Source organism: Myotis daubentonii, chromosome 2, assembly GCF_963259705.1.
Source record: "Myotis daubentonii chromosome 2, mMyoDau2.1, whole genome shotgun sequence".
Classification (NCBI taxonomy): domain Eukaryota; kingdom Metazoa; phylum Chordata; class Mammalia; order Chiroptera; family Vespertilionidae; genus Myotis; species Myotis daubentonii.
The window spans coordinates 2865917-2934999 of NC_081841.1; the positions used below are offsets into that span (position 1 = coordinate 2865917).

At 61.0% G+C, this 69083-nt stretch overlaps 1 protein-coding gene across 1 annotated transcript; it reads left to right on the plus strand.

The window, feature by feature from the left end:
• Nucleotides 1-19862: 19862 nt before the first annotated feature.
• Nucleotides 19863-59249, plus strand: SHISAL1 (shisa like 1). Its single transcript, XM_059680868.1, has 5 exons — nt 19863-20327; nt 41587-41682; nt 43889-44102; nt 52159-52449; nt 59060-59249. The coding sequence occupies exons 2-5, from the start codon at nt 41619-41621 to the stop codon at nt 59247-59249; spliced, it is 759 nt and encodes a 252-aa protein (XP_059536851.1). The 5' UTR covers nt 19863-20327; nt 41587-41618.
• The last annotated feature ends 9834 nt before the right edge of the window (nt 59250-69083 follow it).

A 69083-nucleotide genomic window follows, 5' to 3' on the forward strand; every position in this document is an offset into this window, starting at 1 on the left:
TGCCAATTATGTATGTGTTGTACCTTTTAACTGACTCCGGTGTCTCGTATTATCTTACTGTATTTTTCCTTTTGTCACTCTGTGCTTTCATCGAGACATTTCTTACTCATTTTCTAGTTAAATTAACTCCCTTTGGCCTAGTCCACTCTGCTTCCAACGCCATCTATTGAATTCCTGTTTTCAGTTCTTGTATTTTTCATCTCTAGCTTTTCCTTTCGCTTCTTTTTTTTTTTTTTTTTTGGTAAATTCCAACTTTGGGCTGACATTCCTCATCTCGTCACCTCTTTCCTGGAACATACAAACCGCAATCATGTATATTCATGTCTGTGCCTGGTAACGCCAGTATTGGGACCGCCCCCCCACCCCCCACCCCTGGATGTTTATTTTACGTTTTTCCTCTTGTTCCAGTTACCGGTACGTCTGGGGGTTTGGGTGAGTGGTGAACATGGTGCACAAACTTGTAGCGTCTCTGTATAATGTTACAGTCCTCTCCAGGGGGTCACGTTAGCTTCTGAAGGCGTTTAGATGTGGGGAGATGCCCTTTATCCACCAGGGCCGCGGATGCTGTGCCGGGCTTAGTCTTTCCTCCTGGTGCTCGTCCTCAGGTTCACCCTGTTCCTAGGACCCGGCTGCCTGCAGAGGTCCGCCCGAGACTGTGGCCTCTCCCTCCTCGGTGCTCTGAACTCAGATGCGTGTTTTCCCCAAGTCCCCTACATCCACTAGATCCTGCTTAGGTTTCAGCCTCTTAGCAGCCACTTTCTACTTAGGATTTGGCAAGTGTCACAAAGGGGAGATGGAGGAAGTACTGGACTCACTCCTCTGTGCTCTTTGTTTTTTTTGGTGAATCCTCAGCCGAGGATATTTTTTTCATTGATTATCCGTGGGAGGGAGGGAGTGGGGAGGGAGAGAGAGAGAAGAGAGAAGAGAGAAGAGAGACACATTGACTGGCTGCTTCCTGTGCATGTCCTGACCGGGGCCGGATCCAATCTGCAACCAGGAACCAAACACAAGATCCTTTGGTGCCTGGGTTAATGCTCTAACCACCGGGCAGCACCAGCCAGCGCCTCTGCTTTTTTCCTCCTGGAATTTAGCTCTTGAGTCCTGTGTGCCCGACAGCCCTGAGCTCTGAGTGGCGTCTCCCGGCCGCACGCGGTTTCCCAGAGCTCCGAGGAGCTGCTGCTTCCTGATTGCTTTCTGCTCGGCTCCCAGCCCCTCGGGGCGGCTGCTGCACATGGACGGCCGTCTCCGTCTCCCGGGAACAGCGGGGCAGGCTACCAGCCTCGGCGGCCGAGTCCCCCTTCTCTGGGAGCCTGGGCCCTGCAGTCCCGCTGCCTCCGTAGCTCTCCCTCACCTCAAACAGATCTTCCCGGCATCTCCTCCGTCTTCCCTCCTGGCTAGGGGCTCAGGAAATGGCAGCGGGAGATAAGTAGCTGCGCCCGGCTGGTGGCGGCTGGTGGCGGCTGGTGGCGGTGGGGACGGCTGCAGTAGATGGATGGAGAACCACGCGGTCCTGGTGATTTATCAGACGGGCGCGCGGGAGCCAGTGATGAATGAACTGTCCCTCTGAGGTGTCGGCACACGCTCCCCAACATCGGGCGGGTGTCAGCTCCCGCAGCCTCTCCCCGGGGCCCGGACCTCCTTCTTGTGCTCCCCTTAGAGCCCCGGCCACGCTGGGGGCATCGTGTGTGTCCTGTCCCCCTCCCCCGCAGCAGGGGCTCCCAGCGCTGAGACGGTCACAGGTCATCGAGGGGAGGAGCTATTCGGGGGCACTTGTCTGACGCTGAGCTGTGGGGAGACCTGTGCCCACAGGGCTTGAGTGGGTGCTCCCCAGGCCCCAGTGCATCTGCTCCCCCACTGCTGGCGTGCCGGGACCGGCTCTAACCCGTCGCTGGGTGAAGCTCGAAGCTGTCTGCCCTTGGGCTCCCGGCTGCCCGGCCCTCACCACCCCTCCCCATGTGTTGTCAGGGCCGCACGCCTGCGGGCTCCGGGGAGGGTCCCTGCTTCCTCCGGCTCCGGGGGCCTCCTCCTTGAAGTCCTCAACCCTGCCTCGTTGGGCCGGTCTCCCTGTGAGGGCACGGGCGTCTCTCCGTGACGAGGACTCTGCTGAACGGTGACTGTGGGGCTGGCAGGAAGTGCCAGGGGACGCTGGCATCATGGCGGCTGAGCCCGTCCCAACTCTGCTGTGTGACCTCGGGAGCCCTTAGCCTCTCTGTGCCTCAGTGGCTGCATCTGGAAAGTGGGTCTGATGACAGGCTCCGCCCAACGGGCCCCGTGTGGATAGAGGAGCAGCTAGCTGAGCCGTGGGCGGGCCCCGCACACCAGATGCTGGAGGGTCGCTGTATCGGTTTGCTGTCATCGCTGCTCTTCCGAAAGCACTGTCCATCTGTCTGTCCGTTCCTGCCGCGTTCAGTTTGGTGGGGGCCCTGTGGGCCGCTGGGCCACAAGCTGATTCGGACCAGCATCTGCCCCTGAGAGCCCCCAGGACATGGTGCCGACTGAGATGCGGGGAACAGGGGCTGGGGGACGCTGGGGCTGGAGGGGACCCAGATGAGGGTCCGCCTCTCCCCTGAGCATCAGCGAGGGCCTCCCTGGGGTCCGAGCCGCCCAAGCAGCCCCGTGTGACCCTGCGCAGGTCTCTACCCGCCCCCCCCCCCAGGCCTCTGCTTCTGTGTGTGTAACAGGCGGGAGTACCATATCCCGTATGTGCCGCTCCCGCACCGGGGCCACGGGGCGTGGGGACAGGCGGGAATGAGGTGCTGGGGGCCTTGCAGGGAAGTCGGGGAGGCTTGAGGAGATGAGGCCCCGAAGTCCCTCTGCAAGTCTGCGACCCGCTGGGAAGGCCGGTCAAGCCCGGAGCCCTGCAGACACCCGCCTGCCAAGCCTGGGGGCACCTGGCGGCGGCTAACGGGTGTGGCTCGAGGCAGAGCCCTGCTCTGCGGCTTCATTTCGTTTCCGCCAGAGCATCCTTAGGGCCAACCCGGAGCACAGAGCAGCGGGGAGCTGACCCGTGAGGCGCCCCTCAGGCAGCTCGGGCGCCCGCCTGCAGGGACAAGGGTCGCAGTCTGGGAGGTGCATGTAAGCGAGTGTGTGTGTGTCTGTGTGTGTGTCTGTGTGTGTGTCTGTGTGTGTGTCTGTGTGTGTCTGTGTGTGTGTCTGTGTCTGTGTGTGTCTGTGTGAGTGTCTGTGTGTGTGTCTGTGTGTGTCTCTGTGTGAGTGTCTCTGTGTGTGAGTGTCTGTGTGTGTGTCTGTGTGTGTGTCTGTGTGTGTGTGTCTGTGTGTGTGTCTCTGTGTGTGTGTGTCTGTGTGTGTCTCTGTGTGTGTGTCTGTGTGTCTGTGTGTGTTAGTGTCTGTGTGTGTGTCTGTGTGTGTGTCTGTGTGTGTGTCTGTGTGTGTGTCTGTGTGTGTGTCTGTGTCTCTGTGTGTGTGTGTCTGTGTGTGTCTCTGTGTGTGTGTCTGTGTGAGTGTCTGTGTGTGTTAGTGTCTGTGTGTGTGTCTGTGTGTGTGTCTGTGTGTGTGTCTGTGTGTGTGTCTGTGTCTGTGTCTGTGTGTGTGTCTGTGTGTGTGTGTCTGTGTCTGTCTGTGTGTGTGTCTGTGTGTGTGTCTCTGTGTGTGTCTGTCTGTGTGTGTCTGTGTGTGAGTGTCTGTGTGTGTGTCTGTGTGTGTGTGCGCGCGCGCGCACGTGGGTGTGTTTCAGTCGATAGGGGCTGTACTGACCCACAGGCTAAGGAACAAAAGTGCTGATTGGAAACAAAGCCTGGCTTCTGCAAGCATCGAGATGTCAGGAGAAGATGTCTTTATTCCAGAAGCTTCTGCAGCTCCCCGCAGACAAAGGCCCCCCTCAGACGTGCCCTGACTCAGGTTCACGGGCCTCCTCGCAGGAGCGCAGCTCCAGGGACTGGGCCTGGGGAGGAGGGCGAAGCCGCCGCTCCTTGCGGGCGGGAGCAGGGCGGTGCCGGTGGCTGCGTCCAGGAGGTGCTGTGACAGGCGCCCTGAAACCCCCTGGGCCCAGCAGGAGGCCTTCCCTGCTCCCCACACCCCTCCCTGCTGGGCAGTCCTCACCCTTGGAGAGCGTCCTTTCCTAGGAACTTCCACCGGGACTCTCCTGGGCTGGGAGCAGGTGGCTTCATTCCTCTCACTCCCGCCCCCTCCTCCCATCCCCCACCCCCTGACACCCCCACCCCCTCCCCCTTCCCTGCAGGCACCGCAGGTATTTCCCAGGCTCTTTGGGGCAACATGCAGTCCAGGTGAATCTCACAGACTCAGACTCGCGTGGAATCTAAAGCTCCCGCCTGACCCCACTGAGCCCAGCTGTGGTCTGGGAGCCGGGGTGTGGTCAGTTCTCCCCTGTCCCCTCCCTCCACCTCCTCCCTTGCTGGGTGTGGGCTTAGCTGTGACCTTGGGGAGGCCTTGGGGGGGTGGGGTGGTGCTGTTGGTCGCTGGTCGAGGGATTGATTCCCTGTGGGAAGTCCTGCTGCCTTGGGGGTGACACAGGCCCTGGGCCTGCCCAGTCCTCCCTCCTTCGGCCACGGCCACTCCCCCAGCAGAACGCGGGGTGTGGGTGGTCCCACCCCTCTGATCATGAACAAGGTCAGGACTGGGGGTCATCTGCTTGTGAGGAGGCCAGGGTGGCATCTGGGGGAGCCCTGGGCGGGGCGGGGCCCAGCAGGGCACGGCTATTCTGAGAACTGACAGACATGGAGGACAGGCGGAAAGCAGGTGGCTCCTCTTTGGGGAGACCAGGCTGGGAAGGCCCGCAGCTGCCCCAGTCACACAGGCAGCCAGGGTGGGGCAGGACTTTGAGCTTCCTACAACAGCCAGGAACGTCCCGGGCTCCCAGCGCCTCCTCAGGGGCCGGGACACGGCCAATGGCTCTACATCCGGCTGCAGGCGGCAGCCAGGGGCTCAGTCCTGGAATGAGCTCGAGGGTACAGAACGACACCCATTTATCTTGGCACCCGCGGTGTGGGCGCCTGCCAGGCACACGCGCTGTTCAGGAATTGTTGGACGAGGCGCGAATGACAAGGCACAGCCCCGCTTTGGAGAAACACACACCAGAAGAAGGCAGCTCGCCACATGTCTGCCACCCGACGCCCAGCCAGGGCCAGGCTGCATCTCCTGCCGGCCAGGCCCGCCGACCTCCAGGCGACGGCCGCGGGGAGCCCATCTTTGCCACGTCTTTGCGCCCCGTGCTAATTCCGAAGCCCACAGCTGTCATGGAAATGGGTCATGAGGCAGGTTGCGGGGGTTCCACGAGGGGCAAATCTGGCCCCCACATGCCCTGGCCAGCTCCGCCAGTGCCCCCCGCCCACCACCACCCACCCAGCAATACCCTGAGACCCACCCTGGTGGGATGAAAAGCCCTCCCCGCCCCCCAGCCCTGAATTCCTCGCTCCCTGTGGTCCCAGCGGCTGCCAGCCTAACAGGACAGCCTGGCCAGGGAGCCGCAGGCGCAGAGGGCATGTGTCCTGGTCCCATTTGGAATTTCCCCCCAAATTCCACCTCCATGGTGGCCGCTGAGAGCGGGATTCCACAGCCCAGGCCACAGGGTCCGGGGGACTGGGCCCCATTCATGTTCAGTGGCTGCTTCTGTGCTTAACCCGCCCAGAGGTCCCACTTAACAGATGGGGAAACTGAGTCAGGGGTCAACTCATGGCTGGAGGAGCCTCAGCCAGGGAAGGGCAGTGCAGGGATTTGTACCCACATCTTGGGGAGGGGGCAAGAGAAAGGATGGGGAGTCCCCCAGTTCCTCATCCCCAACCCTTTGTATCTAAGTCCTTGGCCCTTTAAGAATTCTATGGGGTCAGATCAGCAAGAATTGCCCTCCTGTTCTTGATGTCCAATCAGGTTCCTTCGGGTAATTTTCCCTCCACGCCCCCCCCCCCCCCCCCCGTTCCCTGGTGCGAAATCCCCCGCTGTCTCTGCTGGATTGGGGACTGGGTTCAACCTCGTGCCCCTGTAGCGACCGTCTTGAATGAAGTCCTTGCCGTGTTTAGCAAGAATCCGGCGCAATTTTCTAACACATGCTCCTTCGCCCCCGCCAGCCCCGCTCCCCCAAACGGCTCCCCTGGAACTCTTACTCGGACTCCCCTCCCTGGGGGGCGCTCGCGGCTCCACACCTCAGTTCACATCTGTAAAATGGGCGCAGAGGAGCGCGGGAGCCCAGCGCCACACGGAGGCAGCGCGCAGAGCAGGTGCTCAGCACACGTGCGCGTTTCCTCTCTGGGTCTCACTCACAAGCCGCCTGAGATCTGCCAGCACAGAAAGAACCCATGTTGCTGGGAGAGACTGTCCTCCCGCCGGGAAAACAGTCCCAGGTGGCGAGCGAGCGGCCCGCTCAGAAACGGCGGCATCTGCCAGCTCCCGCTCCTCCATTTGTCTCTATTTCGGTGCTCAAAGGGACAGGCAGGTGGCCAGCGCGGAGGAGGGGAATGAAAGGGCCGGGAGGCTATTGGGCGGTGCGCGGCTGCAGGTGCGGGTTCGGTGCGGTCTGCGGCTTTGTTTCCTCCTCAGCTGGAGCCACGGGGCAGGGAGTGGGAAATGTCTTAGACACTGGGCAGCACTGTCTTTCCCGACCCCCAGGCACTCGGCTCTCAAACCCGGCTGGGATGCCTGGGAGCCCACCCGGGCATGCATCTTAGCCGTGGTTGGCTTCCAGGGTAGGGCCTGGGGCAAGGGTGGCAACTTCAGCTCCTGGGAGCCGGGCCCTGGAGGCCTGTGTTTCATGCAGGGAGACAGAGACCCAGAGGAGGGGACAGCCGGCCCAGGTCACAGGCAAATGGGTGTGGGAGCCGGGAGGCTAGGGAGACCCCTCCCGTCCTTCTATGCTGTTCCCAGAGCTGCCTGATGGCAAGGCCGTCCCTGCACCCGCCCCAGCCCCGGCTGCACCCATCCCAGTGCCAGCTGCACCAGTCCCAGCCCCGGCTGCACCACGTGCCCTCTCTGGCGCCCGCAGCCACCAGGCTCTGGCATCAGAGCCCTGATCAGGCCTCGTGCAATCACCGATGTCACTCCCTCCGCGGGGGCAGGTGCGTCTGAGCCGGCAAAGAGGCAGCCACAAGTCGGAACGAATTCGAGTCGTGCCGCCTTCTACAGGCAGCCCGCTCCTGCACACAGGGGTGGGGTGGCGGCCGAGACCTGACTGAGAGGCTGTCATCTCCCATGGCTCAGACCTGGCAACGGACAGCCCATTATAATAATACTATTAAACCGGCAACACCGCCACCGCCAGCCGCGTCTTACTATGAGCCAGGTGTTTCCTCCGTGTTTTACTGAGGGCGCGGACAGTTGTGGGAGGTGGGTATTATTATCCTGATTTTTCAAACAAGAAATTGGAGACTCAGGGAACTGATTCCTCTGAGGAACGGGGGCGTTGCTCTAAAACAGATAGTTCTAGCCAGGGCGGGGCTGGGGGCACTGGGGGCTGGGGGCACAGGGCGGGGCCAGAGGCACAGGGCAGGGGCTGGGGGCACAGGGCGGGGCTGGGATGGCACTACTGTCCTAGGGCAGCTAGAAGCAGGCGGCTTAACACCACGGAAGTGCGTCCCCTCTCAGTTGGGGCCAGGGGTCAGGGTGTCCCGGGCTGGTGCCTCCTGTGGCCGCGAGGACATGCTGCCCCAGCCACTTTGCTTGGCTTGTGGATGCATCATCTGACCTCTGCCCCCCGTCTCCGCAGGCTTCACCCGTGTGCCAGTCTGGTCCAAAGCTCCCCTTTCACGAGGATGTCGGCCATGTTGGGGTAGGGCAGTGGTCGGAAAACTGTGGCTCGCGAGCCACATGCGGCTCTTTGGCCCCTTGAGTGTGGCTTTTCCACAAAACACCGACTTCTGTGCACAGGCCACGAAGTTTCCATCGCACTGTACATGTGCGCCCGCACGTGGTATTTTATGGAAGAGCCACACTCAAGGGGCCAAAGAGCCACACGTGGCTCACGAGCCACAGTTTGCCAACCACTGGGTTAGGGCACACTTTAGCATGACCTCAGCGACATCATATCTGTGACAATCCATGTGGGGTTGGGACTTCAACACACACATTGGGGGGACATTATATAACCCAGGATAGCCACCCAGGCTGCCCAGGGGGCTGCAGGTGAGCCGGGCTGAGCACCAGGTGGGCCTGGGACAGGCACTGGCAGCAGGGACCGCGGGATATGGGCACCACATGTGCCTGCGAAACCAGCTACTTCTCAGCGGGGTGCTGCCCTGCTTCCCTGTCAGGACAAATGCTTCCACCCACCCCCCGCCCCTCAAACCATAGGCCCAGGGTGGCCCTTGGCCCTCCCTCAGCCCCCAGATCTGACCCCTGCCTCCTGAGGCCCCGGCATCCATTCAGCATTCATACATAAGCAGGTGCGCATGTAACATTGCTAATGGCAGGGGATGGCTCAGGGGGAAGCTGGGCCAGCAGGTGCAAGTGTCAGGGTGCGGGCGCTTCAGAGAGGCCTCCCTTCTACAAAGACCACATGCCCACCGAGGCGGCAGGAAGGAGGAGGCCGCGCAGAGGTCTCTGGAGACAGCAGAGCTATCTGGGAAGCAGGAGCGGCCAGTGCAAAGGCCCTGAGGTCGGCGTGTGCTTGACGTGGCCGGGAAGCAGCACGGAGGACAGCACAGCTGGAGAGGAGAGGAGGCGCGGGTGGGAAGGACGCAGGAAAGGAGGCCTCGGAGGTGGGGGGGCGCCTCGTGTGCCCCATCCCAGGACCCCCTCCCTGACCCCGGCTTGTGCCCCTCGACCTCCCCATCTGGTGGCAGGAGAAGCCTCACCCTCGGCATCCCAAAGGCTCACGTGCAGGCCCTGGGCTGGTCCTCGCTGCACAAGCAGCCTGGCTCCCAAGCCGGCGAGAACAAGCAGCGAGCGACTTTCATGATTGAAATCGCTTTATAGAACAGTGTCAGGAAGCCCAGGGGAGGAGCCGGGGAGAAAGCCCCCAGAAAGAATAAAGCCAAAACAACGGTCTCGCTATGAATAGAAACCCCATTTGCAAAAACCACAAAAGCGATCACAATATTTCCCAGTCTTCCCGCGGCTTCGGTTTAATTGCCACAGAGCACCACTCTCTTCCTGATGCTTTAATCAACCAATTTAGACGTACTGCCGTGCTTGACACACGCTTGATTTCTGATAAATGGAACAGAAACACATTTAAAAAACCCACTTGCACAGTCAGGAGCCGCGGGCGCGGCTCCCTGCCCGCACTCTGCCCCGTTTCTGCAGAATCCCAGTTCCTTCCTTCAGCAAACTTTTTGCTGAGGGCCTACTATGTGCACCGCCCCAGGGGACAGCAGGAAGCAGGCAGGCAGAGTCGAGGCCCTCCTGTTGGAAGGGCATTTGCAACGGGAGCAACAGACAGATGGTCAGGGGGCTGCAGCTAAGGGGGGAGCCTAACACAGAGCAGCACCGGAAGGAGGACCTTACAGGGGCTGGGGTGGGAGCACTGAGGCGGCTGCCACCTTGCAGAGCTGAAATCCAGGGAAGATTTGAGGTAGGCGAGCAGCTAGCGTGCAGGAGTCATAGGGCCAGAGCCGTGCAGGGAAGGGCAGCTGTGAGCCAAGCTTAACGATGGGCGAGATGGGGCCGCTGAGGGCTGGGGCACCCAGGGATGCGGTCACTCTGACCTCCAAGGCATCACCTCAGGCTGCTCACTGAGGGTAGGCCTCTTGCCCACTGCTCCCTCCACCCCCACCTACCAGCCCACCCAGCACCCCATCCTTTTGATCAGCATCTGCTCACCGCTCCATCAGGAATCTGCCCACCTGTCTACCCACGAAGACACACATCCAACATCCCCATCCCCAGCCCACGATGCATCCCCCCCCCTCCCAGCAGTAGTTATAAGCATTATATGAGTTAATACATATACGATGCTTAGAGCAGAGCTTGGTACCCCAGTAAATATTGGCTATGGGTAAATTATTATTACCGTTGTTACTGTCTCTCCAGACTCACTCATCATTCACCTGTTAACCCATCAGCCAGATATCCATCACCCATCCACTCATCACTCACTCACTCATCTATTCAACAAGCCATCAGTTCATCATCTCTCCATGAAGCTCTCCATCCATCCATCCATCCATCCATCCATCCATCCATCCACCCACCCTCCCACCAATCCACCAATCCACCAATCCATCCATCCACCCACCCACCCACCCATCCACCCACCCATCCATCCACTCACTCACTCACTCACCCATTCATTCATCCACTCATCCATCCATCCATAGTCCATCCGTCTATCCGTCCACCCACCTACCTATATCTACCCATCTATTCATCCATCCTTTCATGCATTTACCCACCGTCTTTTGCTCATTTCCCATTTCTCCATGCATCCATCCACCAGTACCCATCTACCTGACTGCCCAGGCCTCTGCTCATCTCCCAGGAGGCAAAGACATGGGAACTTGAATCTGACACTGGACTGTCAGTGTCGTTGGGAAGGACAGGCCCACACAGAGGAACTACCTGTCAGAACGAGGGCCTCTGCCCTAAAAGCCAGCGGGAAGCAGAAAAGGCAAATCTGACCAGACTAATCAGGGGAGACTTCCTGGAAGAGGAGAGCTGTCTGAAACCGTGATTCCCAGGGACCCCCAGCCCGTGTCCCGCCAGCTGGCACCAACCAGGCTCCAGTGCCGTTCCATCCACCACTGCCCCTCTGGTTGCCTCAGTCACCTCTGCAAAAATTACCTTGTTATTTTTTTCTCATGACAAAACCCAGCTGTGAGACAGCATGCGCGTGCCTGGTTTTATAGTGACAATAATAAAGCAACACTCCAAGCTGAAGCCTCAAGTCTACCTGTGGGCCCAGGGGAGGGGGGATCAGGAGTGGGGAGGGCCCGGGAGTGGAGCAGTGGGTCCTAATTACACCGTGGACTTCACGCGTCGTTATCGGTGGTGAGGAGAGAGGCTGATTTGGGGTGTGGGGAGAATTAATTAAAGTTGGGGATGCGCTCACAGAACTGAGGATAAAAGGTGCAAGGCAGGAGGCAAATGTGCTTATTAATAAAACATTGGTGCCACGCCGCAGGCCGGGGGGGGGGGAGCTGGGAGGGGCGCCCGCTGAGCCCAGGCCTGTCAGACCCACTTATACACAACTTCTCACCCGAGGCCTGCTCTGGCTGGGGGTCCGAGCCGGGTCGGACCCAGGCCAGGTTCGGGAAGCTCCTGGTGGGGACGGAAGCACAGACAGTGCCACCCCGTGTGCCCAGGCCTGTGACGGGCGGGCAGCCCAGAGGAGACAGAGATCAGCCTGAGCTCAGAGCGGCCTCCAGGAGGAAGGGACTGGCCTGGGTCCTCACTGATGAAAGGAGCAGGAGAGACGACCGAGGACGAGAACATGGAGAGGGCGGGCGTGGTGGCAGGCAAGGACGGTGTGCTCGGGAAGACAAGAGACTGAGCAAGCCCACAGCGGCCTGTGGCAGGGAGGGGCTGGGAGCAGGGGAACCCAGACTATCCTGGAGGCAGTGGGGAGCCATAGCAGGGTTTGGAGTAGGAGAGTGGGGCTGTCGGATTTGGGTTTCACGCAGAGCCCTTGGTTCCCGTTGGGAGAACGGCCCAGTGGGCCAGAGAATGGAGTCAGGAAGCTGGCTGGCTACTGCACACGTCCAGGCACACGTCCAGGCAGGAGACAGTGAGGCTAGGAGGAGTGGCTGCTGGGCTGAGTAAAGATGGTGGTCAAGGGCAGAATTTCCACACGGATTGGTCCCCCTGTGTCCATGGCACGGACCCCGCCTGCTCTGACACCTGCTCCAGGTCCTGGGGCAGCTGTGGACAAGGGCGTTCATGGGTGTCGGCCCTGTGGACCGTACCCCTGGGAGGCACCAGCAGCCCGCCACACCCTCCTCCTGCCCGGGGTGCTGATGCGGACTCTCTTCCTCCTTCTCCCTTGATGTGCATGTCCCCAAGCTGGCTCAGGTGTCCCCAAGGAACCCGTCAGCCAGGGGAGCCCTGAACAGGGCCTGCGGGGTGTCCCAGCCCAGGCCACAGGCACCCCCTCACCCTCCTCATCCCAGCCGCACCCATCTGGCCCTGAGCGGCCCTCGGCGGTTCTGACTCACCTCAGATGTTGGCCAGCGAGCAAGCTGTGGCCGGCAGGCGGCCAGACAGGCGGGGCTACCTGGCCAGGGCCCTGGGCGCCGCCCTGCTGCTCAGGCCAGGCTGGCTTCCCACAGCCAGGAGCCTCATCAGCACGGAATCCAGGCAGATGCTGGACCCCACCACCAAAGGCTGCCCTTGCCCTGGGCTCCGTGGAAACAGGAGATTTTGCAATAATAAAGGTTGCTTCGGGAGGCCAAGCCAAACAATTTACAACATTCAGAGAGGCCGCTCAGCAAAATCAAAGAAGCCTGGAATTCCAACCCCAGCCACGGGCCTGAGCTGTCGAACCCAGACAACCTGCCTCCCAGCGCCTGGCTGAACCCGCAAGAAGCCAGCGCCTCATAGGGCCTGGTCCGGAGCCCGTCAGGGGACCGAGGCCCGGGGAGGCCGAGCTAGGACTGCTCCCATCCCAGGGCTCTCTGCTCTGTGCCTTGTTGCATCAAGGTCAAGAGCCTGGGCCCAGGGCAGGGGCAGGTTCAAATCCCCACTATACTGCTTCCCAGCTGTGTGGCCCTGGGCAAGTCACTTAGCCACTCTGGGCCTGTTTTGTCAAATAGAAGAAATGCCTAGGCCAGTGGTCGGCAAACTCATTCGTCAACAGAGCCAAATATCAACAGGACAACGATTGAAATTTCTTTTGAGGGCCAAATTTTTTAAACTTAAACTATAGAGGTAGGTACATTGTTATTAACTTAATTAGGGTCCTCCTAAGGCTTAGGAAGAGCCACACTCAAGGACCAAAGAGCCGCCTGTGGCTCGAGAGTCGCAGTTTGCCGACCACAGGCCTAGGCAGCGGTTCTCAACCTTCTGGCCCTTGAAATACAGTTCCTCACGTGGTGACCCAACCATAACATTATTTCCGTGGCTACTTCATCACTGTCATGTTGCTACTGTGATGAATCGCCATGTAAATACCTGATGCGCAGGATGGTCTTAGGCGACCCCCGTGAAAGGGTCGTGCGACCGCCAAAGGGGTCGCGGCCCACAGGTTGAGAACCGCTGGCCTAGAGGCAACTCCTAGGATGGCTGTGAGGGTCCGAGAGCCCGTCCAAGTGACACTGTGGGGCACAGAGGGCCACCGGGCGGAAGCCGGCATGCGCCGGTTAAGCTTACATTCAATGAGCCGCCACCACGTGCCCAGCCCCGGAGGGAGGAGAGAGAAGTCACACTTCCGGTGCCCAGGAAGCTGTCAGATTCTTGTGAAAGAAAAGGCGGGTGTTCGTCTCCGCGGTTAGATGACTCGCCCAGGCGCACACAGTTACAAACGTCAGACTCCTCTTCCGCCAGGCTGCCTTGCCCTGGGGTTAAATGGCCAGTCCTTAGGGCAAAGCCCACCCCAGCCCCCCAAGACAGGGCTCTGAGCAGGGGCCGCCGTGGCAGTAAAGAGAGCCCTCAGGTTTCTGCCCGCCTGCCCCTCACAAGCGGGGTGACCTCAGGCCGGTCCGTGCCCTCGCTGGGCCCCCTCCCTGCAGCTCCCTGCCCCTCCCCCTGCGTTTTTCCAGGTGTAAATGGGGGGAGGGGGGCGGGATAGAAGGCTGCACACCCGCCAATGAGCCTGATTAGCGTTGTTGTTGTTATTACCACGGGGCCTGGCGAGGGGCGTGCTGGGCTGCGTGGAAATTAGGCCTCTTGCTCCGGGCGCCGGGCTCAACCTACCAATTTGCATCATATTAATTCTCGTCATCTACGCGCAGGGTTTGAGGCGCAGCGGGACGTGCAGCCAGCCCGCGAGGCCGCCAGCTGCAGCCGGATCCTCACCGGGACAGGCCGGGGAGGGATGCTGTCGCCCCATGAGCCGAGGCCAGGAGGTCCGGGTGGGGGAGTGCCCAGGGCAGGCCCGGCTGGGGTCTGAGGTACCCGTGGGGGTCTCCCCCTGACAACCTCCCTGCCCTCCCTCGTGCTGGCCGTGCCTCGTTAGCCAGGCCCGAGGCTGCCGGTTCAGAAGGAGGAAACCAGTTGGCCCCAGGCCACCAGCTGGGAGCTGGAATCCGTGCCTGGGCACGTGGGGCGAAGCCAGGCCTCCCCACCGCCCTGGGGCAGGTGACGCTGGCGCCTCCGTGCTCCTGGTCTCACCAGGGAACGTGTGCCGCTACGGGCCCCGCGCCTGCCCCATGGGTTGTCATGGCGTGATCCCCACCCTGCACTGGGAAATGGAGGCCAGCCTGGCGGACCTGAGCTGCCGTGACGGGTGACAGTGGGCGGAGGAGGCACCTGAGGCTGAGGAGGCCGAGGACACACGGGGTCCGGAGACTTGCTTCAGCGTTGGGAAGTGAGGGGGGGCGGGGGGCCAACCCTCCTGGTTCCCGCCTGCCCCCGCCCTGCACGCCTGCAGGCTCTGAGCCTCGGCCGCCCGAGGGGCAGGCAGGGCTGCAAGGGACCTTCCAGGGCCTGGTGTCCGTCTCCCCAGGAGCCACGCCGGCTGCCCGCGTGTGGCAGGTCCTCGCCGCCAGCTCCTCCAGACTGACGGGCCGTGTCTGTTCTCCCCCGTCCGGAAGTTCCTGCCGTGAGTGCCACTGGCCAGCATGTCCCCGACGGCCATGCGACCAGCTCCAGGGGGCGCGTTCCCAGGATAAGCGCCTGAGAGCGCGCAGGGGCCGTCCTGTGACCATCACGCTCGTGTCTCACGGGGGACCTGCTCTCCGAGAAAAACTTCCCACAGCGCCATGGGCGGGGCCACTCGTGGGGCAGGGGCGCAGGGCAGAACAGGGAAGGCCTTGAATGCCACGGCAGGGTCTCAGGCTCCCGCTGAAGGAGGGTCAGGGTGACGCTGTGCGAAGACCACCCCGGGGCCTGCTGTGGGGGGATGGGCTGTAAGGATCTCCACTCGGTAAAAGCGTAAGTGATTGGCATGCGGTCATTGGCTTTTCTATCGCGACCTAACAATGCAGCAGGCTCCAAGAGCGGCCATTTCCTCCCTCGCAGCTCTGTGGTCAGAGGCTGGGTGGGCTCCTCAGGTTCTCAGGCATCAGCCACGCTGGGCCCTATGCCTCTCCAGGCCCCTTCGGGGTGCTGGCAGCACGCACTTCCTGGTGGTTGCAGGGCTGAGGTCCCCACTCCATCCTGGGTGTTGGTTGGGGGCTGCTCTGACCTTCGACCCCCCCCATCTCAGCACCAGCCTGCCTCCTGGGGAATCCCTCCTCACCCTGGTCTCTCCGACGCCCTGTTCTGCTGCCCCCTGGAGAAAACTCCGCTTTTAAAGGGCTCGTGCGGCGAGGGCAGGCACGTAGGGTGACCTCTCTTAGGGTCAGCTGAGAGGTCAGCTTCATTGCACCTGCAAAGGCCCTTCTGCCGCTGACCGCAGCCTCAGGCGACACCGAGGGGAAGGCCCGGGGTTGCTTGTGCGCTTTGGATGCAGACGGAAGCCCTGTCTCCTCTCAGCGCCAGGCGCTTCGATGGTCCTGCCAGGCTCCTGCGGGGCTGGAACAGGAACTGTTCTTACCTGTGGCCCCAGGGAGGCGGGCGGAGCAGGGAGGAGGCGGCTCCGCGAGGCCCTGGCGCAGGGAGAGGCTTCCGGGGCCCCGCGACCAGCTCATGGCGTCGAGTCTCCCAAACCTCCATGCAGATTAAGAACCAGCAGCCACCGCTAGGCTTCCCGTCCTGAGCGTCTGCGCGCCTGGCTCCGCGCAGGTAAGACCAGGCCTTACAGAGGAGCGAACAGGCTGAGAGCACGCGCCAGGCCACAGCGGGGTGCGGGGACCAAGCTCACTGCTCTGGCTCCAGAGCCCTAACCACTGGCCTGCCCTGGCGCCCTGTGACCTGGCCCTGCAGCCACCGGGAGGCTCTGGTTTTGCTGTGGGTGCACAGGAGCGAGAGGGGAACAGGGTGGCCAGGACCTGACCGGTCTCACCCTCTGGGGGGCGGGCTCCTCCCGCCCTCAGGGCCCTGGTTCCCTCCCCAGCTCAGGGCCTCTTTCCTGGGGTACACCAGGGGGGTTGAGTGGCTGCTGCAGGTGCTACTTCATCCCCGTTGGGTGGGTAAGGAAACAGGCTCCGACAGGTGAGCGGCTTGCCCACCACCCACCCGCCCCCTCCACAGAGGGACCAGCCGCCCGTGGGCCGGGGCACGGCCACACCCCGCTTGGCCACAGCCTCGATGGGTGTCTTGGGGAGTTTCAAACCTCTCAGAGTCCCGTTCCTCATGTCTTGAATTTGGGAAGTGGGGGCTTGGGGTTGGAACCCTAAGACTTTGAAGACGGAGAAGAAGGGACTTAGGGGTCCTGGGAGCGTGGATGGCTCCCCGAAGAAGGTGGGGGAGGGGGGAAGATGACAAGGAGGCTGCGGCCAGCTGTCGTGACCCCTGCCCCATGCCACCCAGGGTCTCAGCCTCTGAGAGCCTCCCTCCCGCCCGCCCGCCCACAGGAGCCTGGGGCCTGGACGGTGGCAGAGTGCCGCCTGCCCCCAACGTCTCATGAAATGGCAGTGATTTTGACGTGGCAGGTGATCTTCTCGGGAAGCCTGCTTTAAATTTAGCTCCCTCCCCAGCCAGCGCTTTCAAAAGGCTGCTCTCCACCAGAGAGAAGGAGTGTGAGTCATCGCCAGGCCGCCCTCCCGCCAGCCCGCCGCCCCACCCCCAGCTGGGAGAAGCATGGATTGCGGGGGAGCAGGCCTCCCGAAGGCAGGGAATAGTAAATAGGAGCAAGAAAGGCGCGTGGATGGAGCCGGTAACGGTTCCCATGGCGGGCTGTGTGGTCACCTGCACCCCATCACCTCTCTCCCCCCTTATCTCTGCCCCTCCTCCCACCCCTCCCCCTCTGCCCATCACTCCCCCTCCCCCAGCCCCGCCCCGCCCAGACTGGAGACCACAAATATTTGCTGAAGGATCCATGGTGCCAGGGCCCTTGCTTGTCACCCCTGCCCCCGTCCCTCCCCCCCTCCCCGCGCCTGCCTCGTGCTGCTCCGCGCTGCACTGTGCGGAGATGGAGGAGGCTCCCCACCCGAAAGGTAGCCTCCTGTCGTGTCCCTGGTACCGGGGTGCTTCCTGCGCAGCCGGAGACGGAAGGAGTTACGGGTGTGGCTGAGAAGGATCTGGAGATGGGAGATTATCCCGGATTACCGGGGTGTCCACACTGAACCACAGGTGTCCTGAGGGGGCCACGGGGGCTCTGCACAGACAGGTGGCCGCGTGCAGACGGGACGGAGAGGCTGGAAGGCGCCGCCCTTGGCAGACGGGACGGAGAGGCTGGAAGGCGCCGCCCTTGAAGGCCGGAGTGACCACAAGTCAAGGGTGCCCGCGGCCATCGGGAGCCGGGGTTCTCCCCTCGAACCTCCAGGGGAGGCGGCCCTGCTGACACCTCGACGTCAGCCCAGTGGGGCGGATTTTGGGGTTTCTGTAAGTCACTGCCCGCGTGTGGTTTTAGCCGCCACGTTTGTGATCATGGTTACAGCAGCCACAGGAGACCAGGGCGCAGGGGCTGGGAGGGGCATGAACTTGCCCCCGGTCACCCGGCTGGTGAGTGGCCAAGCTGAGGTTCAACCCAGGTCTGGCCAGCTCCCAAGTCCACGCTCTCGCCTGCCCACCCCGTGACCTCCTGGAAGAACCGAAGGGTCACTGATGCGGATCAAACACCTGCTCAGTGCCAGCGTGCATTTACTTCAGGATAATCAGCAGGACAGTTTCCTGTCCGACAGCCTCTCATTCATCCTCACGTTGAGGCTTGGAGGTGGGTGGAATCATCCCCATTTTGTGGATGAGGAAACTGAGGCTCAGGGAGCAAAGTAGCTTTGTCCAGGTGAAGGGCTGACTGCAGGGCAGGGGGAGGTGCGGGGCGCTGGGAGCACAGCGAGGGCAGCCAGCCCCGCACACAGCCGGTGCGTGATGGAGGCGCGCTGAGCCCACGGGGGTGTGCTGAGCTCAGGGCGCCTGGCTGCAGAGGAGGCTGGGAAGGCAGCTGGGTGAGCGGGCACAGGGCCTCGGACGCAGGAGCGGAGCCTGTGTTTCAGCTGTAGAGAATGGGTGTTGCCGGAGGTCTGACATCCCACGTGTCACCCGCCCAGGCTGTGCGCGTCTTCGGGCCTGAGCTCTCACCTCTGGGTGTCCAGTGCCGCACCTGAGCCCAGGATGGACACGGAGCCCAGCTGAGCGATGAGGGAGGTGGGGGGGCTCTCCTCAATGGGGAGGTTTTCAACACGCCCTGAATGCGCACACAGGCACGCGCGCGCACACACACACACACACACACACACACACCACACAAACAGCACACCCATCCCATGCATACACCACACACCTGCGTGCGCGCGTGCACACGTGTGAGCCTCAAAGACCCCAAGCATCTGCTCAAACCATATCCACGGGAGAGCGAAGGGGCATGAATTCCTGGGCTGCAGATGGGAGACGGAGGCATCCCAGAGCCGCAGGCTTCCTGCAGGGGGCACCCTGGCACTGTTCCCTCCCTCACCCTCCAGTGAGGTGCCTCAGCCACTGGCCTGGACCCCAGCCCCTCAGCACTGGGATCTTGAAGGAGACAGGCCCGTCCTTGAAAGGCTGTCTTGGTGAGGAGGAAGGCGCTCCAGCAAAGCGCTGGCACCTGGGAGTGAGTCGCGGGCGTGGGGCCTGGGCTTGAAGGTCAGCGGGGTCTGAGCTGCAGTCCTGGTTCTGCTCCTCGCTGGCTGTGTGGCTCAGGGCAGGTGTCCTAACCTCTCTGAGCCCCAGTTGCCCCACCTGTAAAATGGTGAGGAATAAATACAACGAAGCATTTAAAGGGCTCAGCCCAGCTCCTGGTGAAATGGAGCGGGTCCAGTGCAGTGAGAGCCGGGGTCTGGGGGCGGGGAACTGGCCTGCCCCCCAGAGCACTCAACCCCCCCTCCCGCCCCTCCCCAAAGGCGATCCCTCCGTGGGGTCCTCCAGGAGACCACCAGGTGCCCCCACATGACCTTCGTTGCCACTGGAGGTCAGTGGGTCAGGGACAGAGGAAGGTGGGGAAACTGAGGCTTACTGAGGTTGGCTCACTGGCTTGAGGCCACACACAGAGTCTAGCACAGCCTTGTCCTGCAGGTGAGGGGTGAAATGGGGGGGCTGCCGGGAGGAGAGGCGAAAAGGAGGCGGGAACAGCAGAGGGGCCCAAGCAGTAGTCTCTGCTCTGGTCAGAGAAGCTGGGCTTTTCCTAGCAAGTGGACAGAGGATCTGCCCGATGAGATCCTCACACCCAGCCCCACCCTGACGTTGGCCCCTGGCATTGACCTCCAGCAGGTCTGGCTACAGGGAAGGTCTGGCTTGGCACTAAGGGCTGGGGCAGGGCACTGCGGGTGGGGCCCTCCTGGCGCAGGTGCAGGAGGGGCTGGGAGAGCCTGGAGCCCAGCCTCGCTCAGGGCTGGGGAGCAACCAAGAGGGAGGCAGGTGAGTGTGCGGCGGCCCGGGGACAGAACCAGAGCCAGGTGGGGGGAGAGGCGAGGAGAAGGGAGGAGAGAGGAAGAAAGGAACAAAGGAGAGAGAAGAGCTGAGCAGAGGAAGGAACGCGGGAGGGGAGAAGGAAAAGTAGGAAGGAAGGAGTGGAAGAAAGGCACAGGGCAGGGAGGAAAAGATGCTGGGAGGGATGGACAGAAGGAAGGGAGGAAGGGAGGGAGGAAGGGAGGGATCGCCAAAGGAACGTTAAGAGAAGCACCAGGGTGGAGCGCGCGAGGGGAAGAAAAGAGATTGCGAAAGGAAAAATGAGAAGAGGAGAGAGAGAGAGAGAGAGAGAGAGAGAGAGAGAGAGAGAGAGAGAGAGAGAGAGGCCGCCGAGGGCTCAGGAGAGGGGGAGCTCCGCGCGGCAGGGCGGCCGGCTGGGAGCCACGAGCTGGGAGAGGGGGCAGCAGAGAGGGCGCGAGCGAGAGAGCGACGAGCGGCAAAGAGTGAAGTGGCGGCGGCGGCGGCGAGCGCAGGGCCCCGCGAGCATGAGCGCGGCAGCGGCGGGCGCGGCGCGGGGCGCGGGGCGGGCGGGTGGGCAGGCGGCTCGGGCCGCACTGTAGCCGCGGGCGGGCGAAGGGGCATGCGGCCAGCGGCGGCCGGACCACCAGCCGGAGCCCCAGCCCGAGCCCGCACCCCAGCGCCGCGCCGCGCCCCGCGCGCCTAGGAGCGGGCACCTTCCCTGCGCCGGCCCGGACCCCCGCGTCCCCCAGCCCCTGGAGTCGGACAACTGTTGCGGCGGCCGCGGCACCGCGGGGGCGTGGGGGGCCCCGGCCCCGGCAGGAGGCTGAGCCCTGCGGGCGCGGCTCCAGGCGGCGGAGCAAGGAGCGAGCGGCGGCGGGCACGAGGTGAGCCGCGCCCCGGGCGGCCGGGCGGGGGCTGCGCGGGGGGAAGGTGCGCCCGGGCCGGGGTCCCCGCGCTGGGGGAAAGGGGCCGGGGGGCGGAGCTCCTGGCGGAGGAGGGTCCCGGCGAGTTGGGGGCGGGGTCTTCGGCGCCCAGGCTCGGGAGAAGGGGTGCGGGCGCCCGCAGCCGGCGGGAGGAGTGGGCTCCCGGGGAGAGGCCGGGACGGTGCGTTGGAGATCGGGGTGCTGTGAAAAGGAGCTGGGGACGCCCAGGGGAGAACCTGGGGGCAGGGGCCGTGTGGGGCAGCCGGTGCCCAAGCATTGGGATCCGCGCCAGGGCTCACGAGGTCGGGGTCGCTGAACCCTGGGAGAGGACGCGCCGGGGTGGAGGAGCAGTTGGGGCGCAGGGTGCCAGGACGCGGCTGCTGGGGCTGGGATCCGCGTCCCAGGCAGGACCGGAGTCCGAGGACCCAGTCCGGGAGCGCAGCTCGCCGGGAGCTCCGTGCGCGCCTGACAGGGTTCCGGAGCCTCCCTGGAGCCCCGGCCGGATCTGGGGTCCCGGCTGCGCGGCGCGGGCGACCAGGAAGGCTCTTCTAAGTGCGCGCCCCTCGCTGTCCCCCACCGCGTGACCCCAGCGGAGCTGCCGCTGCCTCCCGGGAGGGACCGACTCGGTATTGATCCGGTGCCTGGGGCCCGGTGGCCGGCAGCGGCCTCGGAAGCTGATTAGCTCCCGCGGTTGCCATGGCAACGAGACCCCACGCGTCTTCAGGTTATATTTATTCTAATTATTATTATCATTATTCGTATTGTATTTGCTACTCAGCCAGAGGAAACAAGAGAGGAAGGGGCAAGCCAGCGCGTCCTGGCGCCTCCAACTGTCATGTCTTTGGAAAGAGCCAGTGCCAGTTGTTGGGGCCATCGTGTCCTCGGGTTGGAGTCAGGTTCTCAGTGTGGGTGGCCTGGCGGCACCCCTGGGCGGTGGGGCCGGGAAGGGGGAAGGGGCGTTATGTAATGTGCCTCTGTGTCTGCCCTGCCCTGCCTCGGCCTCTGATCCTTTGCCTTAGCCCTGGCTCCTGCCCAGGAAGCCCAGACAGAGATGCGAAGAGAAGAGCAGCCAGTGCCCGGCACCGGGAGTCACAGCGGGGCCTCCAGGCCTCTCCCTGGCTGGGTGACCTTGAGCGGGGAGCGTGACCTCTCTGAGCCTCTGCTTCCCCATCTGTGAAGTGGCCTGGGCGCCATCCCTGCCAGAAGGTGGCCGTGAGGTCACAAGGAAGCGCCGAGAGGTCTGTGTGCTGCTGGCCCTGTGGCCCCAGACAGCTGCCCGCGCTGCTCTCGGCCTCGTTTCCTCGTGTTCAGAAGGAGAGTTGGACCCCAGCGTGTCTCAGGGTCCCTGGTCATGGTGTTCTGTGACTCTCACTCTGGCTGCGCGCCCAGCCCGGCAGGCGCCGCTCACACCCGGGCCAGGCAGCTCTGCGTGGCCCCTCGTTCCCGCCCTGACAGGCGGTCTGAGTGTGGCCGGGGGCGGCAGCCGGGCAGGAAATGCTCTTAAAACCTGAATCAGAATAACCCTCAAGTCCCAGTGCCAGCCCAGGACAATCCCCACGATGGCCAGGGTTGCCCAGAATTGGGGGTACACCCCCACTGTCCCCTGGATATGCGACAGCTCAGGACGAGGCACCTCCCTGACAGCAATCCCCTCTCCAGGGAGGTCGCTTGCTGTGCGTCCTGGCTGGGGTGGAGTGTGGAGTAAGAAGTGCCAGAAAGTTCCATGCAGCCGGGGCACTGCCCCTCACAGCTCAGGCGGGAGCCTGGGACGGGGTGGGGTGGGGTGGGGGGGTGTGGGGGGGGGGAGGTTCTGCCAGATTCTTTAATGTCACCGTTGTACGAAATTCCTGGCTCTGCCTTAGGCATCTGGAAAGTATTGGACCACCTTCCTGGGAGGTGAGGGGAAGCAGTTTGGCTTAGAGCTGTGTGTGTGTGTGAGTGTGTGTGTGTGTGTGTGTGTGTGTGAGAATGTGTGTGTGTGAGAGAGAGAGAGAATGTGTGTGTGTGTGTGTGAGAGAGAGAGAATGTGAGTGTGTGTGTGTGAGTGTGTGTGTATGTGAGAGAGAATGTGAGTGTGTGTGTGTGAATGTGAGTGTGTGTGTGTGTGTGTGAGAGAGAATGTGAGTGTGTGTGTGAGAGAGAGAATGTGAGTGTGTGTGTGTGAGAGAGAATGTGAGTGTGTGTGTGTGTGAGAGAGAATGTGAGTGTGTGTGTGTGAATGTGTGTGTGTGTGTGAGAGAGAGAATGTGAGTGTGTGTGTGTGTGAGAGAGAATGTGAGTGTGTGTGTGTGAATGTGTGTGTGTGTGTGAGAGAGAGAATGTGAGTGTGTGTGTGTGTGAGAGAGAATGTGAGTGTGTGTGTGTGTGAGAGAGAATGTGAGTGTGTGTGTGTGAATGTGTGTGTGTGTGTGAGAGAGAGAATGTGAGTGTGTGTGTGTGAATGTGAGTGTGTGTGTGTGTGAGAGAGAATGTGTGTGTGTCTGTGTGAGAATGTGAGTGTATGTGTGTGAATGTGAGTGTGTGTGTGTGAGAGAGAGAATGTGAGTGTGTGTGTGTGTGAGAGAGAATGTGAGTGTGTATGTGTGAATGTGTGTGTGTGTGAGAGAGAGAATGTGAGTGTGTGTGTGTGTGAATGCATGTTCGAGAATGTGTGTGGTGTGTGTGTCCCACCCCCACTCTCTCAGGCCACCAGCCTGGAGCTCATGGGACAGCTGGACAGGACAGGAGGGGTGGGGGCGGGGCCCGTGCTGCCCAGACCTTTATGAGTGAGAGAGAAAGGGACTGAGCCCACCCCAGGGACATCAGGAGGCCGCTGAGAGCCGCCCCCTCGGTCATCCACCATCTGTCCCTCCCTCCCTCCCTCCCTCCCTCCCTCCCTCCCTCCCTCCCTCCCCTTCCACCAGCTCAGCAAACCCCCAAGTCAGCCACTGAGGGCATTACCTCTGCCCTCGGCAGCTCTTCAGAACACGGCTCCCAACAAGTCAGTGGGGTTGGAGCTCTGCCTCGGGGAGCCTGGGTGGTGGGGGTGCAGGTGGGCGCACCTGCCCCAGAAAGCCTGAGGAGGGGTTGGCGGGGCGCCTGGCCCAGAAGCAGGCGTGTGTCCGCCAGAAGAAGGGGGGCGGCAGAAGGTGCGCTCACAGAGACCCTCTGGGCAAAGATGCAGACCGCAGGGTGGAGGGAGGGAGGGAGGGACCTGCAGAGGGTGGGGGCTGGGAGGGGGGCAGGGGTGGGGTGGAGCTGCTGGCCCAGAGAGCAGGGGGAGATGGTGCAGCTGGAGCAGGGCCATGGCGAGGGAGCTGGACCGTTCCACCCCCGACTGGTGAGGGCTCAGACAGCAGGGGTGGGGAGGCAGGGGTGGGGAGGATGGTCAGGCTTGGAGCTTGGGTGGGAGCTCATAGGTGGGTGGTAGAGGGAGGGGTAGTTTGGACACGATGAGTCTGTTTCCAACTCTAAGACAAGCGAACTCTGGCCAGCCCCTCCTCCCTTCCCACTGGGCTGTGGGAGGCATAGCCTCAGGGCTGGGTCCGCGGCTTCTGGGAGGGAGGTGGCCAGTGCACCCAGATCTGGTAGCCGGCTGCCCTGACCGCACCGCCGTGGCGATAGGATTGCACTTGACGGTAGAGGCCCGGCGCCCCACTGTGTGCCTGGCCCTGTGTGGAACAAGCACAGAGCCCACATCTCAGTCCTCGCGCCGACCCTGCCAGCTGGCCGTTATTGATCCTGTCGTACAGATGAGGAAACAGGCTCACAGAAGTGAGCAGTAGCCCAGCTAGGGCACACCTAACCACTGCACCACACAGTCCAGGGCCCGGCCAGTGCCTGGTGGCGGTCGGGGTGGCTCCTTAGACACAGGGCAGTGAGCCACTGCAGGTCAGGATCTTGCGTCTCACAGCCTAGTCTTGTCCTGTGTATCAGCTCCGGACGGGCCCAGGTGGCCCGTCTTACACTCGGATGAAAGGGGTCACCTCTCTTCTTGGGGATGTTCTCCCCCTTTTAACTCAGCCTCTGTTGCCTAAGCTCCTCCCTGGCTGAGTCACACAGAAGATGCGCACGGACCTTAGAACCAAGAACCCCAGCCCCAGCCCCCTGAGAGAGGCTTTTCCCATTACATATTGTTTTTGTGATTAATCACTGTGCTTTAATGATGTTCCATTTGTAACAATGAAAATACATCCTGCATATCAGATATTTACATGACGATTCATAACAGTAGCAAAATTACAGTGATGAAGTAGCAACGAAAATAATTTTTATGGTTGGGGGTCCCCTCAACATGAGGAACTGTATTAAAGGGTCGTGGCATTAGGAAGGTTGAGAACCACTGTTCTAGAAGTTACTGGAACAACAGTTCGCCCCTAAGAACAGCGGGGTCTTGTTTCCTAAACGCCCTGCACAGGGCCTGGCCGGGAGGAAGTCCCCTCGTCTCCTCCTCACCTCCCTCTTTCCTGCGTTCCTCCAGCACATGCATTCCTGACCCCTTCGCCCTGGGTGGCCCCTGCTGCCCCCAGGAGCTCCTCGCCTAGACCTGACCAGGACTTGGGCTGATGACTGACTTGGCACCCGCCTCTGACCAGCCCCTTCTTCCTCTTCTCCTTGGCTGTGACCAGGTTGGGAACTTGGGGGCCCCTCTCTGAGCACCCCGACTTTGCCACTCGGCAAAGCACTTGCCCTCGGCCTGGGCTTCCTGTTCAGCAACGCGGGGCCATGAGTTGTGGGAGGAAGGTTAGTGGGGTTTTCAGCCCGGGAGCCCCACTCTCCATAGCTTATAGTTGGGGGTCAAAGATAGGAACCCCAGCGTGTGAGAGGCCTGTGCGCTGTGCTGTGATGGGGGGGGGGGGACCCGGAAGCGGCCGCTGTGAGGCCTGTGAGGGAGCCTGAAACTTGTCTGCTCGCCCATTTACAGATGGGGACACTGAGGCCCAGAGCAGCTGTGCCCTGCTCAAGGTCACAGTGAGTAGGGCGCCCTGGGAGGCCAAGGATGTTCACAGATAGGATGCCAACCCGATGGGCACTGATTGTCTGGAGGCCGCTGAGGCGACTGCCGGGCGTGGGGGGAGGGGTGCAAACACTTCTTGGACAGTGAAATTTGCACTAAAACTCTCCCTCCCGAAATCAGGCTTCAGAGTCGCCCCGCCCTGGCCATCCAAGTGGAAAAGCAGAAGCCAGATGAAATGCAAATGCCTCCCTTCCCAGATCTCCCCACGTCAGACATGAATGGGCGGCCGCTGTGTCTGTTCCGACAGCCTGCCCCCCCCCCCGCCCCCCGCCCCGTGCCGGGCGCACACGCCCCGCGCCGCCCATCTGTCCGCACGCACAGCCACCTCCGCAGATGCACGCAATCGCCTTCCAGAAATTAAGAAACAATGCACGGGTTTCCCAAATCACACCCGTTTAACACTGAATTCAGTTCTGGAAGCTCTAACGGAGCCCTGGGAGGGAAAGTAGCATTTTTTTTGGTTCACACTTCCCTGGAAAATGAGACAAACCGTGATCTTTGAAAACCCATCTGCATAATCTGATTATTCCTCCCTGGCAGGCCCCAGAGAGGTGCCCCTGGAGGGGGAGAGGGAAGGGGAGGGGGAGGGGGAGGGCGCGGGGCGCGGGCTCAGCTCGGCTGTGAGATGTGCACTGGGAAGCTGGGCTGGGAAAGTTTGTCTCCTGCGCCAGATCCCAAGCGCCAAAGCCCCGAGTCGCATAATGGACTGAGAATAAAGTGCCGTTCTCGTAGATATTGGCACAAATTAAAAATAAAGGCGAATTCCTTCCAGACTCCAGTGCGCACTTCTCTTCCCGGCGCCCGGAGCAGGGCACAGAATCCACCGTGATCTGCTTTCACTTTGGCCTCCTGCCGTGGTTGGAGCCGATTTACAGAGCCACTGAGACTGCATCGAGCTTTCGTCCACACTTCCGGAGCACCTACCCTGGGCCGGCCCCAGTGCTGGGTCCAGGGGACAAGAGGTGATTAGAACAGGACCCTGCCCGGGGGGTAGGAGGGTGAGTGGGCATTGCAGTGTGTTTGTTATGGGCAGGGGAACACAAGAAAACCAGACCTCTGTGAGGCCCCACCCAGACTGAGTGGTCAGGGAGGGCTTCCTGGAGGAGGTAACTTCTGGCTTGGATCTTGAAGGGTGGATAGGAGTGTGCCAGGCAGAAGAGGCAGTGGACATTTCAAGAGCAGGAGCAGCCTGAGGAAAGTCTTGAAGTGGGTTTCAGACAGGCATGGCCCCCCGTGGCATCTTCAGATTTCAGTGTTTGCAGGTTCCTTTGTTACAAAGCCCTTTCACATCCCTTACCTTCCAGCACCCTCAAGCATCCCGAGGTTGGTCTCCAAGTCTCTCTTAGGAGAATGGAGCCCAAAGTGAGGGACCAGGGTCACAGCCAGACAGGGCTCTAAACCCAAGGCCCTGAGCCTTGGGGTGGTGGCAAGTGTGGTAAGCCATTCTATGGAAATTCTAAAAAAGTCCAAGAACCACAGACACTGATACCAAAATCTACAACGTTCCCTTTCTCCCTCCACCTGAGCCTCGCTCCTCCTCAGGTGCCCGCTCTGAGCTTCCGTCTCTGCATCCAGAAATGGGGGTGGGGGAGCCCCGGCATCCTCCCTGAGTCCCAGGGGCCGGGCCAGCGGTGTCAGCCTTCTGCTCAGCCCCGTCCAGCACCCCCTCCCCTGGGCTTGCTTCTGAAGGTCTTTGTTGTTTGATTTTCCAGGGAGCAGGTCGGGAATGGCCTCATCTGGGCGTAACTGTGGGGAATCTGATCCCTGGGACCGCCAGGGCTTTGGGGAATGAGCTACACCTCTGAGCTGAGGCCCATCGTCAGGGCAACGGGCCGAGCTGGAGGCGGGGTGCTGGCACAGATCCCCCGAGAGCAGCCTGGAATCACCAAGGCCATGCTCAGGGCTCCACCTGGGAAAGCTTCCCTCTGCTTGCTCCTCACTCTGAGACCCTGGGAAGTTACATAACGTCTGAGCCTCAGTTTCCCCATTTGCAAAACGGGTTATTGTGCGAACCAGATAGGATCCATTTGCCGAAGGTGCTCAGTGAGCACGCAGGGCGGTGTTGCCGCTCTATCCCTGTTGACGGGAACATCACGCTTCCTCAGTTAACATCACTCCTGCCCCTCAGTGAGGCAGCCGGGCAGGAACCGAGCCTGGTCATCGAACCCCAGAGCCGGGGATTCCACCACAGTGGTTGTTGATTGAATGAGGAAATGAACCAAGCAGGCCGAGCCATTAGACCGCGTGGTGCCTGCCCAGCGCCATGGCAACCGCAGAGCTGGTGAGACAGGAGGCAGCTCCAGCGGGCTGCCTGGCTTCACACCCAGCTCCGCCTCCTACCTGTGGCCAGCGCCCGGCTGCTTATTTCACTCTCTCAGCCTCGGTGTCCTCCTGTGCAAATCAGGGTTGATAACTGATGCTAAAATGACTTACAAGGGTGGCTGTGAGGGTCAGAGGCAAGGAGTGGAGCGTCCCAGGCTCCTGGATCGCTGGCAATGAGCCGTTGTTTACTCCCACCGAGTTCTGGAGGGACTGTCAGCGTTTAAATCCCAGCCTCCCACCAGTAATAGCTGTGTTACCTAGGGCAAGTTACATCACCTCTCTGAGCCTCAGTTTCTTTACTTAAAAATGGGGATAGCACCCCCCTCACAGGGTTCTTTCAAGAGTTAAATGAGTTGTTAAAGGGAGGTGCTTGGTGCAGAGACTGGCACATAGTAAGTGCTAAGTAAGTGTTGCTGTTATGATGATCACCACCACTACAGGGGGTGACTGACACTCAGGACACCCAGAAGCAGTGAGCTGCTCTCTGTAGCCAGCACCCAGCCCAGGTCTTTGGACTTGTCTGTGAATGAAGGGTTGCATGGACAGATGGATGGATGGATGGATGGATGGATGGATGGATGGATGGATGAGTGTATGGGTAGATGGGTGTATGGGTGGATGGGTGGATGGATGAATGGATGGATGGATGGGTGGATGGATGGATGGATGGATGGATGAATGTATGGGTGGATGGATGGATGGATGGGTGGATGAATGGATGGGTGGATGAATGGATGGGTGGGTGGGTGGATGGATGGATGGATGAATGTATGGATGGATGGGTGGATGGATAGGTGGATGAGTGGATGGATGGGTGGATGGACAGATGGATGGATGGATGGGTGGATGAATATATGGGTGGATGGATGGGTGGGTGGATGTATGGGTGGATGGGTGGATGGATAGGTGGATGGGTGGATGGATGGATGGATGGATGGACGGATGAATGGATGGATGGGTGGATGAATATATGGGTGGATGGATGGGTGGGTGAATGTATGGGTGGATGGGTGGATGGATAGATGGATAGGTGGGTGGGTGGATAGGTGGATGAGTGGGTGGATGGGTGGATGGATAGGTGGATGGGTGGATGGATGGATGGGTGGGTAAATGTATGGGTGGATGGGTGGATGGGTGGATGGATGGATGAATGGATGGGTGGGTGGGTGGATGGATGGACGGATGAATGGATGGATGGATGAATGTATGGGTGGATGGGTGGATGGATAGGTGGATGGGTGGACGGATGGATGGATGGATGGATGGGTGGATGAATATATGGGTGGATGGATGGGTGGATGGATAGATGGATAGGTGGGTGGGTGGATAGGTGGATGAGTGGGTGGATGGGTGGATGGATAGGTGGATGGGTGGATGGATGGATGAATGGATGGGTGGGTGGGTGGATGGATGGACGGATGAATGGATGGATGGATGAATGTATGGGTGGGATGGGTGGATGGATAGGTGGATGGGTGGACGGATGGATGGATGGATGGGTGGATGAATATATGGGTGGATGGATGGGTGGATGGATAGATGGATAGGTGGGTGGGTGGATAGGTGGATGAGTGGGTGGATGGGTGGATGGATAGGTAGATGGGTGGATGGATGGGTGGGTGGGTGAATGTGTGGGTAGATGGGTGGATGGGTGGGTGAATGTATGGGTGGATGGGTGGATGGATGGATGAATGGATGGGTGGGTGGGTGGATGGATGGACGGATGAATGGATGGATGGATGAATGTATGGGTGGATGGGTGGATGGATAGGTGGATGGGTGGACGGATGGATGGATGGATGGATGGATGGATGGATGGATGGATGGATGAATATATGAGTAGATGGATGGGTGGATGGATAGATGGATAGGTGGGTGGGTGGATAGGTGGATGAGTGGGTGGATGGGTGGATGGATAGGTGGATGGGTGGATGGATGGATGGGTGGGTGAATGTGTGGGTGGATGGGTGGATGGGTGGGTGTATGGGTGGATGGATGGATGGGTGGGTGAATGTATGGGTGGATGGGTGGATGGATAGGTGGACAGATGGATGGATAGATAGATGAGTGAGTGAATGAATGATGGGTGTGAAGAAACATCAGAAGTCTCAGATCAGGGCAGCGCAGGCAGGGGCAAAAGCCTGGGCACTGGTTTCCCTTTAGGGCCTGAGCAGTGAGGAGGAATGAGTCTTGTAGCCAGACACGATCTCTTCTCTGCAGGAACATTTGCTGTCCCCGTTTCAGGGGACTGGAGATGGGGGCCTGAGTCTGGGGGCCCAGGTCACCTGTTGGCCTGGACAGTTTGGTTCTGGAGCTGACAGAGCTGAGTCAGACTGTGGCTTCCCCTTCCGTGTGTCTGACCCGCGGCTCCCTCCGGAACCCCGGGCGATGCTGCCTTCCTCTGGGGGCCGCCGTGATGTGCAAAGATAATGCGTTTGAGTAGCCTTTGTCACCTGTAAAGGTACAGCAGTCTCCCCTTACCTGCAGTTTCACTCTCTGCAGTCTGTTCCTGCGGTCAGCCAGAATCTGAAGTACTAAATAGAGAATTTCAGAAATAAACAAGTTATAAGTTTTAAATAGTGTGCTTTCTGGCCCCAAAGGCCTGCGTTGGTGAACTCTCGGTCCGCAGGAAGAATGGGCACAGCTGCCTCCTCTGCCCTGGGTGTGAGTCCCGCGGGAGGGACTGTGCAAGTGTGGGTTCTAACAGAGGACGGGGAGCAGTTCTGCCTGGGGTGAGGGGGAAGAGCATCACGGAGGCCTTCCCAGAGGAGGCGGCACCGAAGGGGATGGAGGGTGGGGCGACATTGAGGCAGAGGAACAAGGCTCACGGAGCCCAGAGGAAGGAGCCTGGGGGACTTCCAGGACTTGGGCACGGCTGCCCTGGGGCATCTGTGGAAAGCTGAGCAGGCGAGGCTATAGCAGTCGGCATTGGACCATCCCTGAGGACCCAGGGAAGTTAAGGAGTTTGGACTTGACTCTGTAGACCAAGGATAGCAGCCATGTGGCATAAGCACCACCACCGGCCTTTACTGTGTCTGGAGCAGACATCACTAATCAATCCCTCACCTCACGGAGTCAGGATGGACCCTGACCCAGCCGCTCCAGGCAGCCCCAAGCAGTCCATCCTGCGGGTGCCTGAGATGATCCCCATTGGCCCTGCTGCTGTAACCCACGGGGGTCACGCTGGTCCTCCTGATATTGAGGTTGAGTGGCTCAGCCCGGCACGCAGAGCACTGTCCTGGTGGGACAAGAAGGCAGCTGCAGCCCCTAACTCCACTCGGCCTGCGGGTGTCCTGCGGCCACGGTGCCCGGGAGTGCGGTCTTTGGGGGACAGCGAAGCCTGCTCTTCCGGGGAGGGGCCAGTGGGCCTGGGCATGCCTGGGAGTGCAGACCCCCGCCGCGGGAGCCCCTGCAGGCTCCCCAGGCCCCCCAGGCCAGCGGGCGAGCACAGGACAGCCTGTGTGTCCAGCTAGAGCCTGGCCGAAGAGCAGAGCCACGGGGGGAGGGGAAGGCCCGGCAGGATTCTGGGCAGGACTCGGGAAAGATTAGGAGATTTTCTCTGAAATTCAAACAATTGGACAATCTGTTCTGGATCGATTTAGAAGCAGTGAAGTGGAAAAAAAAAAATAAAAAGAAAGTAGTGTGAAAGCTATTTTCTCTCCCTCACAGCAGGGAAGAGGGATGAGCGGCAGTTTATTTGCAGACTGTCCGAGGCCAGGGCCAGGCCCCTCACCTTCTCACCGCCCCCTCCCCTACAGCCCTAACCGCTCAGTCCTCCACCCTCTGCCCTCTCCTCCTCCATGCCCAGTGCCAGGCTGGTAACCAAGGGTCTCAGAGGGGCATCAGCCTTGGGGAGCCATCAGTCTGCAGGGGCCTCAGCCGGGGACGTGGACAGGATCGGCACCCTGAGCGAGGTCCCTCCTACGCAGACAGGGGCGGGAGGCATGGAGGCCTGGCCTCTCCTTCAGCCCAGGGCATCTCCACACCAAGGACCAGCATGTTTGTCTAGTTTGTGCCCCCAGGGTTCAGAGTTGGGACTGGCATGTAGTAGGTGTTCATTAAAAGTTTCCTGCCTGAATGATGGATGGAAGACAGGCGGGGGGGGGGGGGGCAGGAAGGAAACTGAGGCTTTGAATGAAGCGATCTGCTCACAGTCACACATCTGCTAGTTGCTGAGGTGGGATTGGGACTAGATCCGCCACCCCACTGGATGTCCCCCTACACACCTGTCCCTGGGGCCAGGAGTATGTCTGAGACATCGAGGGGCCTCCCACGGAACGCCCCCTCCTTTCCTAGGCGCGGTCCAGCCCACTCCTGACACAACTCCTCCGTTTTGTTTTTCCCGACCTGAGCCAAATGCTCATTGTTTTAAAATAAGCATGTTCAGCGTCTGGCGGAGGAGGGAAGGAAGGGGAGCCCTGTGTGCCCGCCCTGTGTGCCCGCCCTGTGTGCCCGCCCTGTGTGCCCACCCTGCCGACCACCCACCCGGCACGCCCTGGTTTCACATGGCTTGTCTCATCTAATCCCCACGCCACCCATGTGAGGCTGGGTCAGGACCCCACACCACAGGGAGAGGCCCTGAGAGGCCGTCACAGGTCCAGGGTCATAGGGCAACTGTGTCCGCTCCCCAGCCAGCCTGCACTCGGCCCTCTGTCCAGCCCGGCTGTGGCCCTCTGTGCGCCCCTCCCCCCCCGGGCTCTGTGGTGAATGCTCTGTAATGTTGCCTCCGCTCCCCAGGAAATGGAGCCAGCATTCCCCACAGCGCACTCATTAGACTGAAATACTGTTTACCTCGATGTCAGCCTTTGCTGTAAACGTAGCAGTTTCTGTCCGATGTTCATTTTCAAAAAGCAGGAAGCTGATGTGCAGGGTTAGGGGTCACAGTCGGCCCAGGGAGGACCTAAGTAGGAGGGGCTTGTCCTCCCAGTGCCCGGCTCTCCCCTGACTGACAGTGACCTCGGCCTGAGGGCTGGACTTCCCTCTGCACCTACGCCAGCGGTTCTCAACCTTCCTAACGCCGCGACCCTGTAATCCAGTTTCTCATGTTGTGGGGACCCCCAATTTCATTGTTACAGTTTGAACATAATTAAAGCATAGTGATTAATCACAAAAACAATATGTGATTATATATGTGTTTTCCGATGGTCTTAGGCGACCCCTTTGAAAGGGTCGTTCTACCCCCAAAGGGGTCGCGACCCACAGGTTGAGAACCACTGATCTACACACTTGGGGACAGGCCTGAGGACTGGGGGCTCCTCCGAAGGGCGTGCGTGGCAGGTCTCCCCTTCTCCTGGCCCGCCCCTCACCCACCCAGCAGCTCACTCCTCCCTCCTCCTTGGAGACTGGCCCTGGGCGGGGCCAGCGGAGGGAGGCAGCAAAGCCAGGGGGGGACCCTGGGCTGAGGGTGGCTGAGGAGCTCAGACAGGGGTGCAACAAATTTGGGGTGCCAGGGCCTCGGAGGTGGAGATGAGCTGAATGAGGCTGTTGTGTGTTCAGGTCTGCGCCCGAGAGCTGGGGGGGTGAGAGAGGGTTTGCAAGCTCACTTCCTGCCCCCCCTTCCCTTGCTGTCCGGCCATGGCCGCCGGGAGCGCCGGGAAGGCCGGGTCTGGCACCGCGGCCCCTGTGGCCACCAGCGGGGCAGCTGGCACGGTTCAGACGTGTGTCCGGCCCGGCCTGGCTCTGGCAGTTGCTGGCTCACCTCCCACTCAGTGGCTTCGGTGCCAGGTGCAGAGCGTGGGTGGGAGCTGGTTACCCCCGAGTGGAGCCGGGTCTGGGGAGGGTGAGCCGCGCAGGGTGGGGCCGGGCGGTGCCGCCATGGCCTCCGCAGCCCCGGGTGCCTGTGTGAAGCCGATGGGCCTACAGGCAGCTCCGCTTAATCACCGCTGACAAGTCTCTCGCCACAGCAGCGGCCGCCCGTTAGGGGCTGGTGCCTGGTTTGCTAGGACTCGGCTGGCTCCCTCCCCCTGCTCCTCCGCGCCCAGCCCCCCATGAGACCAGGAGGACCCGCAGGCCTGCTGGTGCCCCCAGAACCTGCTGCCTGCCCGCTGCGCCGCCCCAGCCAGGGCTTCTCAAACCCGCAGGCGCCCGGCAGCCGGGCAACCAGCCTCTGAGTCTGCTTCCCTCCCCCACCCCGTCCTCCCTTCCAGCCCTTTCCCAGTTCCCCCGCCTGCCCTGCCCCGCCCGCCCCAGTGACCACTGCTTGGACACAGCGCACTTTCCCATCCCCTCCCGCCCAGCTTCCGGTGGCCTTCGCATCTGAGGCAAAGGGGTGGGGGGGAGGGTCATGGCTGGCTGCTGAGCTCGCCAGCCACTCTCTTCCCCCCTCCCCTCCCTCTCAAGCAGGCCCAAGAAGTGAGCACACAGTAGGTGCTCAATGGCTCATCCCTCCCCACGTCACTTCCCTCCTCCTTTGCTCTGCTTCCCGCCCTTCCTCACTAAGAGCGCCACCACCTGAGCTAGGGGGGTCCTCATGACTCGTGGGGTGCCAGGGGCCAGGAGTGGCCTCATCTCCCGATGCACTGGCCCCCTCGGCCTCTGAGGTGCTGGGCTCACGGGGGGGTGCTCTCCTCGGCCCACACTCACCCGATCTGGATGAGGCCTGCTTACCTGTCAGCTCTCAGCTCCCTCGGGGCCCCCCAACCAGACCAGGATGCCCGGGTCACGGCATGTGGGTGTCAGGCTGGCTTCCTGGGGGTGGGACGGTCCGTTCAGCCCACAGAGTGTGAGGTCCCTGACCCAGGGCCACCCCGCCGCTCAGTCAGTGTGGAATGAATGAATGAATGAGTGAATGAGTGAATGCCTCCATCACCTCCTTGATCCCTGCCAGCTCCCCTTCGAGGTGGGTGTGTTTTCCCCATTGACAGATGGGAAACCAGGGCTCAGCATTCCCCCGGGAGGGAGGATCCGGGCCAGGGTCCCTCCCATGGGAAGGAGCCGGAGGCTGACAGGCCTGTGTGCGCGTCGGTCCCCTGTCTGCTGACACGCACAGTGATTCATTCTTCATGTGGCGTTTCTGTGCTTCTCCAGTGGGAGAAAGTGCCGCTGGGATTTCCAGGGCTGTTTTATCTCCGTGCTGCAGCCAAGTAATTCGGGAGAACAGAGCCAGGCCGGGGATAGCTGAGTTGCTGAGGGCCTGTGATGGTCTCTGCTGAGCCCTCCCTTCACGGGGCGGGGCGGGGGGGGGGGCGGGGGGCAGCCAGTTGGTGCAGGAGCCCCTCCTCCCACACAGACCTCTGCAGGGCGGGGATTTCCAGCTCAGCTTCCTTCGGCTGTGTGCCCTGGGCGGGCCTGTCTTCTCCCTGGGCCTCAGTTTTCTCACCTGTGAAGTGGGGTGAATGGCAGTGCCCACCTTAGAGATTCAAGAAAATAATGGACATAGAGGACTTGCTGAAGCAGAGCTGGCCCAGGGCGAGGGCTCAAGGAAGGGAGCCATGGAAACCAGCCGAGGTTAGAACCTGAACCCAGATCCCAGCCTGTCAGTGGGGGTGTCGCTGAGGGACCAAGACCCCGTCAGGAAGAAAGTTGGTGGTAACCTGCAGGCTGCCCCAATTCTAACACCCGTGCTGATGCCCCCGCTGCCAGGGTCAGGGTGGGGCCCAGGACCCTGAGCCTCCCACCAGAGCCCGGGAGGTGGGGTTCGCTGGCTAAAGGGAGCACTTCCGCCACGAGGCTGGTGCCCAAGGTCACTCGCGGCCGCGGCAGGAAAATCAGGGGTTTTCCCGAGTCCTGGGTCTGAAAACGTGTTCTTTGCAACAAAGTGAACCTGGCACCCAGGCCAGGGAGTGTGGGTGGAGTGCCTGCTCTTTGGGCAGCAAACATTTATTCAGCACCTACTGTGTGCAGAGCCTGGAGAGGGGGACGCGGCGGCACAGAGGCAGCCCCTGGAGGAGCTTGTACCGGGCAGGGGGCAGTTAGTAGCAGGCGGAGCAGAGGCTCAAGCCCCTGCAGGCCTGGTGCTCAAGCCCTTTCCTTCGCCAAGGGGCCCGGGGGGGTCTCTCAGGTCCCTACACCGTCGGCAGCGGGGCTGCAGAGGAGAGCCGTTTGGAGCACCGGCTGGCTGCGTCCCGAGCCCTGCTAGCACTTCCGGTGCTTTCCGTCTTCCTTCAGCACCCCTGCCAGGTGGGGCCTGGCGCCCATTTTGCAGGTGGGGAAACTGAGGCCAGTGAAGTAATTTGCCCAGCCGGGACCCTGGCGGGAGTCTGGTCTTCACCCTGATGCCTTGTGGGAGGCCCTCGGAGGGTTCTAACGGGCTGACGTGTGAGCTTGTATTTTGAAAGCCTCCCCTTCAGGTGGGGGTGGGTGGAGGTGCAGGAGCAGTTCAGGGAAGCCTCGAGGAGCTCGAGGACCAGGGAGGGCCAGGCGCGGCTGGCAGGTCTGCATGGAGAGAGGGAGGCCGTGGAGATGGGAGCAGCATGCACCTCAGGCCTGCACGATGCTCACTGAGAGGATGTGGGTGAGGGGCCGCCACAGGGCTGGCGCCACGGGCCTCGGGTCACGGTGGCCGGTGCTGCTGGCCGTGCAGCCCAGAACCCCGCTGCCCGTGAACATGTCGCTCTCCACCTGTGACCGTCCCCCGTGCATGTGCGTGGCCACTGTCCTCTCTCCCTGCCGCCCGCCGCTCCCCCCAGCGGCACGTGGGGTCAGGAGGACACGCTCTGCCCTTGCTTCACGCGGCTGTCATGCCTCCCAAAGTGTTCATTCCCGACGTCGCATTTCGGAGGGAGGTTTTATCACCTGCACGTGGAGGTCGTCCGGAAACAGACGCCCGCAGGCTCCGGATGAGGTCGGCACCGCCAGGGAACTGGGGAAGCTGCCGGAGGCTAAACCTCACCCCGGATGCCATGTGCGCTCACACGCGTGTGCATGTGTGCTGCTGGGTATAGACACGCTCATCAGTCAGTGTAGACGGGACACAGGCGCGGGGCACACGGTCTGAGTGCTGCCTCTGCCCCTCACCCCCTCCTGCACCTGGGGAGGCGACAGTGCAGCTGGTGGCAGGAACCAGGGGGCTCTGCTCACCCCCTGCGCCCCCGCCCAGGAGGCGCTCCGGCCTGGGCTGCTGTCTCCCAGTGGTGGTTTCGCCACCTGTCTGTTGGCACCCGCTGCCCGCAGGCCTGTTGGTGAGGCCCCCGGCCCTGCCCTTGTTCAACGACTGACTCACAGTGTGCGTCCTGGTACTAATAAGAAGGACGGCCAGGCAGGAGGGGAAGGGGGGCCCACGCAGGTGGCGCGGCAGGTGCAAAGGCCCAGAGGAGAGGCCGGTCCCGGACGGCTGACCTGGAGGAGCAGAGAGACGAACAGGTGGCAGCCGGGGCCAGGCGACACGGGGCGGGGGCCTCAGGAGTGAGCGAACTCAGAGCCACCGGAACTCCTAGCGGCAGGTGGGTGGTCAGAAAGCTGGCGCTGGGGTCCCCTGGGACTTGGATGGTGGGCGAGGCTTGGGCAGAGACAGCGGGCACTCACCACGGGCGTTGGGAGCACCCACTGGCGCCGGTCCGTCCCCAGGGCTTGTATGCGTCCCTCCATTCGGTCGTCACCGTGAATTAGAGACTATTCCCGTCCCGTTCCAGGGCCTGGGACACTGAGGAGGCTCGTCCCAGGCAACAGGGTGTGGCTACAAAAGGTGGAGCTAGGACATGGCCTAGACAGTGTGGCCCAAGCCCAGGGCCCAGCCGCTAGGCAGGGCTGCCCTTGACTTGGCCCAGGCAAGAGGTGATGTGTGTGGCCAGCCCCCGGGGGAGGCATGGTGGGCCAAGAAGGGGTGGGCCGGACGCAAGGATCTCCAGGCTTTAGGGCAGGGCCCGTGGCAGGCCTGGGTGTCCACCGCAGCCCCTCCTGCACACACAGTGGCCCCGCCCCCCCCCCCTGCCTCGCCTACCTCCCCCCCCCCGCCCTCCCCTGACTCTCCTGCCTGACCAACACAGATCTGCGTTCCCGCTGGGATTTAATTCATCTTCCGCGGCTCTGTCTCCCTTCATATGCCCTCCTTCCTCTCCTCTCGGCCTCACCAGATTTGATGTTTAAAAATAATCCTCAAATATGGGAACACAGTCCCCGGCTGACCGGGGGCAGCGCCGAGATGCCTGCCCGACGCGTGATTGCGGGTGCCGTCCGAGCTCAGGAGAGTCCCGCTCGCCAGAATGGCCCCCGGCTATTTGAGTTTTACTGTGGGCAGTTTCCCAGTTTGCAAGGAAATAGAAGCTGGATGATAAGTCTAATCAGTCTGTGTACACGTGCTTTCTGGAGGGCCTCACAGTGCGGCGAGGGGGGTACATTGGGAGGCTGGGTTGGCCTCCTGTCTGAGTTGCTGAGTGGCTGTGTGACCTTGGGCAAGTCACTTCACCTCTCTGAGCCCAACCCAGAGACTCCCCACCCGGACCTTGTCCAGCAGCCTTAGGAGTGGCCAAGGACTGAGCAGACCTCAGGGAGTGTGCGCGTGCTGGACGGGACGGACACAGCCTGTGGTGGCGGAGAACGCCTGTGGTGTGCAGGCCCCTCCGGGGCAGATAGAGTAGGGCATGGGGGCCAAGGCGTGGCTGGTGGGCATCCTTGCACAGTGCCCCTTAGGGCAGTGGCTCCCGCCCTCTCAGGTCCCTTCAACAGTCAGTGGTCAGCGAGTAGATGTCGAGAGAATCAATGAATGAATTAGTGAATTAACACATTAATGAAAGAAGAGGTGGAATACGATAGGCCTCAATGGAGATGATCTCCTTCCAGCTGATGGACTCCAGGCAGTCTTCCCGGAGGAGGGGGCACTGGAGCAGCTTCTGAAGTGGTTGGTACAGGATTTACTCACAGGAACCAGGGTGGGCACACCAGGTGTGAGTGACAGCCTCCCCCAATATATGCAGGGCTTGGTGGGAGGGGGAGCAGCAGGAGACAGGGCTGGGCACGTGGCAGAGGTGGCCTCCTCTTCCCACCGGCTCTCAGATTGGAGCCTCAGCTCCAAAACTGGGGCAGCCTCCCCCGACAGGGGCCAGAGGGACCTGGGCCTCCCCGTCGGTAGATGGGGCCAACACTGGGGGGGCGTCATCCTCGAGGACCCACCTCCCCTGCCCCCCCCACAGTGCATGGTCCAGGGCGGATCCCCAGGTTCCCCAGTGGAAATCCTTTCCTAAGCACTTTCAAATGCTTTAATCTCCTTCCTCCTCCCCGAGGGCCCTGAGGGGGGCCAGGAGGACACCCAGGCTCAGAGCAATTAAGCAGCTTACAGCCCGCGGGGCAGAGCAGGCTCCATGCGGGTGTGGGGTGCGGGGCAGGCGCTGGTGGAGGAGAGGAGAGGCCTGTGGAGAGACAGGAAGGCCCTCACCCAGGAGCACTCACCGGGAGTACTCATCATGGCTCAGTATTTCAGCCTTGGGTCTGCCACCCCCTCTTCTGTTCTGGCTCACTCCTCAGAAGGGCTCCTGGTACCCTTGTGCCGCCCACTGCCCACTGCCCACTGCCCCCTGCCCACTGCCCCCTGCCCACTGCCCACTGCCCCCTGCCCACTGCCCCCTGCCCCCTGCCCACTGCCCGTGCTGCTGGTGAGAAGACCAGGGCCTGAGCGCAGGGCCAGGCTGGATGCTGCGCCTCCTGTGATGGGCCTTGAGGCTGGGCCGGGCTCCTTGCCCCGAGGTCTCCGGCTTCTGGGCTGTCCCGTGGCTCTCTGTTCTGCTGGCAGGATCCTGAGCTGCCTGCGCCTGGCTCCCGTCCCTGCGCTCCCTGCCAGGCTGCCAGCTTTTGAGAGTGAGGACAAGCCAGCTGAGTGGTGGCCCCTGCAGCCCAGGCCGGGGCCGGACCCGTGCCGGTGCCCCAGGACAGTCTGGGCAGCCAGAGGGGCCGCTCCTGGGGGCTGCGTGTGGCCCTGCTCAGCCTCCTCTCCCAGAGCAAACCTCACCACGAGGGCCCATCTCTGGGGCCACCCGGGGGGCTGGAGGGCCTCACCAAGGCCGGGAAAAGGTTGGCACTGACATCAGAACCAGGATGGAGGGGGCAGGGCGCCCACAGGAACCCGCTGAGCAGATGGGGGACAGCCTGGGCAGGAGGGTGCAGCCGGCTCTGCAGGGGTCCACCCCTCACATCACATCCTGCTCCCAGGTGAGCGGCGAGCATCCTGTGCCCGCCCTGGGGCTGCTGGACCGGGGCTCGCACACAGAAGCAGGCGCTCGCAGCCTGCAGGCCGGAGCCCGAGGTCACCAGGGGTGGCTCTGGTGGGAGCTCTCAGGGCGACTGTCCAGGCCTCGCCCTGGCTTCTGGGAGCTTGGGGGTGATCCTTGGGGTTTGCTGGCGTGTGGGCTCATCGCCCCATCTCCACCTCTGTCTTCACCTGGGTCCTCCCTGTGTGTGCGTCTTTATGAGGAACCGGTCATGGTGGGTGGGGCCTATCCTCTCTGCTGTGACCTCATCTTAATTGCATCTGCCTCAGCCCTAATTCCCAATAAGGGCCCATTCTGAGTTCCTGGGGTTAGGGCTTCCACATGAACTTGGGGGGACACAATTCATATACCATAACAGGGTGCCACTAGGGCCCCATTTGGCCCAGAGCCCAGCACAGAGTAGGTGCTATAAAGATGCATCCCCTCCCGCCTCTCCCCCTCTCCCCCTGCCCACCCCCACTGGCTGCACTGGCCTCCCCGCGCTCCCACCTCAGGGCCTTTGCACTGGCTGCGACCTGGCCCGCAGCGCTCCTCCTGAGAGCCACACCGCGGGTTCCGGCCTCACTCATGTCTGCTCAGCTGTCACCTCCCCAGCGAGGCCGCCCAGACCACCCTAACAGCCCCCACGTCAGCACTCTACACACACACACACACGCACATGCACACACACACACACACACACACACACCTTGCTTTATTCCCCTCCTAGCCTTTTTATTGCGATAAAATACACATAACGTAACATTTTCCACGTCAGCCCCTTTCGGAGCACAGCTTGGCGGCAGCGAGTACCTTCGCTTTGCTGTGCAGCCTCCACCGCCATCGTCTCTAGAACTTTTGCCTCTTCCCCGGCGGAAGCTGTTCATTAAACACCAACCCCACCCCTCCTCCCCCAGCCCCTGGCGGCCACCAGCGACTTTCTGTCTATGAATTCGACTCCTCCAGGGGCCTCATGTAAGTGGAATCGCAGGGAATGTGTCCCTCGGTGACGGGCTCTTTGCTCAGCGCAGTGTCCTCGAGGTTCCCCGTGTGGCAATGCCAGCATTTCCTGCCTTTTGTGGCTGAATCCTAGGCCGTGGTCCGGGTGGACCACACTGTGGCTTTTCCAGTCGCCCGTCCACGGACACCTGGGTTGTTTGCCCCTTTGGGCTCCTGTGGCTGGTGCTTCTGTGAACACCGTGGACAGGGGTCTGTTCTCGTCCTCAGGGCGTGTCCCCTCGGAGCATTTTAAATGCTGATCCGTTTCGGTGCTGTCGGTACAGTGCCGGCTGGGGCAGGGACTGCCTCTGTTCAGTGCTAATGCGTCTGTTTCGTTCACTGCTTTTGTCCCCGATGCCGGGATGGGCAGGGCCCGCCTGGTGCACACTGTGGCCGGGTTCCTGGAAGTCACGGTTCGAGACACGGCAGGAGGCCAGGGTCCTGCGCACCCCGAGGTGCAGGCTCTGTCCTCCATCCCCGAGCCGCCAGCCCCCATCCCCGCGCCCGCCCCGCCCGCTGCCTCGCCCGCCCCACCGTTATTTCCGCCACCTGAGCCCCCGCCTTTGATTAAGTCTCCTTTTCTGTGAAAAGAAAAGGAGGTGACAGTTGACTGGTGGGGGAAGGTCATTCATTCCAGAAAGGAAATTGGATGGCGTGTTTCCATCCTGCGCGGCCCAGCCCCTGCGCCCAGCAGACGCGCTCCCCTGCCCGCGCCACGTCCCCCGCTGTGGGCCGCGCCGCGTGCCTGTGCCCGCGCCCACACAGCCTCTCCGCTCTCGCCCCGCAGGCAGCTCCGGACGGCCCCATGCAAGCCAAACGATGACCAGTTGTGGCCAGCGGTCCCTGAACGTGCTCACCGTCCTCTCACTGCTGGTTCCGGCAGGTAGCGCCCGGGGTGCTCCGGGGGAGGGGGAGGCCTGGGGGGCAGGAGTCCTTTCCGGGCCCATGGCCAGCCCAGCCAGGGTTCCGGGTGCTGACTGGGGTGCCCATGGGCACCCCCCGGTGAGGAGCTGCTGCTTGGTGCCTCGCCGCACACGCCTGCCCTGGCGCTCGGCGAGACGTTCTCTCGGGTGCGGGGGTCACGGTGGCTGCCAGGGGCCTGGGAGAGGCCTTCCTAGGATTCTCTCCCCTCCTCACCCCTGCAGGTCCAAGCGAGGGGAGGTCGTAGGCACCCCATTGGGCAGAGAGGACACTGAGGCCTGGAGAGGGCACTGGCTGGCCGAGACAGCACAGCTAGTGAGGGGCAGGCCTCTGAACCCCAAAGGTGACCCCGGCCCCACCCCCGGTGCCCGGCCTCCTGGGTGGCAGGTGGGCTCACCCCTCCTGTTTCCAGGGTGGGAGGGACCCGGGCCTCAGCTTCCAGACAGAGAGTGCCGACCCCAGAAGCGCCCTGACCCCCAGCAAGGCTGGCCCCTCAGCGGCCCGACCGAGCCCCGACCTGAGCCAGGCGCCGACTCTCTCTCTCTCTCTCTCTCTCTCTCTCTCTCTCTCTCTCTCTCTCTCTCTCTCTCTCTCCTGTCTCTCCATCTCTCTCTCTCTGCTGTCTCTCCATCTCTCTCTCTCTCTGCTGTCTTTCCATCTCTCTCTCTCTCTGCTGTCTCTCCATCTCTCTCTCTCTGCTGTCTCTCCATCTCTTTCTGTCTCACCCTTTCTCTCTGTCCCGGTTCCCCCCATGCCCCCTGCTCACTCCCCCCTGTGGCATGGCATCCCCTAGGCCAGGGCTCCCACGCCCAAGCCTGTCAGCACCTCCTACAGGGCTGCCCACCCCTCCCCCGCCCGGCGCCTCTGATTCAGGAGGCAGCCAAGGGGCCCCCCCAGAGCCTGCATTTCCGAGTCCTTAGCAGATGCAAACTTTGAGGCCTGCTCTGAGCCTCAGTTTCCCCCTGTGCAGCGGGAGCCCACGGGATAAAGAAGAAGGTGCATCCTCCCGGCCCACCCAGTGACCCCTGCACCCCAGGGCAGAGGCTGAGAGGGGGCCTGGAGCCCCCTGACTCCTGAGACCTGGGACCCCTCCCGCAGTGGCCCTGCCCATCTCCGCATAAGAGGGTGCTGGACGTGGGGCGGGGCCCAGACCTCACAAGGCTGCCCCGGCCGCCCATGGGCCAGTGCGCCCAGCAGGGACCCCCGGCTGGGACCCCCAGAGCTGTGTGGGCTGCAGGCTCGGCCGCCTAGGGAGACGGCTCTGGAGGGGCTGTCGCCCAGAGCAGGCCTGGGTGCTTGGAGAGAAGCATTCAGCCAATGGAGGCCCTCTCAGGGTACAAGTTAGATCCAGTCACCCCTGGTATGAAGATACCAAGCCGGACAGCGCTCCAGGGTTTTCCTGTTGTGTCTGCTCAGGCCTCCTCCCCTGTGTATCTCCAGGGCACAGCTGGCAACGGGGCCCCCTCCTAGGCCGGGGCAGCTGGCACTGGGAAGGTGGGGGCAGGGGCACGGGCCAGGCTCCTGGGGACCTTCAGGTCGAGGGCATTGCTTTGGTAGAGACCCAGGTGCGAAGGGGGCGCCCTTTCTCCACAAGGGGTACCGGTTCTTGCCCACATGCTCCTCACCCCTCAGGCCACCTGGGCCTGTGAGCAGGTCCCCCAGACCTCACTGCAGCAGAGCAGAGGTGTGGAGAGGGCTCAGCCGGGGCAGGCTGGCTGGCTTCCACGGCACCACCACCACCAGCTCAGGCAGGTCCCTGTAGGCCTCTGAGCCTCAGTTTCTGCATCTGTAGAGTGGGATCTCAGACCCATCTGACGGAGTAGCAGGTGGATTAAATGAGACAGAGCCGGTGAGGCCACAGTTAACACATGAAGCGCCCAGTCAGTCACCGGTGACTGGCACTACTTTCCTTCCGGAAGACAAAACAGGCTGGGCGCTTAACGTGTTAAGGTTTCCTCCTCAAGTGCCTGCTGTGTGCGGAGCGGCCGGAGAGGGTCCAGGAGGCTTCAGATGTAGCCCCGCTCACGGGAGCCCTGGTCTGGGGACACAGTGTGAGCAGGGCTGTCGTGGAGGGAGCGGGGCTTCCTGTCAGAGGTGAGGCTTGCACCGGACCCCCTAGGACAGGCCTTGGTGGGGACCCCACCGAGCCTGGCGACTCTGTTTTCCAGTCTTGTCCGCGCATTTCCGGGTCTGTGAGCCGTACACGGACCACAAAGGCCACTACCACTTTGGCTTCCACTGCCCCCGGCTCTCGGACAACAAAACCTTCATCCTCTGCTGTCACCATAACAACACGGTGTTTAAATACTGCTGCAACGAGACGGAGTTCCAGGCGGTGATGCAGGCGAACCTCACAGCCAGCTCCGAGGGCTACGCGCACAAGTAAGTGCCACGCACGCCGGCCACATGCCCTGCCTGGGCCCCACCTCCACCACCCCCCCACCCCCCGCCATCAAGGCAGGATGCGGACCAAACACCCCATCCCCTCGGGTGGCTGTTGGGTCGCCATTGCCAGGATGGCTGGGCCTGGAAGGAGCCTGGGAGAGTTCAGGAGACCCAGTTTTCTGGCCTGTTCTATCCTCTGAGCTTTAGCCTTTCCATCTGAGAAACGGGCACATAATGCCTACCTTTCAGGTCTGCTGCAAATTAAATGAAGGCAAGTAGGTGGAAGGCTTTTAGGCCAAAAGTACTTGGGCCTGGAATCCACGAGACCCAAGTTCCTTCCTTCCTTCCATCCTTCCTTCCTTCCTTCCTTCCTTCCTTCCTTCCTTCCTTCCTTCCTTATTTGTTCAACAAATATTGATTGGTCTCTTGACCCAGAGATTGAGCCCCTTTCCTTAAGGTGATTAAAACACACCAGACCCGATGGAGGGGACCATGATGAGTGTAAAGAAAGAGGAGGAGTTCCCAGCCGAGCAGTGGTGGGAATATGATGGAAACAGCATGTCTTTCTCTTATTGTGAGTGAAACTGAGCATTGCTTCACATGTTTGAGAGCCATTTGTATTTCTTTTACCGTGAGCTAGCTGTTTGTGTCCTTTCTCATTTTCTTATTGAATTTTTGGCCATCTTCTTATTTATTTACAGGAACTCTTTATATATGAAGGAAATATGCATTACAAATATTTTCTCAGTGTGTCTGAGTTTGTGATTTTTTTCCCCTCATGACTAATTTTTAATTGTTATGTAATCAAATTGTATCTAATTTTGTTTTCTTTTTTTTTTTATGTCTTCTGGGTTTTATGTTATACTGAGAAAGGCTTTCTCTACTCTGAGATCATTAAAATTTTTCTTTTTTACTTCTTTTATGTTTTACTTTTTTGCCTTCAAATCTTTTTTCTGTTTGTTTTGTTAATTCTCACCAGAGGATATTTTTTCCATTGCTTTTCAGAGAGAGTGGAAGGGAGGGAGGGACAGAGAGAGAGAAAGAGAAACATCGATGTGAGAGAGACACATTGACTGGTTGCTTCCCGCACACACTCCAACTGGGACTTGAACCTGCAATGTAGGTATGTGCCCTGACCGGGAATTGAACTCACAGCCTTTTGGTGTGCGGGCTGATGCTCCAACCAACTGAGCCGCCCAGCCAGGGCCCATTAATACGTTTTAAAGTCTTCCTGGTTTACTTCCCATGGCTCTTTTGTTACAGGAACTCTAGGATTAGCTTGTGTAGTACCCCTGACCCCCCCAAAAAAATTCAGTTGGTATTTTTTACTGAGATTGTGTTGAATTCATAGATTAATTCAAGGAGAATTAACTTTTCATGATGCTGAATATGCTTATCCAAGAACATGGTATGTTTCCCCATTTGTTCAAATTTTCTTTCATAGTGTTTTGGAATTTTCTTCATATAGATAACATATATATATATTGCATTTATTCCTACATATTTCTTCTTATGCTGTTATAAATGGGGTCTTTACTTCCATGACATCTTCTAAGCGACTGCTGTTTCGATGAAAAGACCTAAGGATTACTATATGTGAGCTTTATACTCAGCCACCTTACTAAAGTTCCTTGACTGTGTAATACTTTTCCAGTTCTTTCTCTGAGGTTTAACTATGACATTTACAAACAATGGTAACTGTTTCCTACTTGCCCATTTTTGTGCCTCACTTCTTTTTTTCTTGTGCAATCGTGTTGGCGAGTATCTCTAAAACAGTCTTTGAAATTGTCAGGCATTTTTATCATCTTTCTCAGTTTAATGGGGATGCTTCACATATTTTCCTAATAACTCTGAGGCTGATTCTCGGGGTGGATATATATGTTTTCATGGTAAGGGAACACCCACTTGGAAGGAGTGTTCATTGAGGGACCCTTGAAGAGAGTAGTGGCTCCACTGGGAGGTGGTGGGAGGGAGGTGTGAGTCCCACTCTCTGTGTGCTGTTGGGGCCTGAAGGCTTTGCCACCACGCCATGCCTACTCGGGGAAGCCGCCCGTCCCCTTTGGTCAGGCAGGAGATTTAACGCTCGTCCGTCCTCCCCTCCTCCCACGGCGGCCAGCTCCCCGACCCTCCTTCCTCTAATGCAGGGTGAATACCTTCCCATCTGCTCAGGCCTTAGAATAATCCCGTGTGTGACGTCACTCGGCGAGGCCTGCCTGTCCCTAGGGCTGGAATCAGGCCGGGAATCTGGCCCGAGCCTTTTATACGACCAACGGCCGAGTCCCTGAGGGAAGAGGGCCCGGCCAGGATAGCGGTGAGGACCATGAAGTGTTGCAGTTGCCGGCCACCCGCCAGACAGAGGACAGGCGCTTGGCCAGGCAGCCAGACTGCTCCGAGGCTCCGAGGCTCTGGCGACCGGGCCTGGGATCCGCTGCGAAGCCCCCGGTCTCTATAATCCACGCATTCACGCGGGCTGCACGCGGAGCACTTCTCGTCTCGGCGCAGGGGGCCCTGGCTGCCCGATGCAGAGCTGACCACAAACCGCAGCCTTCCCCCGGGGGAACGGCAATGCCAAGGGCAGAAGTTGAGCTCGGTTCTTAAGCTTGACGTGCGGCCGGCATTGCGGAGCGTGCAGCGAGGAGGAGGCTCAGAGAGGCTGAGTAACTTACCTGATCGAGGCAGCCGGTCAGTGGGGGGCCAGGAGCCAGCCCAGGTCTGGAGGAGGCGGGTTTCAGCAGGAGAGGCCAAGGGCGGGGATCCCCACCGCAGCCGCATGGACGTCTGGGCCGAGCCCGCCCTGGAGGCTGCCTGTGCATTCCGGGCCCGCCGCACCCTGTGTGTCAACCAAGCATGTTTCCTGGTGATGCCAAGTGTGGGTGCAGGATCACCCCAGGGGGAGGGCCTCCGCTCTGGAGGGACTCCTCCTTCCTGGTGCTCCACCGAGCCCCCCGCCCCTTCCCTCACCACGGAGGACGGAGGCCCAGTGGCGTGCACTGCCCCGTGGTGTGATGAGTTCACTCCTCACCCGCTCGTCCTGTCACCAGGGCCCCCGTGCCCCAGGAGGGAGGCGTGTGCCCGACCCCATGCACGCGGGAGTGCCCCCGAGGCTGAGCATGTCCAGGCGGAGAGGGTGAGGGGGACTATGGGGACAGGCAGCGGGGTCTGGGAGGGAGTGGGGCGGGCCGGGCCAGGCGCTTGGACTTTCTCCAGCGGGTGGCAAGGGGGCCTGAGGGCACAGGAGCCCTGAGGGCTTTAGGCTGGGATTGTGTCCGTGAACGGTGCATGGGACAAGGGCCTAGGACACCGCAGAAGCCATGATGGTGACTTGGGCAAGACGGGGCCCTGCTGAGCGGGGGCAGGCTCACCCGGAGATGACCAGTCCAAATCCGGCCCTGGAAGCCCCCACCCCGCTGCCTCATCTCGGGGACCCCGGGGAGAAGGCCCGAGCCCAGCGCCGGACCAGGGCCTGGTGTCCAGGTGGAGCACGTGGCACGGAGGGCGACGAGATGAGCTGTGGGGTGGGACACAGGGCCGAGGTGGGCCAGTGAACCGGGCGCGACGGGGCCTGCAGGCTGGGAGGTCCAGGTGGCCCTGGGTGTGCGAGGGGCCAGGCAGGGGCCACCTCTGGACGGTGCGGCCTTTTGTGCCTCTGGATCGGTCATCTCCCGGCTGAGACACCTGCGTGTGTGGCTCATTCTCACAGCTGCTCTGAGGGAGAAGGAAGGGTGGGCCCAGGCTGGTGTGGTCACCTGTCCCAGCTCCGGCCAAGCCCCGAGGGCCATGGGGCCCTGGCTCCGGCCACTGGCTCTGCCACCCCCCGTCGCATCTAGAGAGCCAGGCTTGGCCTGATGCTGGGGAACGTGCCAGATCTCAGCCAAGAGGCCAGAGGTTCCGACATCGCAGACAGGGCAGCGCCCGCTGGCTGCCAACCTGGATGGACCAGCGCAGCCTGACCTGGTCGGCACTCTCTGAAGATGCTGGGGTCCGTTAGCAGCTAGGACCCCCCGTCGGCCAGGAGGTGGCCTGGAGGCGGGCAAGGGGCCTCTGATGCGGGGTTAGCTGTGTTCCTGGAGGAGCAGAGGGTGTGTTTCGGCTCTGGCTGCTGGCGGGAGGCAGGGCGGGAGGGAAGCAGCCCGTCCAGCCCACTGCGGGCGAGGCGCCTGCCACCGGCACACAGAGGGGCCCTGGTGCACAGTCCAGTGTGCACGCGCCTTCCAGGCCGGCTCAGGCGGGACGGGTGATGGGCCTGAGGGGTCTGCGGTCAGCTGCCCTGGGGACAGGGGTGTCTGGCACAGGTGGCATGGCGAGGGGTCTTTGCAGTGCGTGGGAGTTCCTGCGCCGGGCAGATGGGGTAGGCGCGTGGGAGAGGGTTTCTAGGACGACAGAGAGCCCTCAGAGGGCGGGTGGATGGGTGGTCACTCCCCCGTCTGCACATGTCACCTTGTCCCTAAAGCCGTCCTTTCCCAGGCCCAGAGGCATTCCAGCCACGGGGTGGCCAGCGAGTGCAGTCGGCTGGGCCTGGGACCTGAGGACCGGGTGCTCGGGCTCCCCCACCGGGCGGTCCTGCAGGCCTATCGTCCCCACCCAGCTCGCCCCAAGCTCCAGTCCAGCCGCTGAGCGGGTCCCTCCCATTGAGCCCTGTCAGGCACAGAACCTTCCGGAATCCATGTCGCCTACTCTGAATCCGCCCCCAGGTGTGGGGACGGGAGACAGTGGACAGTTGCGAGCACTTAGGGTGGCGTGAGGGGCCTCACACCAGCGCCCTTCGTCCGAGTAGCGCTGTTGCCTGTACAGGAGGTCCCGCTAGGGCAGTGATGGCGAACCTTCTGAGCTCGGCGTGTCAGCATTTTGAAAAACCCTAACTTAACTCTGATGCCGTGTCACATATAGACATTTTTTGGTATTTGCAACCATCGTAAAACAAAGATTTATATTTTTGATATTTATTTTATATATTTAAATGCCATTTAACAAAGAAAAATCAACCAAAAAAATGAGTTCGCCTGTCACCTCTGACCCGCGTGTCCTAGGTTCGCCATCACTGCGCTAGGACCACCTCGCCGGGTCTGAGGCTCAGAGAGGGCGAGAGCCTGCGTGTGCTCACACCGTGCACAGCGGCAGAGCCGGGCTGGAGCCGAGCTGGTCCGACTGCTCTGGCCTCGGTGCTCCGCCTGCAGCTGGGAGGGTCAGGGGGCACGGGAGTGGGGTGGGGGGCGATGGCAGTAACGCCCCTCACGGTCTGAATGTTGAGATGTGTGAGCCTTCAGAGCAATGCCCACCCGCGCGGCTGCTTTCATTCCTGTCCCTGCTTCTCCGTCCTGGAGGCTCCAGGCCCAGCATGGCCCAGCGCCCCTCTGACCCCTCCCCGCCCGCCCCCCACCGGTGTCACAGACTCCCTCTCCGCAGGGCCTGTCTGCAAACAGCTGCTCCTGCCTCCCCTCCCTGCTCGCCTCCCCCGGCCCCCGGGCTGCTGCCATGGGAACCGCTGAGGAAAGCTTGATGCTGAGAGCAACTCTGGGGGCCCATGGGGAGCTGGGAGAGGGTGCTGGGCAGAGCAGTGGTGCCAGGGCGGCGGCAGGCCCCCTCTGGCCTTGGATGTCCACCCCAGGACACCTGCCTCAGTGGCCAGGGCTATAGCTTGTGCCCTGGAGGAATTCCACACCCAGGTGCCAGGCACATGGAGCTTCCCCGTGAAATGAGGCTGCTGGGTGCTCATACTTGGGCCTAAACCAGCCCTGGGACCTGTGCCGGCCTCATGGAGGTGGGGGCACAGGCAGGGCGCAGGAGGGCGGCTGTGATAGAGGCTGCCTGGCTGCTCCGTCCTCAAGCAGAGGCCCTGCCCCGAGCACCGGCAGTGCAGTGCCCACTCCACGCTGTGCCCCGCACCTGCAGCGGCCGCTCCCTCCAGCCGGGGCCACCAGTGAGGGGAAGGGGGGCATTCCGGGCCGAGGGCACGTGAGCCACAGAGCATGCCCGGCCGGGGCCCCGCCCGTGCAGGGGCTGGAGGAGGCGGAGGGGAGCAGCCCATCTCACTGCCGAGGCCGAGGCCGGGCCAGGCGTGAACCGAGCCGGGAGGATCCGAGTCTGGAAACGGAGCCCAGGACGGGCGTCCCATCATCTCCAGGCCCAGAGACGTGCAGGGATTCTCCCAGGCTACACAGCAAAGCCGGGCCAGCAAGGAACCAGAGCCAGGCTGCCTGGCTGCAGGCCTGGCTCCCGGGCTCCAGCAGGGACCCAGGGCACGGAGGGTCCCCTCTGGCGAGAGCTGGGGTGGGTCCCCCCCTGTGGGGTGCGGGGCCACGAGGCCTCCTCTCTGTCACCCGCCAGCACACGCCCCCCTGACGGAGGCCGCGGCAGGAGCGGGTGGGGGCAGCATTTGGGTGACCGGTACATCGGTTCCTTTAAACAGCCCGGCCCTGGCCAGCTCTGCCCGGCACAGCAGCCGAGCCGCAGCGGCAAGCCGGGCACCGGCCCTCCGGGCACGGGGACACTGGCCTGGCCTGGGCGGGGGGACAGACTCCACCGTCAGGCAGTGGGGGCTGGGCTGGAGGCCGGAGGAGAGGCCGACCCACCCCTGTAGGGGGAGCAGCAGGTCTGGTCTCAAAGAGAAGGTAGGAGCCAGGCCAGGGAGGAAGGCGTGGGGACGCGGAGAAGGCTGTGGGACAGAAGGCACAGCCCGTGCAAAGGCCGCGTTGGAGCGAGCAGGGCCGCTCCGCGGTGAGGGGGAGCCAGGCTGCACTGAGGGGCTGCGCGCTCCTGCAGCGGAAAACCTCCCACCGCCCTGGCCGCGGGGCTCTGTCGGTTGAGTGTCATCCCGGGCACCCAGGCGTCCGGCTCCATCCCCGGGAGGGGGCTTGCGGGAGGCGGTCCGTGTTTCTCTCTCATTGATGTTTCTCTCTCTTCCCTCCCTTCCGCTCTCTCTCTCAAATCAATAAACACATATATTTTTTTAAACCCAAACAAACAAAAAACTTTGAGGAGATAACTGCCTTTCTACAATAGAGTAGCGTCTGGGCCACTTTCCTTCTGAAAAACAAACCGACACCCTCCATCATTCTGCGTCTGGAGGGCGGAGCAGCCCTGGGGCGGGGGGGGGGTGTTGGTGAATAAATAAGAAAAATGATGGAGGGACCTGAGACCCTGGGCAGAACACAGTCTGTCGTTGCCCGGTGACAGGGGCCGAGTGAGGAGGGAATAGAGGGTGGGTCTGAGGGGCAGGTGCCAGGGAACAGCCAGGACCCGTGGCTGCCGCGTGGGAAATGGGGCGGTGGGGGTGGGGGGTGAGGGGGGCGTGAGACGTGGAGTGTGGGGAGGGTGGCCGAGCGGATGCCCTGTTTCCTGGGCTTCTGAGAAGCGGGGAGACCTGGGGCAGGCTGGAAGGGGGCTGGCCCAGGTAGGTGCCGGCGAGTTCCACGGCACGTGGGGGCGTGAGGTGGCCCAGTGTGGGTGCTGAGGGGCAGGGGGCACAGCTCTGGAACTTGGGTCGGTTTGTCCTAAGACAACAGACTTCCTGCACTTGCCCTGGGCCCAGTAAGATGGGGAGGAGCTGGTATCCCAGGTGGCGGGGATGGCATGAGCCAAGGCCCTGGGGTGGGCAAGCAAGGGGCACCCACAGAGACTGCTGGCAGGTCTGTGAGTGGCACCCATGTGGGGGCATGAGGGTGAAGGCAGGGTCCACCCCATCCTGGGAGCCCCAGATGGCAACTGAGGATTCCTTCCAAAGGGAAAATCGGACGGCTTCCCAGGTTTCCACATCCTGGTGGAAGACTTCACAGTGCCTCTCCCCCCCCCCCCCCCCGCTAAGGACTTGGGGTGTGGGGGGCTGTTCTGGCTGGACAGGGCCCAGGGCAGAGGACCAGCATCTGGGAGGAGGCAGACCGGGCCGGTGGGGGAGAGGAGGTGGAGGGTGGGCATGAGGAGAGGATCCAGGACTCCTCACGGCCCCTCTGCTCTGGGACCCCGAGATGGCCCGTGCCGTGTTCCCTCACCAGCGCGGCCGATCGCCTGGCCGAGCGACGGCCGTGCGCCCCTCTCATCTCTCTCCGTCTCTCCCCAGCAACTACACCGCCCTCCTGGGCGTGTGGATCTACGGCTTCTTCGTGCTGACGCTGCTGGTCCTGGATCTCCTGTATTACTCGGCGATGAACTACGACATTTGCAAGGTTTACCTGACGCGGTGGGGCGTCCACGGACGGTGGATGAAACAGGACCCGCAGCGGTGGGGGAACCCTGCCCCGCAGCCCCCGCCTCCCCCTGGCCCCCTGCCACCAGCCCCCCCGGCCGTGCACACGCTGCAGGGAGACCCCCACAGCCCGCCGCTGGTGACCTTCCAGAGTTCGTCTGCCTGGTGAGTGCTTGCGATCGGGTCCCAGGCTGCCCTGGCTCACTTGCCTTTGGCCAGCGAGCTCGGGAAATGCCAGACCGTTGTTGCCGCCCTGTTTGCCTTGTCAATCAATTACCTGATTATCTGCCAAGAAAGAGTTGAGCTTGTCCATGGCGGCCAGGTGTGCCTGAGCAGGAGAGTCCACATGAGAGGTGGAGACGGAGTTTAGAAGCATCGCTTGCAGGTTTGTCGCCCTGAGAGCTGGTGTGAGAGTCATTGCCGCTGAGCGCTAAATGGTGCGGTGAGCTTCCTGGCTGCCAAGGCAAAAGGGGAAATTGGGTGGCTTTCCAACGTTTCACCATCTGGCCGAAGGAAGCAGATCAGTCTGTGATGGGCCGGGGGGGTTTCTCGGAATGAAGTTGGACTGTGAGCCTATCGGGGGCTCCGTGGTGCGCACGCTGAGTCACAGAGAGGCGTCTGAGGCAGGCCGAGCAGGCGGCTGCGCAGTGATGCGCAGGAGGGAAAGGAGCCAGCAGGAGGGAGTCCCAGGGACCGGCCTTGTGGGGCGGCTGCCCCTGCAGCACCTGTCCACCCCGCTGAGCAGAGTGTTCCCATCCATCACCTCCACTGCGACTCTCGTGCCTGTGCAGCCAGCGGGTGGAGGTGGGGAGTGAGCGCGCCGGGTCCCGGGCAGTGCAAGGTTGGGAGGAGGGCGGAGGTCTGTGCCTTTTGGAGCAGGGAGCCACCGCGCCGCTGGCCGGAGCCAGCCCCTGGCCGGAGCCAGGCTGCGTGCAGGTGTGGGGTGAGGGGTTCAGGGGTGGGGTGAGGGGTTCGACACTCGGTGGGGGCTGAGCTGCAGCCGTGGGCACAGTATCCCGGGACATCACCATGCTGAACCTCGGGTACAAGATTGAGGTGCAGCCCTGGCGGGCGTGGCTCGGGGGTGGGGCGTCGTCCCAGACTCTGGAGGTTGCTGGTCTGATTCCCGGTCGGGGCGCGTCCGGGTTGCGGGCTTGATCCCCGGCTGGGAGCATGCAGGAGGCACCTGATCGGTGTTTCTCTCTTCTCTCTTTCTAAAATATCACTAAGAATGTGAAAAACACTAAGGCGCAAAAACATACAGCACAGTGGTCACTGCCAAGTCCATACGTTTTCCAAGCAACCCGACCCGGGTTCAAGGCCCAGCTCTGCCGTTTCCCAGCCCGAAGCTTCAGGCAGGTCCCTTCCCCCCCACACCTCCCCACCCCGCTGCCCCGGGCTTGTTCTCAGGGTTAAGCGCCCGGCACATAGTAGGTACTCAGTTCGCCGTGGCTGCGTCCTCACAGGAGATGCCGCCAAGCTAGTAGTGACCATTTAAGTGGTTAACCGGTAGCGACCTTTCAATAAGGAGGGACTTAAATAATTAATAAGGTGCGACTTAAGTCAGCTTGTGCTTATTGATCCAATAATGGCCCCATCGATCACGCAGGAGACAAAGTCCCGGCCTTGCTCAGCCAAGTCTGACAAATGTCCGCGGGGCAGGGCCCCTGGGTGGGGGTCCCCTGCCGGCTCCCGGGGACGCAGAGATGGTGGCGGGAAGACGCATAGCCCGCCCAAAGCTGCAGACAACGAGAGGCCTGCTGCCTGGCCCCGGGGGCGGCGGGGGGGGGGGCGGGGTCTGAAGCGTGGGCCTTAGGCAGCAACACGCTGGGCTGTTGGCCACCGAGAGCAAGCGTGTCACAGCCTCACAGTCAGGCCGGGAAAGGCCAAGGCGTGTGTGCGAGGCCAGGACGCTCACCAGGCACTGCGACGGGCTTCTGTCCCGCTGTCTCCCTTCAGGAGCCTCCCGAGACAGCGCTGCCCCCTCTCACTTCCCTCTTCAGCCTCGCGGCCTCTCTCTTCCCTCCCGTCCCGTCCTGTCCTGCTCCGTGGTATGTGGGTGAGCCCAGCTTTTCCAGCTCCTGGAGGCCTCCCACCCCCCACCCCACCCCACCCCCGTACCCCGATTCCCTGTACACAGGGAGCAGGGCACGAGAAAAGACCACGTGGCCCTTGAAGTCACATGACCCTTGCAGATTTCATGAGGCCCAAGGAAGAATGAGGACTTGGCCTGGCTGTTCGCCCCCCGTCCCCCCCCCACCCCCCCACACCCCCCACCCCCCCCCTCGCCTTGTGGAGAACACCCTCCAGCTCTTTGCAGAACTCACCCGTGCCTCCTGCGGGCGCCTGAGTTCACCCCAGAACCCTCCTCCTGGTGGAACGCGGGCCCCTGTCTCCCTGGCAGTGGGCCAGGCCGGGGTCTGCTTTCTGCAGGGGGACACCCGCCAACGGCGAGGGAGTCCGGGGAGTTAGCAGACGTGCCCCCCAGAGAGTCTCCAGGTTAAAGCCTTCTCTCCTTTCTGTTCTGTCCCTGCCCCGAGGGCCCCCCTACACCTGACAGAGACCCCCTTTCCTTCGGGGCTGGGTGCCCAGGACACGCCCGTCCCCGGGTCCAAAGGAAAGGACCAGGTGCCCTGGCCAGTGTTCTCCGTGTTCGAGGTCGGCCTGGAATGAAGGGTCTGCAGGTTCCATTCTGGTCCAGGGCGCGGTCCTCAGTCGCAGGCTCCATCCCCTGCCCGGTCAGGGCACATGCGGGAGGAAAACCAATCGGTATGTCCCCGTCACATCGATGTCTCTCTCTCTCCCTCTCTCTCTCTCTCACCCTCCCCTCCCTTCCACTCGCTCTAAAAATCAACGGGGAAAACATATCCTCGGGGGAGGATTAACCAAAAACAGGCAGGGCCTGGTGGCTTCTGGGGTGACCCAGGTCTGTGCCGGTGGATGTGCCCACTTGTACCGGAGTGACGGAGACCCTGGCAGAGGGAGCCCCAAGGACCTGGAGTTCGAATCCCGCCAGAATCCTTTGACCCGGGCAGGCCCTGCAGCATCTCAGCCCCTCCCCGCCCCAGAGGTTCAGGGTTCGGCGGGAGGGGCCGGAAGATGCGCCCAGAGAGGCCCGGAGAGGCCTGGCGCCTGGCGCCCCAGCTCAGAGGTCCTGATCGCTCGTCTTAATTACTCTCTCCCGTCTTAGCTGCCTCCTCCCCGCAGCCATCCACCAAGGAACAGTCACCGTTCCTTCTTCTTATGCCCAATTGTTCACCACAAAGTGCCTGGCTCACCGACGATCAGGAGAGCAGGCACAGGCGGCCTCAGCTGAGCGCAGCCCCCGCCCTCCAGCTTCGTGCCGCTGGCTCCTTCCTTCACTTACAGCTGTTCCATCCGCACATACATCGTGTGTCTGGGCTTTTAATTCAACATCACATCCTGGAGAGCTTCCGCACAACCAGGACGCCCCTGTGACCACTGCTCTCCTGGCTGGCTGCTGTCCCAGGGAGATGATGGACGGGTGTCCCTCAGGGACCCAGTGTCCTGGCTCGGCCACCTGGAGGCCTCTGCCCCCCACCTGCCCTGGTCCCCCTTCCGCCTCTCAGAGCATCGCCGGGTCCGTGACAGGGGCGTTTCCAGCTATCGGCCTTGAAACCCTCCATCCCTGCCCAGGCCAGGGCCGCCCAGTGGCCCCCCTCGTCTTCCCCAAAGCCGAGCACCCGCCCTGGGACCACCCCGCCTGCTCCGTAGCTCTATTTGTTCACAGGCAGGAGCAGAGGGGCAGGTGCAAAGGCTCTCAGAGGCTGAGCAGCCGGGGTTCAAGCCGCTCCCCTGGGTCTGGCAGCCAGAGGACCTCCCCCGGGGCGGGAGGCGGGAGGTGCTGTCTGGTTAGAGGAGAGGAGACGCGGGAAGACCTGGCAGGCGGAACGGCTCCGCAGACGTCCCTCATCACCCCGGCGTCCCTCGGGGGGGTTGGGCCCTCTGGGCCGAGTACCGTCTGGCCAGGGAACAGTCGGCACCTGAAAAGGGTTTCCATGGGTGAGTAGGAGTTTTCTGGAAGCGGAGAATGGACAGTCTAGGCCGAGAGCAGCTCCGGCTCCCTCCTTCCAGCCCCGGCGGTGCCGGCCCGGGTATCAGCGGATCAGAGGGGGCCTTCCCGCCGAGGCTGATAAACTAGCAACAGCCCCCACGCCCACCCCGCCCACTCCCCCATTCCCTGGTTTCCTCACGTGCTCACCGCCTGCAGTTGCGTTCGCTCTGTGGTCTGCTGTCTTCTCTGCGAGGCACCGGAGAGAGGGGTGGGTCTGTCTTGTACTCCCGCCCCCCCCCTCCCCCGCACGGGGAGTAGGCGCTCAGTGACGGCGAGTGGAGTGACCGTGTCCTCATGTGCCCCGTGCCTGGCGCCTGTCAGCTTTAGGCTAGCTCCCCCCACGACACCCCCCCCCCCCCCCCAGGGAAGTATCTATACAGCTGCTGGCTTGTTACGGTGACACACGATCAGCAGGGACACACTAAGGCAGCCACCAGCACCTGTACTGTGGCTGGGTGTCCTGGGCGAGTGGTTGCCTGGATAGATCCCAGGTGGGGGATTACTGAGTCAAGGGGCGGACAGCTTTATGGCTGCCGCCAGCACCGCCCTGTGATCGTGCTTCCTCTGACTGTCGCACCCCTTCCCTTCCATCTGGTAACTCCTGGGTCTCCTCTCCTGTGCGCTGCCCATTCATCTCACTGTGCCCCCTGAGACAGGCGGGAATCGAGTCATTTCCGCACAGCCCCGCGCACTTCCCGGACTCCGGCTCCCGGCGTTCCTCTCGGCTGCACAGCTCTCGCCCCCGCCGTTTGCTTAATACATTTTTAATGGACTTTCAATCACGTCTCCTTCCGAGAGAACTGCGACTCGAGTTACGCCTTTGCTTCTCAGGTTGGAGAGTTAAACGCTCCCCAATGCCCGTGGAAACGGGGCCAGGAGCGGCCTCGAGGGGTGCGGGGGCCACCTCGCCCCGGCCCCCAGGACCTGCGGGCTGGATTTGCAGGAATTTGGGGAGCCCGTTGTTAAACACATCCACCGACAAAAATGAAATGATACCAACTTACAGTTAAATAAACTGTATAAACGCACAAGTAATAGACACCGGAAACCCTTCCCTTCCTCAGGTTGTTGCCACCTTTGCCACTCTCTCTGCGCCTGAGTGTGGACAACTATTGTGTCCGCGCAGTGAAAGCCTGGGTGGCGGTGGCTGCCCCGCATCCCCTCCCGACTCCCAGTCCAGTGACATCGCAGTGGCAGCATTTACACCAGGGAAATGGGCAGCAAGTGCTACAGATTAGGGCTTGTTTCCCGCTGGAGAACTGGTCGTCAAATGTTTGCCGCCAGCCACCCAACTGCCTGTTCCGGCTCCAGCGCTCACATATTCAGCCCCGTGAGAGGCCTGCCCGCCTGTGGTGTGTGCACCCCACCGTGGAGGAGCGCGCGTGCTTCATGCCCCTGTGAGAGCAGGAGCCAGTGTTCCAGGGACACCCACAGGCGGGCAGCGGGCAGCAGTAGCCGGGGCAGTGGGCAAGGTGGCTCTGGAAGGGAGGGTCGTCCACCCTGTGCAGCTCCGGGTCCTTCCGAGCAAAGAGAGCAGGGGAGACAGAACGCGTGGCCAGACCTCCCTGCCACACCCCTGCCCGGGCCCCGTGGGCACGGCCGGCGTCAGTCCCTTTGCAGACCTCCAGCTCCGTCTTGCTTCTCCTCCTCAGAAACTGTCCACTGCGAGGAAGCAGCCGGGCCGGCTGGGAATTCGCTGTCTTCACCAAGCACTTAGCGAGCATTGGCCGTATCGTGCGGTAAATGCTGAGAATAAAAGATAAGAAAAAATCAATGTATCAGCCACGGGCGAATGAATATACCTTAGAGAAGGTGTTGGAAAAGTCGCTTCGAAGATGCACTTCCAGGATCAACTAGACTGAGCGTGGCCGTCCCAGCCCCTTCCAGCCCAGGTGCCACTCTATCTGGGCTGGGGGTAGGGGTGCGGGGGGGGGCAGGCCAGGGCCCTGGGTCCCGCCAGCCAGATCCGCAGGCCCTGTGACCGCGGGCACGTCATTCACTCCTCTGAAGCCTGTTTGCTTGTCTGTGAAAGGTGGGGTGGGGGGAGGTGGATCGAGAGGACGGAGTGTCCTATTAGGAGCCTGACACAGAGTAAGGGCTCAGCCACGTGGCACCCCTATTCCCAGGGACACGCGCCATCCTGCTCTCGCACCTGCCCACCCAGCAGGGGGAGACCCCCACTGCCCACCCCGCGCGCCAGCGTGGAACTTAGTGGAGATTTCCTAACGGGGTGACTGCAGCCGGGTTCGTGTAAACCAAGGCGCCAGCTGGCCCAGCAGTTAGAGGGGCTGTTTCCGGAAGGCCTGGCGACTCGGGCTCACGCGAGGAAAGGAGGCTGCTCGGGGCTGCGGCCAGGGGACCGTGGGAAAGCGGGGTCACCGTGAAGGGGCACCGTGGCTGGGCGGTGGCTGTTACCTCCCCCCAACCATGTAGTTCAGAGACTTACAGGGCCAGCTGGCAGCCCGGGCGCCGCGGGGCGGGAGGAATTCCGCCCCTCCTCGTGGGCCAGGAGGACATGGCATCTTGCCTTCATTATTCCCCCATCATTCGCGCTCCGGCCTTAACTGCTAAAATATTTGCTTCTAAGAATAGATGCTGGTTGCACAGCAAATGTGTCAGGATGATGGAAACCCACGCTTGCCCGGGGCGGAGAGGGCCGCTGCGCATAAGCGCCCTCCGGACGGCCCGCCTGTTTCCCAGGCGCCCAGAGGTGCTGGGGGGAGGGGTGCGGGGCCAGGTGGCTTTGGCCTGGAACTCCATCCGGCATGCCCGTCGCTGGACGCTGCAGCCCATGCGTGGCAAGAATAAGGGCTCGGGGCCCCCTGGGCTGGTCGCCAGGCTCCGTGCTGCCCAGCTGTGTGTCCTCGGGCAAGCTGCTTGCCCTCTCTGAGCTGGACACGGGTGGGAGCAAGTCATTCTGCAGGTGGATCACGGGGATGGAGTCCGAGACCCACTCACAGGACCCACTCACAGGAAGGACCCCCAAACCCCCTTCCCTGCCTGTCCACTCTGTCAGTGGGGAGAGGGTCCCTGGCAAGCGCTTGCTCTCCCCTCCCCCTCGCCCAGTGTGTTTGCTGAGGCCTCAGGCCACAGCTCCTCCCACCAGACAGGAAAAGGGGGCTGTTGTCCTCCTGTCAGTTTGGTTCCCCCGGGCCTCCCTGTCCCAGAATCCACTCCCTGGTGAGGCGGCAGGTGTCTGGGATCGATGGGCTCTGGCCCCTGAGCCGGGGGGGCTCGGCCACAGAGACCAGGGCCCAGGAGTTACGCTCTCCTTCCCCACTGGGGGGCCCCTGACCGTCCCAGGCAAGAGCCTTCCTGGATGCCAGCCTCCTCCCCCTACCTCAGCGGCCAGACCCCGCCCCTCCGGCAAACAGGCCCCCCCTCCCACCCAGGCCGCCCCTCCTCGGGACCTCTGACACCCCTTCCTGCACCTTCCCGAGTTCCTAGAATAAATGCCGCCCAGCGCTGTGTCCCTGCCTGGACCCTGATGGACACACCACCTACATGACCCTCAGGGGACGTCTGTGTGTCTCCGACTGTGCATGAGTGACGGAGGGCTGCTTGCTTGTCCCGAAAGCCATTGCTCAGGCCGCGGCGCATCCCACAGCTGGTGCCCCGGGGAGAGGACACACAGCTTCATGAAGCGGCCGTCCGATGGGGACAGTGCCCACTAGTTTGAGGAGCGCGTGGGGCCGGCCAGCGCTCTGAGCAGCCTGTGAGTTGGTCGGGTGGAGTTTTGGTGGGAGCTCCCTGAGCGGGGAGGGCCCCTGGGAGGAGGGGAGGCCTTGCAGGGCCCCAGGGAAGAAGCTGTAGGCTGTTGGGGGAGGGATGGGAGGAAATGATTTGCAAAGATTTCGGAGGTGGAGGAGGCAAGACCTTCAGAGGGATGGATGGATGTGGGGGTGAAGGGCGCTCCAAGGCCGACCGTAGGGTGACGGGCGGTGTTACCACAGGGCGGAAGGATCAGGCTGGAGGAGAGGTGGGGCAGGGGTGTGGGCAGAGCACGGTGGGTGCACTAGCACCAACTTGGGGGGGGTGTTGGGCTGTGGCACGGGTTGGGGGGGGCAGTGTAAAGGGAAGATGTGTATCCTGAGGACTAGGGAGGTCCCCAGTGAGGGGAGATGGAGAGGTGCCCGAAGGGACAGGTGCGTGCCAGGTGGGCAGAGGGGGGGCCCAGGAGGGGTGGTGGTCCTGGGACACAGTGCCCATGGTGGACGGCCGCCTTCCGTCCGTGGTGCCAGCCAGGATAGGTAAAGACTAGGTGTGTGTGTGTGTGTGTGTGTAGCCTTGTGTGCATGGTGGTTCCGTACACAAATGTGTGCCGTGTGCACACTCACATGCTGGGCTGTCCTGGCTCCAGGCTCGCCTCGCCTGCTGCCCCTGTCCTGACCTGAGGGCCCTGCGATGCGTGGGGAGGGCCAGGGCATCTGAGGCTGACCAGGCTGCAGGAGCATAAAATCAGGACCAGGTCTGCACCCACACTCAGGGGACAGAGGTCCGGACGGTGCTGGGCCAGGAGAGCAGGGGCCGTGGCGGGGCCAGGGCAGGGGCACACCCCCCAGAGCAAGGAGGCACATTAGTGTCACGGGGTTTACAAGACACGGACCCGAGCCTGGGCCCCTGGCTGAGGCTGGGGACACAATGGACCAGGCCCAGTCTCTGCCCTGGAGATGCTCACGCAAGCCTGGTCTCCTCGGTGGGCTCCCCACCCCGGCGCCCCATGGGCTCCTACTCATCCATCAGAACCTCACTCAGGTCACTCTGCTCCCCCAGGCCTCCCTCCGGCCCCTGGAGGACTCCTCTCCCTGCTCCCCACGCCAGCGCGGCCTGCTGTCACCTCTGGGTGCGGCAGGGACAGTCTGAGAGCCCCCGTGGTCCCAGTGCTGCAGCCGAGCCCTGGGCGGGTCACGCCTGCTTGTTTACGCCTCCCCCGCTGGCTTTGCTGCGTGACCGAGGTGGAGGGAAGGGGCGAGATGCGTCCACAGGCCTTTCAGCCGGACCCTCTGCCCTGCTCTGGCGGGAGGGGAGCCCATGGGGCCGGAATGGATGTGGAAAGTGCTTTGAAAACTCACAGCGGGAGGCGAGGACAGAGCGTCTGGAGCCCGCGGGGCTGTGGACAGAGGCTGCGAGGGAAAGGGCAGGGCCTAGCACTTTGTGCCATTTACTGTCGACTCGCGGCTCCGGAAAGGCCAGGGCATCAAATATTTACCAACGCGGCAGGAAACATTAACCTTCAGGCGCACATGCTTAACGACCTGAGGCCAGGAGGGGAGAGGGGGGAAGGAGGCTACATGCAGGGCAGGAAGAATGGAGCCCCAGCGCCAGGGACAGCTCTCCCCGAGCCCCTCCCCCTGCCAGAGCCAGAGAGCCACGGCCCTGTTCCCTCTCCCTCACTTGACCCTGTCTGCCTTCCCACCGCTGGTGCGTCCCCAGGGCAGGGCTCTGTGGGGTTGCTTTAGCTGCTCTATCCCGGCCCTGAGAACTTGGGGGGCATGTGCCTTCTCTGGCTGAGCCTGCTGACTGTCTTGTAAGGACCCCTGTGATTACACTCGGCCCATCCGGCTAAGCCAGGACAGTCTCTCCCCCCAGCCCCCCAAGGCCCACAGATTCACACCACACAATCTCTTCTGCCATCTGAGGCCACATTCAAGGTTCTGGGACCAGGACAGGGACCTGGCTGGGGGCATTAATCGTGCTTACATGGAGGGCCACAGAATAGGCTGACGGCCCCCTTCTATCATCATTACGCAAGCCCACCTCCTCCATGCAGCCTCCCAGGACTGCACCTTTTGTAGCTAAGAGCTCTGTCTGGGGGATTCCGATGGGATTGCCATCTTCTTGCCCCGACGTGCTCTCATCCCTGTGCTGGCTGCTCCTTTGTAAGATGTGGGAGTCGCGCCTTCTCTCAGTGTTGCTGCGAGGTGCTGTAAGCGCTAAATAACTGCCAGCTGTCACCATCTCCAGGCGCCTGGCCTGCCTTCCCCTGCAGTCAGTCCTGTGGTGCCCGAGACTGTGCTTGTCCCGTGTCAGGGACTCTCAGCGGCTGGGAATGATCACTGCTATTCAGACTGCCAGGTGCTCTCTCTGAACTCCCTTCCCTGCCCCCACCCAGGCTGCTGCCCTGCCTCAGGGGGGCCCTTGCGGCCCCTGCAGCTGGCAGCCCAGGCTGGACTCCCAGCCCCACCACCAACTCAACACTGCGTGACCCTGGGAAGGTGGCGTTACCTCCCTGAGCCTCAGTTTCCTCACCTGTAAGTGGGGGAGCGCTGCGAGAGGCCACACACGGCAGAAGCGCCCAGTACAGGCAGCCCCCACTCTGCCTCCGTTAGAATCAGGAAGGACCCTCCGAGTCCACTCCCCAGAGCCCTTGGTCGTCCAATGCCCTCAACTGCAGTGGAAGCGCCTGGTGGTCACCTCACCCGGCTCCGCCCTGCCCGGAGCACCGGTGTGCCCGCTGGGCTCCTCCGAACGGCCTGGCTCAGGCTGCGCCCGCCTCCTGGGGTGCCTTCCCAGCTCTCTGACTCACCCTGCTCGTGAATGGGGGTGTCTGAGGAAGGCACCCCGGGAAAGCCGACAGACGGGCCCCGGGACGGCTGCCCGGCCCTTTTGGACGTCGGCGGCGTTTGGATCAGTGCCCTGCTGACCGGCATCTCGCTGATCCGAATCTCCATCTCACCCACGTGGCTGCAATAAGTGGGCTCGACCATATGGCCCTGGGGACCCCACTAGTAGGCTGACCGCTGAGTGGGATTGCTGGTCAGAGGGCGTGCGCATCTGTCGCTTTGCTCCGCGTCACACTGCCTTCCCCAGAAGTGACCCCCGCGTCCCTCCCACCAGCCGAGCGGCCGGCAGCCCAGACTTCCCCCGCAGCACACAGCGCGGGCTGTTTGATCTTTGCCGAGGGAAGAGTGGGAGCATGGGAGTTCCCTCCCGGCGCCCGGACTGTCTCGTTACGGCTTTCATGTGCACGTCTCTTGTTTCAGACTTTGAATGTGCAATTTGCCAGTTTCTCTCTTTCTTCTTGGCAGTTACTCTGTGTCGCTTCTCGGGTCCTCTGTGTCATTCCCTTTCCCTGGAAATCCACCCATTTCATCGAGGCTCTGATCTGGTTGGGCAGAGTTGAGTGGTAGGCCCCTGGGTCCTCTAGTTAACGTCTGTTCTCCCTTTACTGCGCAGCGGCTCTGTGCCGGCACCATCACAGCCCTGGGGACATAGCAGGGGGCCCAAACCGATGGAAGCCCCATGTTTCTGGAGCCTACGGACAATTGGAAAAGGACCTGCGTGAAATAAACGGACTGCTGGATGGGGATCGTGCTGGGGACAGAGACAGGGTGTGGGCAGCAGGGAGTTACAGGGGGCTGCGTCCTGAGTAGGGCTCAGAGCGGGTCTCCGGGTCGGGTGACTTGGAGATGAGGGGGACGCTGGTGTGCATCTGGGAGCGGAGCAAGAGCTGCTGGTGCGGGCTGTGGGCCAGCCCAGCTTCTCTGGGGAACAGAACCAGTCAGATGGAAGTGTGTAAGGGATTTGCTGTGAGGACCCGGCTCCTGCAGGGATGGGGGCGGGACGTGCCAAGGGCCACCGTTGGCCCATCCCAGGCCCAGGAGAGCCACAGTGTAGGTTCTGGTTGGAGTGTGAAGGCCAGAGAACCAGGGGAAACCATCGTGTAAGCTCCAGCCCAAGTCCAAGTGTGAAGGCAGGAGAGACCGACGGCCCGGCTCCAAGACAGTCATGCAGCCCGGCCGGCGTGGCTCTAAGGTTGCGGGTCGACCTATGAACCAGGAGATCATGGTTGCGGGCTCAATCCCCGGCGGGGGGCATGCAGGAGGCAGCCAGTCAATGACTCTCTCTCTCTCTCTCTCTCTCTCTCTCCATCTCCCTTCCTGTCTCTCTAAAAAAAAAAATCAATAAAAACATTTAAAAAGAAAAAGACAGTCATGCAGAGGGCACACTCCTCCCTCCGCCTACTAGTCCTATCCCATCCGCCCTCAGTGGACGGGAGGCGGCCCACCCACATGGGGAGTCCATCTGCTGGACCCAGTCTACCTATTCGAATAGGAACCCATCCAGAAACGCCCTCCCGGGCCCAGGAACAATGTTTAGCCAGATATCTGGGCGCCCGTGTCCCGGTCAAGTTGACCTGTGAAATGAGGAGTGACCAGAGGGAGGTCAGGGATTTGACGGGAGAGGACGCAGAGGAAGGGTTTGGCTTCTCCTCAGAGTGAGCTGGGAGCCGCTGAGGGTTTGCGTGTCAGCCTCTGAGGCAGGTTTTCACAGGGTCCCCGTGGCTGCTGCGTGGAGAGCGGGCCGAGGGGCTGCCGTGAGGAGCCGGGTGAGAATCCTGCTGGCTTGGCCCACGGAGGCCAACGCGGTGGGAGGAAGTGCAGGGTTTATGGGTTTATCTGAAGGGAAGGGGGCAACGGGATTTGCTGATGGATCTGGTGTGGGGTGTGAGGGAGGGAGAGGGGCCCCAGCTGCTCTGGGACTCCCGTGTGAGCACCTGGCAGGAGGGAGTGGCACTTGCTGAGGTCAGGAAAACCGCGGGAAAAGCGGGTCTGGGGAGAACAATCTGGGTTGTAGTTTGGGGCGTGTCCAGTTTGGGGCGTGTCCAGTTTGGGGATGTCCAGTAGGGGATGTCAGGTAGGCAGGACAGAGCCTGGAGCCCAGGTGGGAGCTTGAGACCCGAGAGCGCTCCGTGTGCAGTGCTTAGATCCTGGGCATGAGATGAAGGCCTCAGGAGAGAGGCTGGAGTGTCCCGGACGAGGAGGAGTGAGCAGCCGGGCCAGTTCTGCCAAAGGAGGGCCGAGAAATGACCACTGGATGCAGGGACACGGAGGCCTCTGGGACCGTGCAGCACAGCTGGACAGAGGCCCCTCTGGAGAGGTTAAGGGGCAGGGGGGAGCGGAATTGCGCAGCAGCAGTGAGATAACTTCCCCGTGGTCACTTCCTCCCTCTGCTGTAGCAGGTTCACCAACAGCTAGTAAGTTTCATTGGTTTTCAAAAAGGACCAGACGTTGGATTTATATCTTCCTTCCTTCCTTTTACTGTTTTTACCTTCATTTCCGTCTTAATTTATCAGTTTGCTCGTTGATGCCTTCTTTGGGTTTATCTTGCCTTTCTTTTCAAACTCTTGGAGTGGGATGGCTAATTCCTGTTCTCTTGTTTATTGATAGCAATGTTTAAAGCCGTAGATTTTCCTCTGAGCATGGCCTTGGCTGCATCCTCCAAGTTCTGAACCGTAATGCTTTTATTTTTATAATTGTCTAGATATCCTTGATTTTTTTTCTTTTTCGTTTGTTTTTTTTTTCTTTTTGTTTTTTTTGTTTGTTTGTTTTTGTTTTTTGTGTGTTTTTTTTGCTCTCTCTTTGATTCAAGCGTTAGTTTTAAAGAGTTTTTAAACTGAGTGGTAGAGTTTTTTGGTTTGTGGTTTTGTTATTAGATATTTTCAAAATTGTGATCAGAGAACGTTGGCTTTTTGGAATTTACTTTCTTTTTGGCCTAATTGTCATTTTATATGTATGCATTTTTAAGGGTATTTGAACAGAAAGTAGATTCTGTTTCTCACACACACACACACACACACGTCATTAATTTGACTATTTGGTTCCATATATCCTTACGCATGTTTTTGCCACCTTTATCTGTAATGGACTGAGAAAGGTGAATTAAAATGCACGGATACTAGAATATTCTGTGTTTTTATTTCTACGTTTCCATTAGTTCTTGCTTGATGACTGTTGAAGCTATGTTACTTGGTGCACAGATACTCATTACTTTAGATCAGGGGTCCTCAAACTTTTTAAACAGGGGGCCAGTTCGCTGTCCCTCAGACCGTTGGAGGGCCGGACTATAGTTTAAAAAAAAAAACTATGAACAAATTCCTATGCACACTGCACATCTCTTATTTTGAAGTAAAAAAAACAAAACGGGAACAAATACAATATTTGTATTTGCATGTGGCCCGCGGCCGGAGTTTGAGGACCCCTGCTTTAGATCCTTGATCCCCGCACAGCGCCCCCCTTTTTTTCTCGTTCAGCATTTGTTGCCCTGACTTCAGCTTTCTCTACTGCTCAGATAAAGACCCCTGGCTTCTCCTGGTTTGCATTTGTTTGTTATGTTCCTGCCCATCCTTCTCACCCCCTCCCCTCCCCCCAACGGTGTTTCTGTTGTTTATTTATCCAGAGGAACTATTGCTCGGCTCAAATATTCAGGAACACGGGTCAGTGACAAACGCCCGTGGATTCAACCCAAAGACATTCTTTTTTTTAAAAAATATATTTTATTGATTTCTTACAGAGAGGAAGGGAGAGGGATAGAGAGCTAGAAACATCGATCAGCCGCCTCCTGCACACACCCCACTGGGGATGTGCCCGCAACCAAGGCACATGCCCTTGACCGGAATCGAACCTGGGACCCTTCAGTCCGCAGGCCGACGCTCTATCCACTGAGCCACACCGGTCAGGGCCCAAAGACATTCTAAACATCCCAAGGTCACTCCACCCTCGGAAAGAGCCCCGCCTCAGCCTCCATGGGATTTACTCGCTGTGGATCCTGCGACGCCTCCGCTCAGGCTCAGCCACAGCAGGCGAGAGGAGCTGCAACGCCGGGACACGACGATGGCCCCACCCACACGCAGTCTGGATGGAGGACGGGGCGGCCCCATTTTCTAAATTTCATCAAATACTTAACATAAGTTTACCATTGAACCGTTCGCGTGCACTGTCCCGTGGCCTTCAGCCTGTGTACTTGTGGCGCAGCCATCGCCGGAACTCCCTGTCCTCTGTCCATTCTTTTAGAGCAGTGGTTCTCAACCTTGGCTGCACATTACAATAACCTGGGAATCTTGTTAAAATCCTGATTTCTGGGCCCCATCATTAGTAACAAAGAAACAGAATTTCCGGAGGATGAGGCCCAGAAATCAGGATTTTAACAAGATCCCCAGGCGATTGTAATGTGCAGCCAAGGTTGAGAACCACTGTTTCAGAGCAAACCTTTCGGAATCCTTCTCCCTTCCCTGAGTGTTGTTTGGAATCTGGTCTGAGAGTCTTTTTTTTTTCTTCCTTCAGCAAGTGTGTGCGGCTCATTCCCATTTCCCGAGATGGCAGGCACAGTTGGTCTCGGTTCTGTCACCATAGTTTTGATACGCTTTCTGCTTTTATAGTTTTTGTGGGGGTTGTCAATTTTCACCATATGGTCTCTGTTTTCTTTTTTATGTATATGTCTTCTGACAATATGGAAAGCTGTGTTTTTATCCCCTGGATATCTTCATAATTATACTGTGATATTCTACCCTTAATCATCTATTTCTAGACAATGTTTATTTTCTCCCTATTATGAACAGCGTCCAAATAAAGATATTCTACTTTTCCTTTCTTCCTCCAAATGGTGTTAGTTGATTATATTATTTTCCTATTTGCCTTTGTACTTCTAATGTTACTTACACACCTAAAGGATGCTTTAGGCCCAGCCAGTGTGGCTCAGTGATTGAGCATTGATCTATGAACCAGGAGGTCACGGTTCGATTCCCAGTCAGGACACATGCCTGGGTTGTGGGCTGGCTCACCAGTAGGGGGCGTGCAGGAGGCAACTGATGAATGATTCTCATCATTGAGGTTTCTATCTCTCTCTCCCTCTCCCTTCCTCTCTGAAAGCAATAAAAATATATTTAAATGAGTCTTTAGACCTCCAACCATAAATGAGTAAGACATAGTTTATCTCTCCTTCTCGCCTCTACATTTCTTATTTATATCAGCTCTCTGTTTTCTCTCTCATTCTTTTCTGTCACAGTCACAGTCCGTACGTTGGATTCAGACATAGATTCTTACTGCCGGCGCTCTTGCCAGAGTTACTCCCTCTACCCTAAGTCTGTTCTCTAGTAGTTACATAAGAAGGGACCCTGGGAACTATAATTCACAAATATTGTTCAAAATTTTTTCTGTTGACTTTATACGTAAAGGATGGTTCATCTGGGCTTTAGCTTCTTCGTTCATTCATTCATCCATCCACTTAAATATTGATTAAGCCTCTACTAGATGCCAGTTACTGTTCTAAACCCTGGCAATACAAAAATAACCACAGCGCACAGGCACCGTGGACTCCCTGTAGCTGGTAGGGGAGGGGTGAGCAGTCCGCTAGGCCCGTCGGTAAAGCAGCAGGCGTGCCGGACAGATGTGCTGGGAGAAGGAGAAGGAGAAAGCCGGGGGGGGGGGGGGGCACTGGGACCTGGCTGTGCTCTGTGCAGCAGCGGGAGGCTCCGTGGAATCTCCCCTGCGTTGTGCACAGAGTTGGGGGTTGGCTCAGCCCCGTGAAGTAGGACTCGTTCCAGAAAGATGGGCTGTGTGGCCTGTCAGAGCCCCTCCCCCACCCCCACCCCCACCCCCACCCCCACCCCCGCACCCGTGGATAGCATGCACTGGTGCTTAGAGCAAGACGGGTCATCAGTGAAGAGCTTGAATAAGATGTAAGTGGCCCTCCCGGCCAGGGCAGCTCGGTGGGCTGGACGACGTCCTGTGCACCAGAAGGTGCCAGTTCAACCCCCAGTCTGGGCACAGGGCCGGGCGGCGGGCCTGATACCCGGTAGGGACGGTGCAGGAGGCAGCCGATCAATGCTTCGCTCTCATATCAGTGTTTCTCCCTCTCCCTTCCTCTCTCTCTAAAAATTAATAAGAAATTCTTTTTAAGAAAGAAAACATATGCAAGTAGCAGCAAGCCAGCTGCACTGGTGTGG

Bases quoted from the DNA above. Each gene is read 5' to 3' on its own strand.
- SHISAL1 (XM_059680868.1), top strand. From the start codon at position 41,619: ATGACCAGTTGTGGCCAGCGGTCCCTGAACGTGCTCACCGTCCTCTCA. The intron at 41,683-43,888 runs GTAGCGCCCGGG...TCTGTTTTCCAG, and splicing joins CTCACTGCTGGTTCCGGCAG to TCTTGTCCGCGCATTTCCGG. The intron at 52,450-59,059 runs GTGAGTGCTTGC...CCTGTTTCCCAG, and splicing joins TTCCAGAGTTCGTCTGCCTG to GCGCCCAGAGGTGCTGGGGG.